This window comes from Taudactylus pleione, unplaced genomic scaffold (genome assembly GCF_031769625.1).
Source record: "Taudactylus pleione unplaced genomic scaffold, aTauple2 ptg000086l, whole genome shotgun sequence".
Classification (NCBI taxonomy): domain Eukaryota; kingdom Metazoa; phylum Chordata; class Amphibia; order Anura; family Myobatrachidae; genus Taudactylus; species Taudactylus pleione.
This window is the reverse complement of record NW_028284488.1, coordinates 11,700,837-11,752,907: the sequence shown is the minus strand read 5'-3', so window position 1 is coordinate 11,752,907 and position 52,071 is coordinate 11,700,837. Positions and strand designations below refer to the sequence as shown.

General features: G+C 41.2%; 1 protein-coding gene across 1 annotated transcript; it reads right to left on the bottom strand.

The window, feature by feature from the left end:
• Positions 1–3,243: 3,243 nt before the first annotated feature.
• LOC148529160 (testis-specific gene 13 protein-like) lies at positions 3,244–48,093 on the bottom strand. The gene is made up of 8 exons (XM_088468848.1): positions 48,066–48,093; positions 47,855–48,023; positions 30,343–30,434; positions 24,454–24,545; positions 22,602–22,815; positions 21,067–21,175; positions 10,667–10,818; positions 3,244–4,746 (listed from the first exon to the last, which is right to left on the bottom strand). The coding sequence occupies exons 1-8, from the start codon at positions 48,091–48,093 to the stop codon at positions 4,634–4,636; spliced, it is 969 nt and encodes a 322-aa protein (XP_088324974.1). The 3' UTR covers positions 3,244–4,633.
• Positions 48,094–52,071: the final 3,978 nt, after the last annotated feature.

The following is a 52,071-nucleotide window of genomic DNA, read 5'->3' as shown; positions in this document are numbered from 1 at the left end:
TTTTTTTTTTTTTTTTTCCTCCCATGTGCCTGTAAAACTGAATGGGGGCAATTACACCACAATGTTCAAAGATTAGGAAAAAAATGTGAATAAAATATTAATGGATAATTTTTCTGGTGTTCATGATGGGTATTTTTGGGATCTGTTCTTATTTGGAGGACATTTCACCTCCATAGAGGATATAATGGATCTAAAGTTCTGCTTACAGAAGGAGGCTCAATGGATAACCCATTTTGAGGAAACATGGTCTTTTGGCTGCAATTAAAATCATGTACTGTATGTACCAACTTTCCTTATTTTATTTTACTTTAACCACTTGTCTGGTGTGGTCATGTGAGATGCGCCCAGCCAGGTTGTGCTTTACCTGACACAGTTGCATCTGATGCGACCATGTGAAACTGCAAGCGGCTGCTGGAAGCTGAACCTCTAGGCTGACCCCCCCCCCCCCCCCCCCCTGAGCTCTAGGAACTCTGTGCAGTTGCGGGCGGCTTCCAAGTCAACCTAGAATGATCGGCCATCTAGATAGGATCACCCACAGTCTGCACTTAGCTTCCCAGTGCATCTTCGCCTCTCTCCCAGGCAGCACAGTAGCAGCTGAGATAGGTGATTGTCAGGATTGTCTACCCCTTGCTAGTGACAACTTCTTGCAAGAGCAGTAGTTTTATATAGTTTAAAAAAAGGAAAATAAGATGATGGTTGGAACCAGTGCCTACCTGAAAGAGCCAGGGCTTCTAAATCTTTGTAAACAGGCCCAGCTTGTTGTGTTGGCAGTAAGTTTCTCTTCATGCATGCAAAGAACCAAATGTGCCATTTGACCGCCTTCTAATGAGTGGCAATAGCCGATCCGTGTGTGTGTGTATGTGTGTGTGTGTATAAAATATACATATATATATATATATATATATGTGTGTGTGTTATATAGACTGGCACTCCTCCTGTATCCACAGCTACCCGGGTGCACATCCAATTGGGTCAAAAACAACCCATAAACCAAATAAGAAAAGTCAGCAGCACTCCACAGGGATTTTTCAGCCATGTAATCAGACAGCAAAAAATGTAGAAAGGAATAAATTGTTTTGCTGTCTGAAAAATCCCTGTGGATGTGGAGTGCTGCTGACTTTTCGTGTGTGTGTGTGTGTGTGTGTGTGTGTGTGTATAATATATATAAATATATATATATATATATATATACACACACACACAATCTCATGAGAGGTGGCACTCAAAAAACTCTATTTGCTAGGACCAATCCAATTTGTAATATAAACACCCTGTCACTAAGCAAGCTAATCGCTTGCAGCGTAAACAAAAAAACAGCACTTGGGGAGGTCTGAATCACTTGCTGAGGTTTGTGACTGACTGACAATGTCTGTGAATTGGACTCTTGGTTTTCTTATATTTCTTCTAAACTGTGGTTTGTATCTTCTCTGCTCAACTCTGGAGAACCATGGATCTACTCTATTTTCTTTATAATCCAGTTTCACTTGCTTATATTTGTTTTTCTTAAACTTCAGTAAATCACTCTTAAACTTCTCCACATCTGTATTCAATTTGGACAGTGCAGTATTCTCTGGTACACTCAGGGCCAGGCCATAAACAGGTCAGAGGTCTCGACCTCCTAGTATATCTTTCTTAATATCAGCAAGGTCCACTCCTACTTGCTCAATTACCAGAAGCATCAAATCCTGGGGACATTTATTTAATATATTGCACCATTTGGTGCAAAAATCGTTATGTCTGCCCAAAGTCGGTTGATTACGTAACCTAAACCCCCTAGGGATAAGTTGTTCTTTGAAATATTGTGACAGTCTGTCCATGTAGCTGTAACGCTATCTCCCTCTTCCTCAGTCTTAGGAGATCCTCAAGACACTCTTCAGGACTATCTTTTGTTAAAGCCTAAATCATCTGTATCTGTAAATAAGATCCTTTCGGCATCAGTGGTATCAAATTGTAGAGTAGATCGAATATCTCTACTGTCCAATAGTAACATTAGTATACAGTGGTAACGCAAATGGTACACACTATGGTTTGCAAGCAATCTGCTCAGTCCAAATAATATGAAACGAAAAAAATGCACATAATATAAAATATCCCCAAAAAATATTCTATTACAAAAAAATTGTTTATTTACCTTTTAACGCCCACCCACCCACCTGATGCCTTGTAGCCAATCAAGGGGCGTGGCCAAGGCAACACAGCATGATTTGGGCTTTACTGATTTTGGCACCCTTTTTGGGTATATTAAGGGCTCCAGGGCTCAGTATGTGTTAGCCCCTGAAGAAGGCTGAAGTATAGTTGAAACGATCGTTGGGCCACTGATAGCTATGTGGTATGTCTGTTTACATGCCTTGTGAATAAACCTGTGGATTCATCTAAACGTAAGTGCTGGTTTTTTGTTTACTCTGGAAGCGATGAGCTTGCTTAGTGACAGGGTGTTTATATAGTGTGTATATATTGTTGTAGAGGATTTATAGAAAGGTGCACTGGTTCAAGTCTCAAGTAGTGTTGCACTGCAGTGCAGGAAATATTTTATAAATATGTAGAATCCATTTAGTGCTCACAGATGTGACACTTTAATCCTTCTGGTGAAGGTGGCAGCAGTCTTCCCGTGTTCCCGAATGGCAATCAGGACAAATGTGATCTGGAAGTGAAGTTTGGAAAGAACATGCACCTGATAGTGTAGTAATTTCAAAGTAAGAAATGCACTTGCTGAAATACAAATGTGCGTACCACATAATAAAACTTTTAGGATTATCTGTAGTTCTTTTACTGGGATTCCATGTGGTGGGGTGGACCCGGGACTCCAAAAATATCCAGAAACCTTTAATAGGAGGGGCTCAAAGAGAGCCAGATAAAACACATATATAGTGTAGTATTTTGTTTAAAAACCAATAACGTAATTAGTGTATATATAGCTTACCGGCGCAATACTTGAATCCCTTCATGTAATGCTGTGGGTCCTGGTAGCTCCTTCAATGGCCCCAAAAGTTTGCATACAGGTAGATAAGGTCGGCACATATATTTCACGTGCGATCTGTCCAGCCGCACACCCGGCAGCACTGTGGAAAGGGATCTATCTCTTCCCACTGGAGCACCACTGAAAAATGTATATATATGTGTGTGTGTGTGTGTGTGTATATGTATATATATATATATTTACACAATGTTTGATTAGTTTACAAAGAGGTTAGAAATGGGGGGGATAAGAAAAATATTCAGGAGCTTTTCGGTATAGGAGCTTTCTGCGAAGTTTATTTCTGCAAATCCTGTCTACAACATAGAGGTTTTGGGGCATGTCTACCAAATATGTATAAATATTTCCTTCTGGCCACCAATAGGTGGAATATAACAATGGGTAATTTTTTGTTTAATTTGTCATAAGTGTAATACTACATATTAAGTAGACTGTAAATGTTCTTTTGTCATGGTGGAAATTCAGAAACAGGACGTCTGGTCAATAATCTCCTTCCAAGTGTCATCTTCTGAAATGGGTCCAAGGTCACACTTCCATTCTGCATTGTATCATATATGACAGAGGTTACCAAACTCTGCCATTACAGTCCAAGTTTTAAGGATATCCATGATTGAGCACCGGTGACTTAATTAGCACCTCAGTCAATTTGATTTAGTCATCAGGACTCAAGCATTGATGGTCTTAAAACCTGGAATGTAACGGCAGAGTTTGGGAACTTCTGATCTATGAGATGATGAAGTAGGGCACAAGAGTTATAATATATGAATATCATTCTCTTCCCAGAGGATTACACAGACTCAAATGGGAGGAGAAAGGAAGCAAAATACCAAATTTGGAAATATTCAAAGAATCACAAGGAAAGTAAAAAAAGTACTTGTGCATGCGAAAATCCAAATGTGCTAAGTTGATGATGTCAGTAAGATGGGTTATACATTGGATGCCTACCTGGAGCAAAAACTCGAGGGTTGGGTATATTGCCCAGAGTAAAGTCTGGGTTGTCATAGATGGTCAAGGGAGATGGTAAATAGGAATTTTTAAATTTAGAGAAACCTATTTCCCAAACTTTCAGTGCAAACTGGAAAACTGGCATTAAAAGAAGGTTGATATGAGGGCAAGGAGTCAGAAGACTCCAAAGAGAAGACCGATTTAGGGAAAAAGGTTTGGTGTCTATCTACCCAAGCATTGGTACCCGTTTGTGTGTAATAAAAAAATAAATAAAAATAAATTTACAGATAGAGATTATATAATCTGTATCTCCTTCTTGTGTGCATGACCTTAATGCTGTGATTAGGGATTCCAATCCTGCGATCCTGGATGTTTTTGGGTCCCAAAAACACTTGGGATTATAATCATTAAATCACGTGTATTATGGGACACCCAGTCTGGGCTGTAGGGCAATGGGATGATATCTACATTATCATCACTGAGCAGTGCATTCCCAGCTAATGACTGAGAGGAGCCGCTTCACTGGCTACCAGGTCTTCTACTGCAGCTAGGCATGAGGGAGGACTGGAAAAACGCCTGCAGTTTATTATTTTTAATAATGAGCTTATACTGTTATGCATTGTTATCTTATGCTTTGAATTGCAAACTGGTTACTGGGCTTTTCAGCTCATTTCAAGTTAGTGTTGCTTTTAATAAGTAATTGGCTGTAAATTATCATTTTCTTTTCTCTGTTCTTGAAGGTCTATAATCCATCAATGCTCTGTAGGTTAGGTGTCCCCAAGGGAGATTTCTTTCTGTGTGTTCTGTCCTGCTTCCGCAAGGTGTTTCTGTAAAATAGAGATGTAAAACTAGAAATTGTGATAGTTTTGTAATCAGTGTATTTAGTTTGATATATAAAACAGAGCTGTAAAGGAGATCAAACCATTACCATTAAAATTTTGTGGAAAAGTGTGATATTTAGAATTAGAGACCACTTTGGATCAACTAATAAACTGAACAGGCTGCAGTCTAGGAAACTTTGCATTTGCCTGTTATGTGGAAATGCATGTAAATGTAGGCAATTTTTTTAATAGCTATATCAGAATTTTATATTATAGTTAACTAACACAAAATAATCAGTTACCCCAAAACACAACATAAATGGAATGAATATTTGCTATACAGCAGTCTCTAAGATGGTCTGTGTATTGTACGGTGTTCACTATGATGCTCTATTGCATGGTGGTCACTAGGATGTTCTATGTTTTGTATGGAGGTCATTAGGATGCTTTCTTTTGTATTGCATTCACTACAATGCTCTATACTTTATAAAGGTCACTAGGATGCTCTGCAGTACAGTGGTCACTGTCACGACCAGCTGGCCGATTCTCCAGATACCTCAATCTGAGAATCGCCACCAGTGATTTATGGTTACCTCAGCACGTGCGGTTACTCTAACATGGTTCTGCCACCACCAACGAAGTTAACGGGAGTCGTTAGGTTCTCCCCTTAAATCTCAATATGCACACTCACTTACATATAGGTACGTAGCTTTGACCTCACAGGCTCGTGAATTCGACAAGAACACGGAGAATACACTGGATTAAGAATGTTTAATCCGAAAAATATTTCCAAGGTTATTGATTACAGAAAAGGTAGTACAAATATGGACAATACAAATATATCACAAATAGGTTTCAGAAAGTAAAAGGAATTAAAAATGAAAAAGAACCCAGAGTCTTTACATCTAGACTCAGTCGTGAAGGAGACACAGGAGCATTGGATTCTGGCCAGTCGTCAGGACTCTCCTTGGGCACAAGAACACTTATCACTGAGGGAGATGCATAGTTATACCCTCACAGCTGCACTAGCCCCCACCTTTGGGTTTTTCACTCTTTCATTGCTGGACACTGGGCATTAAGAAATCGGCCACACCCTTCCATATTGTCTATAGGAAGTAGGGGGTCTTGAAACAGTGTGAATGGGTCTTTAGAAACCAATAAGCAGGTAACATACCCTACATTCCTGTCATCTCCCTCCTAAAGGATTTTATATCCCATGACCTGGCTTGACCAGGTCTGACCATCTGCATTAAGGATGTATCTCTCCCCAAACTTTATGGCCTGTAGAGAGAAGAGATGGTTATCTAGATGCCTGGTTCCAGGAACACAAATCTCCTCCAAGCTTTGTATTCCTACAGGTTAAATACAGGACACTGCCTAGAATCCATGTTGATACACATATTTATATATATATATATATATATATATATATATATATATATTTACATGACATCATTCCTGGCGATTATTCTCGGGAATAAACGCCACAGTCACTAATACCCCTTTTACACCAGAGCTAAAACCCAGGTTATTGCTGGGTCTACCTGAGTCACAGCTCAGTGCAAAAGGGTCCCTTAAAAATAACCCAGGTCTAGTGACCCAGCAATCCAACCCAGGTAGCTACTTGGGTCAGACCCAGGATGGACCTGGGTAATGGTGAAGTGTAAATGGCGCAACCCGGGTTATCCAACCTGTGTCATGCCTAATATGAGCTGATTGGTGGTTGTGGAGCAGTCACTCCCACTTTTTATGACCTCACAACTTAAGTTTAGCAGGGCAGACCTGGGTTCAGTGTGAATGGGGCTGACCTGAGAATAACCCTTATCGATTGTGCTGTGTAAACGGTGTGTGAGCTGAGTTGGAATCATGTCTGAAAACCCAGGTCTGACCCTGGACCTTGGTGGAAAAGCAGTATAAGAAGCTTTGTGTATTGTATGGAGGTCACTGATATACTCCCGTATTGCATGACATCATTCTGTATTGTACAGCAATCATTAAGATTCTCTGTGTAGTGTATAATGTTCACTAGGATGTTCTGTGTATTGTATGGTGGTCATTAGGATGCTCTGTATTGTATGGTGGTCATTAAGATGCTTGTGTATTGTAAAGTGGTCATTAAGACACTGTTTATTGTATGACAGTCATTAGGATGTTTTGTGTACTGTATAACTGTCACTACATTGTATGATGGTTACTAGGATACTATCTGTATTGTACAGCAGTCACTAGAATGCGGTGTATTATTTTGTTCACCAGGATGCTTTGTGTATTGTATGGTGGTAATTAGTACACTGTTTTGTAGTGCAGTCACTAGGATGCTCTGTGTATTGTAAGATGGTCATTAAGATGCTCTGTGTATTGTAAGATTGTCACTAGGATGCTCTTCATTGTATGGCAGACTCCATGGTGTTCTGTGTATTGTATGGTCTGCATTACATGGAGGTCACTAGGATTCTCTTTGTATTGCATGGAGGTTACTAGAATGCTCTCTGCATTGCATGGAGGTCACTAGGATGCTATACGTATTGCATGGAGGTCACTAGGATGTTCATTGTATTGCAGTCACTAAGATGACCTGTGTATTTTATGGAAGACCTCTAGGATGGTTTGTGCATTGTATGACAGACTCTATGATGCTTTGTGTATTGTATGGGGGGTCATTAGGATGTTTTGTGCATTGCATAGTGGTCAATAAGGTGCTCTCTATCTTATACAGTGGCCACTAGGATGTTCTTGTGTACTGTATGGCAGTCATTAAGATATTCTGTGTAGAGTACAATGGTCACTGGGATGTTCAGTGTTTTGTACAGTGCTTATAAAGATGCTCTGTGTAGTACAGTGGTCACTAAGATACTGTGTATTGTATGATGGCCACTAGGATGCTCTGTCTGTTTTATGGATGTTACTGGGATGTTGTGTACTGTACAGGAGTCATTAAAATGCTCTGTGTAGTGTATAATGTCACTAGAAAGTTATGTGTATTGTACAATGGTCACTAAGAAGCTCTGTATTTTTAGTGAACTCTAGAATGATCTGCTTTGTGAATTGTAGTCACTAGGATGCTATCTGCATTGTATGGTAGTCATTAGGATGCTCTCTGTATTGTTCATTAGTCTTTAATGTATGACTGTCACTAGGATGCTCTCTGCTCTATTATGGACACTAGTCTGCTCTGTGTATTGTACGGCAATCGCAAAGATGATCTGTGTATTGTATGGCAGTTACTAGGATGCTTTACATTGTATAGAATATATTAGGGTGCTCTGTGTATTGCATGGCAGACTATATGATGCTCTGTGTACTCTGATCGACACTACTATGTGTATTGTACAGCAGTCATGTGTTCTTTGTATTACACTAGGATGCACTATGTATTGTATGGCAGTCATTAGGATGCTCGTTGTACTGTGCAACAGTCACTAGATAACTTTCTACATTTGTGTGGTAACTAGAATGATTTGTGTATTGTAGGATGCTTATGTATTATACAGCAGTCACTAGGATGCTATGTGTATTGTATGCTGGTCACTAGGATGCTCTCTTCTTTGTGTCATTGAAACTAGTGTGCTCTGTGCATTGTACAGCAGTAAAAAAGATTTTGTGTATTGTATGACGGTCACTAGGATTCTGTATTTTATGGCAGTTATTAGGATGTTCTGTGTTTTGTATAGACCCTAGGATGCACTCTTGTCTGGTGGTCACTAGATTATCTCTACAATATATGATGGACACTATGGTGTTCTTTGTATTGTACAGCTGTCATTAATATGCTCAGTGTATTGTATGGCACACACTGGGATGCTATGTTTTATGACAGTCACTAGATGCTCCGTGTATTGTATGGTGGTCATTATGATGCTCTCTGTATTGTATTGCAGTCACTAGGATGCTCTGTATTTTATGATGGTCACTAGAATGCTCTGTGTATGGTAAGAGTGTCACTAGGATGCTCTTTGCATTGCATGGAGGTCACCAGGATGCACTTGTACTGTATGATTGTCACTGGTATGCTGTCTGTATTTTATGGAGGTCACTAGGATCCTCTGAGTAGAATGCTGTGTGTATTGCATGGTGGTCATTAGGTTAATTTCTATATTGTATGGTGGGCATTATGATGCCCTGAGTATTGCACGATGATCTCTGCATTATATGATGGCTACTAGGATGCCCTGTGTATTGTATGAAAGTACTGAGAAACATCCAGTTTTACTTTTGGAGTTTGCCTATATCGAGGACCATATGAGGCATACTTTGCCTAACTTTCCACACTACCAGGCTCATATGGATTAAATGAAATGAAACAAGGAAAAAGTATCCCCTTGCTTTTCTAGAAGCCAACTTTCTCTGGGGATGGTCTGAAAATATAAGCAGGGTCATTCCATGGTAACTCACATCACAAAGTCACCTAGTAAACAATTAGCAATTTCAGTATACAGTGTTTTAAAGCATGACCTGTCATACTATTTTCTCAGCAAATAAAATAAATTTCACATAAATTCCTTTGGCTGTTGCTAGGCATGCATATACTTGCTATGTCACTTTAACGTGGGTTTCTATGGAGTGACCCAGAAGGTCCCACACACCTTGTATGTGTGTACTGCATACATTGCGATTATCAGCATGACGTAGACAAATAAAAATTCTCACAATTACAATGTTAAAGCTGTTTATGTCTAGCAGATGACATGCATGCACAGCACATATGATATTTCAATTACAACAGATAAGAAATATCAATTTAATGCTATAGTAGAAAACTTTATTATAGCACCACCTAGTGGCATTTTTTTTCAATAGCACGCAATTTACCTTGATTAAAACTGGAACAAACTGTACCCCTTGTAGTTATTTTCAGGGTTAGAACACTTGTAGTGTACATAAGGACATTACAGAAGGCTGATTTCTGTTTGCACCTCCTTAAGCTGCGTGCAAAAATCTACCTATGACACAGCTTCCGGCATCACTCGCATGAAATTGAATTTGATTACGCGATCAATTTACTTCCACCAAGGGACCCCTTTGTGGCTACTGTGCATGCAAGGCTTTTAAGCATTAGGGGTTAATTCAATTAGGGGCAAATTTACAAATAGCAGTAGATTAATTTAAGAATTGTTCACATATTGTGCCTCATTTAGCATTCTGAGCAAATCTAGCTAAAGGGTGTAAATCTGCACCTGGACAAACCATGTTGTGATAAGCACAATATGAACATAGTATCCTTAGTGTAAAGAAGGTAGCCAACATAAGCTATCCCAAGTATCACTTAAAAGAGCAAAACTAAACATAAGAGATGGATAAACTTAAAGGCGGTTTAAAAAAAACAAGAATATATTAAATCGCTTATGTAAAGGAATTTCTCTACTTTGGTGACACTCTCATTTATGAGTAAAATCCAACCACAAAAAAAAGTTTGGCCGGATAGTCCCGCTTTTCAGCCACTTGCTGTGTCCTACAGGAGGTAAGGGATGGGGAAGATGGCGCACTCACTTACTGCTGCTCTGCTTAAGATAGCAGTGGTGAAAGAATGCCACGTGCATGTGGGAGAGACTGGGGGTCACTCCCAGCGTGGCGAGGAACAGTCTCGTGATGTGCGGCCATAACCCCGATTGCATCTTGTAACTGGATGTACTGCTAATTTTTTATATGGCCAATTGTGTCGATTTCTAATGTCTTCAGTTTCATGATATATGCAAATTTGGAAAAATAAAAGCTCAACAGAGGGTGGAATTTCTTTTAGCTAGATATTGGTTGCAATCTTTACCGAGGATTTCATCTGGCTTCTAATTTTGTTATTTCTATAACCTGTTTATTCCCTGATATATTAGGTTAAAATAAAACAAGGTGTTGGACCAGTGCTTGGCTATTTCATAGGTAACACAGGCAGTATTGCAATCTGTATTATAGTAATAAATTAGGCAAGTCTTACCATCTTTACTTGCATTTACGCTAGGTAAGTGGTTACATGTTGTTGGATTGCAGGTGTATTTCCAGTCTAGTCTTTGGTTTTTCTCGCTTCTGTCACTACAGCGTTTGGAAAATTCCCCTTTAAATCTGTTAAATGTTTCTTCAGTTAGAAACCTAGAAAAGTGAATATGTTATCTTAGTGCTGTCAAATTAAAGGGATATAAAGGGCAGATAGTAAACTTTGTTACACTAATTCATTTAAAGGATTGTAATGGTGAGCATAGCATTCCTCTTGTTTTTTTATTTTATCCCATCCATTGTAAGAAGTTAATATTCTTAAACGTGTTAAAGAAAAATAATTAGCTGAGATACATTAGTGTGTGCTTTTTCTCCTGTAGCCGTGTCCACAAATGTGGAAATTTGAAGTCAATTCTTTTTTTTCTCTCCCATTTTTTTTTTACATATTGAAGTCTAGGGTAGTTTGGATTCCAAAAACCTCAATAAAGTCTGCTTTGACCCTTACCTTTTCAGAAGATATAAAACTTAATTGCCATAGATTAAAAATGAAAATCTTGGCCCACTCCTATAGTTTATCTTTAATGAGCCTCTTGCTCTCACAAAGGGACTTTTTGATTCACTGCACAGCTCTTATTTCTTTTTTGCACAACTGTATGTATAAAGTTTGAGACCTCTCCTATCTTAAGACTTTGCATGAATGTTCTCTATATATCCTTGACTGTATGAACGATAGAAGAGAAATACATTAACCTTGCAATGTGTGAACGACTTTTATCAATGCATTTTTCTGACATATATATATATATATATATGTATGTGTATATATATGTATATATACACACACACACTGCAATACCACGGGTGCGGCACTCAGGGCTGAATATCAGAATAGAAACTACAACACTGTAAGTTGCGTACAACGTTTCACTCAGTTTATGATTTTCATCAGGTAATAAAAGACAATACAAAAAGTACCTTACCTTATACCTTTATGGTGCATACACACGATCAGATTTTTCCTTCAGATATGAACGATAACGATTTAAAAATCGTTCAGTCGTTCATATCTGAAGGAAAATCGTTCATATCTGACATGCCTGAACGATGGACGATCAACGATGCGCGTTCCCGTTTGTCAGATAACGATATCTGACATCTGATGGGTTTGCAGTCAGACTTGGACGATTCCATTCATTTTATTGCAGTCAAAAATCGTTCAATCGTTCAAATCGTTCAAATCGTTCAAAACTTTGGTAAAATCGTTCAAATCGTTCAGATCGTTTAATCGTTCAATCGTTCATCTGACAAATCTGACAAGTCTGACAAATCTGACCGTGTGTACGCTCCATTACAAACAGCAAATGAAACACCCAGTGACTCGTGCTCCAGCCCGGCTCGGGTCAGCGCGCACATTAATTACGTCAACCACAGCACAGTGTAGTTTCTGTCAGTGAGACCAAAAAAGAAGCCATCACCATGGAGACAACAAAATGCATAACAATGTAGCGGATAACGGGGCACATATAATAAATAGAGGAATTTCTGCAGAGTAGCTAATATTCATAAAACAGAACAACAGCACTTAAATGCATATTTAGCAATAACATAAATACAGTAATATCAACAGTTAAGGCAAGCTACTGGTAGCATTTCATTCAGACCCTTCGGTGCTATAACGTCCAGAAAATGAATCCAGAACGATGAGAGAGATGCATTGAAAACTCTTAGCAATAATGATCAGCTTATTATTCGCCCTGCGGACAAAGGTGTGGCGATAGTTCTTCAAGATATTGAGGCTTATAGATCAGAGATTATGAGGCAGTTGAATGAACCTGGGGTTTACAGTAAACTTAAGTGTGACCTGACAGATACTTTTACTCGGGAACTTAAAGAAACTTTAATTTTGGCTAAGGATGCACATCTTATAGATGACCAGATCGTGCAATTACTTATCCCAGCATCTCCACTTAAACCTGTTTTATATATACCCTCCCGAAGGTACATAAAGGCCTTAACCCTCCTCGTGGTAGACCAATTGTGTCAGCTCTTAAATCATTATTCCAACCAACACCATCTTACTTGACTCTATACTCCAACCTCTGTTTCATGATCATCCAAATTTTTTATTGGACACAACTATGCTGTTACAACTATTAAAGATGATTAATATCACATCAACTACGGAGGTTTGGCTAGTTACGGCTGACATCACTAACCTTTACACCGTTATTCCACATCAGGATGGAGTAGCGTCTGTGAAGAGACTTCTCATTAATAAAACTACTATGGATCCAGCTTCCATTGATGATATACTGCATTCATTAAAACTTGTTCTGTCTTGTAATTTCTTTATATTTGACGGCGCCCATTATTTGCAAACTAAAGGTTGTGCGATGGGCTCATCTGTAGCCCCAACATATGCTAACATTTACATGTTCGATATTGAACAACAATTATTCTTTGATGACGACAGTATTGCTTCTAGGATTTTGTTTTATAAAAGATTTATAGATGACCTTTTCTTAATATGGGTTGGCCCTTGTGATGACCTAAAAATTATTTTTGATAATCACAATGTTTCTGACTGCCCTGTGAAATTTACCTTTAACATACAATTTGAGACAGTTGATTTCTTGGATGTGAGGATTAGTCTAAAGAATACTCTATTTGAGACAACAGTATTTTGGAAAAATACTGATCGCAATACGTTTGTACATGCCAGCAGTTTCCACTCTAAAGGTTTAAAACTTGGTATCCCTTATTCGCAGATGGTCAGATTGAGGAGGATTAACAATAATAGACAGAAGGCTGAACAACAGATTGATGAGCTCATAGTATGTTTTGTCGATAGAGGTTATGCATTGAAGTATCTGTTGCAGCTTAAAAGTAAAGTGTTACAATTTGAACAGAATGATTTGCTGTCTAGAAAGATACATACCGAGCAGCAGGAGATGTTTACTTGGGTCACACAGTATAATATGCTTTCACCTGTGATTAATGGTATTAGTAAAAAACTATGGCACCTTGTACAGACGGACAAAGATTTAGGGTTGAAGGACCATAGATTACGTACCTGCTACTCTAGGGGCAACAATCTGTGAAATGTATTAGTTAAGACTGATATAACCGGTATGGGCAGAAATCCTGAGAGGAGTGTGCTTCCTAGAAAGCTTGGTTGTTTTAGGTACCTCTGTGTTACTTGCAGATTTATGCTTACCGGAGATACGTTTTATCATGCACAATCCGGGATAAAAAAATAAATTAAAAAATTATTGATTAAACATCATCTTACCTGTGAATCAACCTATGTTTCTATCAGATTCTATGCCCATGTGGTCTTATCTATATAGGCAAAACTGCTAGAAAATTCAAAGAGCGAATGGGTGTACATAGGTCTTCTATTAGAAGTGCACTTGCAAAAGGCTCCAGCGATCAGCCTGTGGCTCATCACTTTTTAGAGGCTGGTCATAATCGTTCTTGTTTAAAATATAGAATGATTGATCATGTGACCCAACCTTCAAGAGGAGGTGATAGGAATTTGATGTTACCAAAACGCGAATCATTCTGGATTCATTTTCTGGACGTTATAGCACCAAAGGGTCTGAATGAAATGCTACCAGTAGCTTGCCTTAACTGTTAATATTACTATATTTGTTATTGCTAAATATGTATTTAAGTGCTGTTGTTCTGTTTTATGAATATTAGCTACTCTGCAGAAATTGCTCTATTTATTATATGTGCCCCGTTATCTGCTACATTGTTATGCATTTTGTTGTCTCCATGGTGATGGCTTCTTTTTTGGTCTCACTGACAGAAACTTCACTGTGCTGTGGTTGACGTCATTAATGTGCGCGCATACCCAAGCCGGGCTGGAGCATGAGTCACTGGGTGTTTTAATTTGCTGTTTGTAAAGGTATAAGGTAAGGTACTTTTTGTATTGTCTTTTATTACCTGATGAAAATCATAAACTGATTGAAATGTTGTACGCAACTTAGTGTTGTAGTTTCTATTCTGATATTCAGCCCTGAGTGCCGCACCCGTGGTATTGCAGTTACTATCTTCTTTGTGGGGGCACCGGGCGAAGTTATTTATACTATGTGAGTGCCGGACCATTGTGATCATTTTATATATATATATATATATATATAATCTAATATGTGTGTGTTTTATGAAGATCTTATTCCTGAGGCTACGGTTGCTTCTTGGTTATTCTGATATCTTATATATGACACTGATCCCATATTTGTCAACTCTCCCTGATTGTCAGGGAGACTCCCTGAAAAGGCTAGCAATCTAACTGATTGTACCTTAAACCCATTATGCAGTGCCAGATTAATGTCCACATGGGCCTGGAGCTGAAATTCATGAAGGGCCTATTGTGTGTCGCTGTTGGGGGTGTGACAAGTACAGTAGCAGTGTGACTGGTGATGTAGGGTCGTGACCAGTGTTGTGTAGGTGATGTTTACATAGAGGTGTGCCCTGTGCTGTGGGTATGTTTAGTACCATGGAAGGTGTTGCTGGCGCCTACCTTCAACGTGGAAATCCGCCAGTCTCTGTCCTTCCCTTAAAACACCACCCTCGGAATATATATATATATATATAAGCGTGAAAATATGGATGGCACTCGGAGTCTCCACAGCAGAAATAATGCACCAACGCAGTCTAAAATAAAGCCAACATTTCACGGGAATTAGCCCTTTTATCAAGACATAACAACATATAGAATGCAAACAACAGATATAAATATACCTGAGTGATACACCCGACATGCACAAAATGATCCACGCAGAGTCAGCTGAGACCCAATGATGTCATTGGTGTGCGACACGCCAGCAGTTTCGGGATCTCTCTGGGGGCAGCGCCTTATACATTATCTCGCTGACATTTGTTATGTTACAGGCTCACATTGTCAGACAGCGTCCTCATCACCATGGTTATGCTCATGTCACTAGACCACGCCCCCAGAGAGATCCAGACCACAGGCGCGTTACACGCCAATGACATCCTCGGGTCTCAGTCGGGACTGCGTGGATCATTTTGTGCACGTCAGGTGTATCACTCAGGTATATTTATATCTGTTTGTATTCTATATGTTGTTATGTCTTGATAAAAGGGCTAATTCCCCTGAAACGTTGTCTTTATATTAGACTGTGTTGGTGCATTATTTCTGCTGTGGAGACTCCGAGTGCCATCCATATTTTCTCTCTCATATATCTATCCATGGGAAAGGCACCGGGGCAGGCTATTTTTCATCTTTTGAGTGCCGGACATTTCCTGTGTATATATATATAACTGTGGCAGGCGGCACTCAGGACGCCTAGTAATAATGACGCAAACGCCGCAATGGCTAGAAAATGCTGTGAGCATTGAAACGTCGATTTCTAGCCATTGCGGCGTTTGCGTCATTATTACTAGGCGTCCTGAGTGCCGCCTGCCACAGTTATATTGATTTTATCATCCTTGCCTGGGGGGTAAATAGGAGGGCACCGGATGCAAGATTTGCAGTTCAGCAGCGGAGTACTGTGATATATGTATTCCATATATATATATACATACACAAAGCAATAGCGGTGGCAGCAGCACTCCCCCAATAAGAGATACTACAATCAGGTTACAAAGAACCTTTTACATTTACTTTTGAAGTAAACGTAAAAGGCTCTTTGTAACGATTGTATATATACACACACACATATATACATGTATATATACACACATACATATACTTAGACAAATATACTCACACATATACATGTATATATACACACATACATATACTTAGACAAATATACACACATATATACATGTATATATACACACATACATATATACATGTATATATACACACATACATATTCTTAGACAAATATACACACATATATACATGTATATATACACACATACATATAGTTAGACAAATACACACACACACACACACACACTCACACATATACATGTATATATACACCCATACATATACTTAGACAAATATACACACATATATACATGTATATATACACACATACATATAGTTAGACAAATATACACACATATACATGTATATATACACACATACATATACTTAGACAAATATACACACATATATACATGTATATATACACACATACATATACTTAGACAAATATACACACATATATACATGTATATATACACACATACATATACTTAGACAAATATACACACACACACACACATATACATGAAAATATACACCCATACATATACTTAGACAAATATACACACATATATACATGTATATATACACACATACATATACTTAGACAAATATACACACACATATATACATGTATATATACACACATACATATACTTAGACAAATATACACACATATATACATGTATATATACACACATACATATACTTAGACAAATATACACACACACACATACATGTATATATACACACATACATATACTTAGACAAATATATATATATAGTTAATCTGGACCTGCTGGGCTGCCTTCCCTCCTGATTCCTGAGTAAAGCGACAGGATGGTGAACACTGGTCACGTCTTTAGAGCACAGCAGGACGGTCAAGGGGCGGAGCTTCGAATGTGGCAGGGCGGAGCTTCTGATGTGGGCGGGGCTTCGGTCGGCCGGTCCACCCGCCGAGGGGAAGGGAGGGGAGGTGGCCAAAGGGGTTGAATGGGCTAAGCTTAGGAGAGCTTTGACTACAAGTGGCTGGGGGAGGGTGAGGGAGCGCTGGGCTGGTGATGACAGAAAAAAAGTATTTTTCCTGTCTGCACTGCAGCCTGTGTATGCTGTGGGCCTATTTTCAATGGGAGGCCTGGAGCTGTAGCTCCACCCGCCCCATTGTTAATCCGGCCCAGCCATTATGAAGATGTTATATATAAAGATAAACAGATATTTACATTCAAATGGGATCATTAGTATCATTCCCCTGCATTGGTTATAAGACACAATGATCCCTATGGGTACATGTATTTTCTGAACAGTATCAGTGTGTTTTCATCAACAAATAGATCTTACTGAATGTTTTGGGGCTCATTTACATTTGGATGTAAGTACATTTTCTGACCCGTCTCTCAGGTGCAGAAGTACACGTCCACTTTACCACCATGCTCATAGGTGTTGCTTTTACAATCTCCCTGAAATGCTTTTTCTAAAGTAGGCAAATATGACTGATCCTTGTCGGAGAAATGGCTACATAATAGAGCACTTCTACAAAATGCTAACCTATGGGTAAATATATACATGTATATGTACTGGTGCTCATTGACGCCACCTTTTTTTTTTTTTAAATGATTGGGGGTGCTGAAGTTACTCCTCTCCATATGACATGAAAATGCTGTGCAAAGTTTTTACGAGTGGCGGAGAGCAAAAAAATTAAGAGTACGCATAGCAGACAGTATGCCGCTACTCACCTAAAGTTATAAAATCATACAAGTTATTATTATTACCAGTTATTTATATAGCGCACACATATTCTGCAGCACTGTACAGAGAATATTTGGCCATTCACATCAGTCCCTGCCCCAGTGGAGCTTACAGTCTATGGGCCTGATTCAGACCCACTCGCGAGCGGCTGTCCGCTCGCAAGTGGGTCGATGTTATGCACTGAGCATGCGCACGACGGAGGGAGCTCCGTCGTGCGCATGCGCCAGACGCGACGAGCGAAGGAAAGTCCTTCGCTCGTTGTGTCCGATCAAAGGGGGCGTGCTGTCAATGTTGATTGACAGCACGCCCCCTTTGGTGGGCGTGCCGGGGGCGTGCCTCCCTGACGGGGGCATTCCCACGGGAACGCCTCCCGTCAGAAGCCGGCCCACTGACATCACTAGTGATGTCAGTGGGAGTGATTTTGGCTCTGATAGAGCCAAAATCACTCCGGAGCTTGCGGTTGAAAACCTCAACCGCAGGCTCCGGCTCGCAATTTCGATGGTCGCGATGGTCTCGACCATCGCGGCCATCACAAAGCACGCTCGTATAGCCTGTGGGTGGTGACCCACAGCTATACGAGCGTCCAGGAGGACGCTCCATGAAAATGGAGCCCGGCCCTCTTTCAGAGCGTGCGCTCTGCTCAGAGCGTACGGCTCTGAATGAGGGCCTATGTTCCCTAACACATGCACACACACATACACACACACTTTATTTTTTATTAAATGACAAGTGTTCAGGCACATTTTATTAATTCCAGAAATTATTTAACAAATTTCTCCCTGATAAAATACTTTCATAGACTAAGTGGGATCAATTCAATTATCTTGTCCCCGTAAGTACATGAGGCTGTATGCCACACTTATGGTAGCTCTGGACCTGCTGGTTTTTTTTTGTTTTTTTTTTAAACTAGAATTGTGAGCTATTTCTATTGTGCATGACATCACAAGGTTCCTGCATTTGTTTGACAGAAGCCTCACATTATTACTCTGTTGTTAATGACCACTACTCCTTCCATCTGCCTCTCAGTTTATGCAATAGGAGGAAATTTATTTTTTTTAAAATAAATGTAAACCTGCTTCTTAGTAGAAATGTGCGTAGATTAAAATGTTTTGGTTCCAAGGAGCATATTTATCACAATCCGCATCTTAGATGTGGGTGGGATGTGATATCCGACAAATACGCAATGCGATATCTGAATACGTCACAAGGATGTATCAAATATCGCATGCAGGGGCAGCGCTTGCTAGTAAATCTGAAACAGATTGCATCTCCCATTACAGATGTAATCTGTTTACTAAAAGAATGTGAATTTAAGGGCTTGGAGTAGTTGGGTTTTTTTTTTTTTAATGAAAACTGCTCCAAAAGACATTTAATACATTTAAGTGATACTATAAATAGCTTGAAAAGATTGTTTATTATTTTTACATTATTTTAGTAAAATTAATATTGATAAATATGCCCGTAAATCATCGCTGTGTTTTTGGTTTGGATCTGGATTTCTTTAAAAATTGATAAACCGCTAAAATCGTACATTATTGCTTTTTCAAACCTAATTAAGCCTGCACAGATCATACTGATCCATGCAGTGCTTTGAGGCCACCCGCAATGTTGGAACTGCTTTGGGGAAGACATGGAATAGGAACTAGAAAGTTGATTTAGATGCAACCCAAAATTTCCAGGATTATGATGTTTTGGCTCGATTTGAGACCCAGATTTGGCTGGGGGAACCGAGGCATACCTTGGCTGGACTCAATACCCTCAAGTTCGGGTGTGTGGGTATCGCTAACCTTACTCCCTACCCTAATCCTAACCCTCCTTTAGGGGTGCCTAACCCTAACCCCCCCATCCCCTAGCCTAAACCTAACTCTCCCGGGGGGGTGCCTAACCCTAACTCCCCACGGCTGTCCGCGCTCGGCTTACCTTTGTTCGGTGCGTCGGGCTAGCGGCGTAGGTCGAATGACAGGCGTCGGGATTTCTGTCAAATAGTACCTTGCCGGGATTAGACAGCCGGGAAGCCGGCGGTCGTCATTTCGACCGTCTGCTTCCTGACTGCATCCTGTTGCAGCTGCAGCACTGTAATTGCTATTGTGGGTTTACTCGTTTGCTACTCCTAACATAAATCTGATGTACAGTACTGTATATGCTTTTGTGATGTACATCTAGGTGTATCCTGAGGTGCGTCCAACTGAAATGTGTTTTCATGGATTTTCCTGCTTACATTTAGGGTGCAAATGTGTCTGAATGTAAAATTTGTGTTCTATCTTCTGTAGGTTCATTAGCAGCAGCTTTCATTAAAGTATCCTGAGAGCGTCTATTACTAGAGTACACGTGGAGTATTCAGGGCTGGCAACAGAAATCTTGGGACCCCCCCCCCCCCTGTGTCTCTCCAGCCTCATCCCCCCATTGAGACTCTCAAGCCTCAAAACCCTCCCATATTTTTGTACTTGTGATGGCCAGCATTTTTGAAAATGGGGGAGCAGAAGCATTTTCATGGCATTCCGAGGCCAGTGACTGCATCTTCCAAAGCAGCTTCACTAGCCCCAGCAAAGTAAAAAAACACTGGCCATACTGAATAAACTGAGGGTTACTCAGATGGACGATATTTTTGCAGATGATACAATGCTGTGTCTTTGTACGCAGTAACAGATCACAGAAGCGGGCACGAGGTGTCCATTTGCATAAGATGCCTCTTGCAGCATTAGCATATTTTTATATTATTCTAAAGATGCAGTTAATGCGTGTACTGCACTCATCTCTGAATAGGCCCCATAGTTGCATATACTGTACTTGGCTTTGGAGAATGCATAGTGTGAAAATACACAAGATACATCTACAAAAACAAACTGCCTTTAACTCCCAAGGTGCTTTCCCAATCACCTGCTTTCCCAACCATGCGTCTAATTAGTCTATTTACCATTTTTTTTCTGTCACTGACTAAAGGCTCAAAAACTGTAATCATTTCCAACCTGTAGTTCTTCTTTCCATCTGCCACTGTTCGGAGATTACCTACGCTTTCATCCATAACACAGTTATTTGTGGACTTCAGAGGCGGTAACTGAAAGGGTTTTCTAGGATCTCCCGATTCCTGAAGATACACAGTGCACATTGTTATAAAATGTAGAAGAGAGATACAAATGGAGACCTAACTATGGGTCTGAGTCATTACGAATCGCAATTGCAACGGCGTATGCAGATCGTCCGATGGTGCGTACTATGCCTGCACCACCATGCCCGTGATTGAGTTAGCACTGTGATCACTTTTTTAATTACGATTATCATATGACAATCATGCAAAATTGCTTATTAGTAGGATATGGTAAATACATTTTTAATGCTGTTGCTTCAAGTTTTTAATTTGCTATTTTCTTTGGGAAACCCAATACTAAATATGTTACATATGTAACAGATTTACTATTTTCCATATACACAACTAGATGCTTCCTGTCCATGCCAGTTGTATGTGTCTGTTAAATCCACTGGTGACTATCTTATGGTGCATACACACGATCAGGTTTGCTAGATCATCGTTATCGTTGAACGATAACTAAGAACGATTTTATCAACGATGAACGATTTCTGACATTTTAAATGAATGAAATCGTCCAAATCTTACTGCAAACACAGTTGATGTCTGATATTGTTATCTGACAAGAGGGAACGCACATCGTTGGTCGATGCATGCCCAACATGTCAACGATATGAATGATTTTTACAATAGTTATTGTTCATATCGTTAAGAAAATTTGACTGTGTGCATTAGATTTAGTTCTGCTTATTGTACAAGCATCTGATTCACCATTCATAGTTGACTCAAGGGAACTGCAATTACAATGTATTCCACCTAGCCAAACACTGTGTTGTCCTTATTCTGTCATGGACTAAGGGCCTGATTCAGAGCCACTCGTAAGCGGCAGCTCGTTCGCTCCGAGCGATGTTTGGCCAACTGCGCATGCGTACGGATCGTTATACGCATGCGCGAACCAGTCAGTGCGGTCGAAATTCATGTGCTCGCAAAATAGCGAATGCCTGATAATTTGAGTGACAGAATGAGGCGTATGTGGGTGGTAACAGGGGAAGGTGCTTGAAAACGGGGAGTGGAGATCAGAACGCAGGCGTGCTTAAAGGTCAAAACAGGCGTTTTATGGGTGTGCATAATTAATACAGCAGCGTCATTGACCACGTCACTGGGTTATTTTATAGCCAGAACTGCTCGCAAAATTGTGGTAGCAAAAACCGACCACAAGAATAGCGAGCAGTTCATACCCTGGTCGATGTACTCGATTAATCTAATAAATAGCGGACATGACGTAGGATGCGAGCGGCCAGTGGGCGTAGTTTCCCAAAAAACGACCGCAAGTTTTGTTCGCTCGTTCAGACATGGAGGCGTGAACAGACCGCAAACAGCGAATGGTTCATTTGAATAGCCACCCCTATTTTCTGGACGAGCGAGCGCTAATTGCGTCCGGCTCTGAATCAGGCCCTAAAAGTCCACAGATAATACTTTCTTTGGTCTGAAAGATGTCTTCGGCCAGGTACTGCATAGGGGAGTTCTCCTCTTGCCATCCGTTGAGGTCAGGAAGTTGATTATTAGTCATGATAAGAATGGCTTTGTCCTGATTCATCTCTGATGTTCTGCACATCAGCGCCAGTGTTTTTCGAAAATGTTGGATCCGATACAGAATTTTTGAAGGTGCCATCTGGATGAAGCTGGAGCTCTAAGTAAAAGAAATATATGTATGAGCTGCCTATAAATGTTGACTTTTACATATACTGTAATTCAAAGAATATAGTCGTAACAGAAAGGGCAGAAAATATACATGTATGTTGCTGCCAGGAGAATTGGGTAGTTCTGACTGGCATGTTAAGAGTAAGGCAACATTCAAATATTTCCAGCACATCTTCAATATTTTATCCCTTCATTTAAGACAATATGAACTTGCTTTTATAGTCACAATTTGCCCATATTAAAGTTGCTAAGATCCTTATGCTTACCCATTTTTCCTGATTCCATCACATTAACTTTAAGTGTTTACTGCTACTTAATATATCTCACTCCTTGACAGGTGCCATTGTAACAAGATAATCAATGTTATTCACTTCAGTTGTCAGTGGTTTTAATGTTATGGCTGATAGGTGTATGTCACATACACTTACACCCAGTGCCATAACTATTGGGGGTGTGGTTATGGGGCTCGTACCACCTCCGGGGCCCACCACCCCCTGCCCCTAGTCACACCACTGAAAGGAACACAGCTGCAGTGGACGGCGGCTGGTGCTGGGACAGGGGTCTGGCTCCCAGAACTCAGGAAGAGGCAGATGTGGCAGCTGTTTTAAGTTTTGGGCTGACAGCCAATAGAAATGAAAGAGGCAGTGGTGGGCATTTGTATTTGGTGCCATCTGCAAGCCAATAATGGCTTGTGGACCAGCAGCAAATAACTGCTCGCCATGTCATAGCTCTGTCCACTTGCACTCTCTTATTTAGACACTGCCGAACAGGGGCTTCAAGTCGTTAGCGGAGGTAAAAGAGAGAAGATGTCGAATGAAGTGCTCCAACAGTAATGGAGGTGGCCAGAAGACTGAGTGATGTTGAATGGGCCAGCGGCAGAAAACAGAAACTGAGGACCGGACAGTGCTTCAATGGAGAGAATTTAAAAAAAAATTAAGCTCCCCACTCCAGACTATTCCTCTGATATCGGTAGGCGGCCTTGGCCACTGGTAATCATTTACCCCTCCCTAGACCAAAAGGTGTTGTGCACTAGGCCTGTGTTAGGTGTGTATAAAGTCCATGCCACAAGTGTAAGTGACTCTGGGCATTAGGCCCAGCTCACTCTTATGTTCTCACAGTTAATGCAGACTCTTACATGGAGTCTGCCTATGTATAAAGTGGCTTTAGGCCAAAGCCACTTTAATGGTCCTGAATAGGCAGGTGCTAGACAAGAGCCCCCACTAATTTAAAGTGATTGAGGCATTAGGCCCAGGTGTGGCTCACAGTAGGCAGGTTCTAGGTCTAAGCCCTGGTATAAGTGGTTCTGAGGATTAGGCTCAGGCCACTTCAATTGAGGCAACAGAAGCTTTGATGGGCCCCATCAACATTTTGCTATGAGGCCCTCAAAGTTCTAGCTGCACTCCTGCTTAAACCCATGTTTTTAACCATTTGTTTTAGTTGTGAAATACGCATTCGCTATTAGGTTTCAAATGATGAAGTGATATGGTGGCCTGGGTGGATCTCTTCTAATTTGGCTGCTCACGGGGCTACATGCGCTGACAATTTTTTTCAAGTACTTGAGATAAACATGAAAAAGAGAATTTAGATTAAATACATTTAGCTAAAATGATACAAAAAGATCCTTTACCATCAGTGTTCCTGGTACATTAGTAAAGTGTTTCATCAGCCGTGCTTCAGAGTTCTGTCTGAGGAGCCTCCAGTAATCCTTAGCGCTTTGTCCTGTAGAAATGACAGCATTTGCACATGGAAAGTTTTTGCATTTATTACAATGAATTCAGAAAAAGACCAAATCAATGCCTGGCTCGCAAAATGTATGATTGGAACTACTGTACTTTATATGAGATTACATATAGTACATTTTTTTGCTTTAGCGTGTGTGTATTTGTTGGCCCATTGTAGACTGGACAATAATAGAATTTTTTTGTAGCCAACACATTTTAGATAATAAATGCTAAATGTACATTGCTTGCTTAATGCTTTAGATTATATATAAAGGGTAATATTGTCACTTCCGAGCACAGTAGGACCTGATAAAAGGTTGAAAATAAATGGAGTATACATTCCACCAAAAAAGCTTGGATTGGATGGACAAAATAAATGTGTATATTCATCCATATGCTAATTGTGGGCCTGGTATACTATTAATTGTCATCATTGTGTACTTGCAGCTGCACTATGCTGGATGCAAAAGACAGGCCTCCTAACAGGTGTATTTTTGGTTACGTCCAGGTCTGTATAGCTCGCAGTTGCATGAACATTCCCTCACTGAACCTTCCCTAAGTGAGGAGGCCCATTGCCCAGTAAAGCTTCATACACACGGTACAATCTGCACAACCAACGATATCGCTGAACGATCTTCCCTTGAACTTTTCTGTAGTGCAGGACAAAATAATATTGGGTGTACACAGTGAAAGAGATATCCACGATAGATATCTTTTAGTGAAGTCATCCTGCCACATCTCTGAACATGCAAATCGTGATGAAATCATCCAAGTTGGCCTGCATGTACGGACTACCAACGATAAAGTTATCGTCCATGCGGGAACGCGCATCATTGGTCGTTCGCTGCATAAACATTAACGCTATGAACGATTTATTGTGGAACGATATCATTATCGTTCATAGATATTGTACCGTGTGTACGCACCTAGACTGGGCTCTTCGGTTTTAAGTATAGATGTGTAGTATTCCACAGGCTAATGTGGCATTACCGATTTAAAATGGTAGTTTTTTAACAGGACATATCATTGATTAATCACAAATACATACAGTAGTAATGAATGGAAACTCACATTTACTTTTATAACATTTATTGAGATGGCATTGGCATACTCCACAGTATTTCATATTGGTTATTCATGCTTTATCTCTAATTTGGTAACTGCATTCACTATATATTTTTGTTTTAGCAATATCAATTGATATTAATGTATTGATTATTAATACAAATCTAAAGCCCTTCAAATACAACGGAAGAATGGCACATAATATATAGTGAAGGGCAGGGGCAGAACTATGGGAGACAATGGAGGCGTCTGCCACCGGGCTCCAGCTCTGAAGGGGCACCTCCTCCATTGTCCACAACATATTCACCCCACTTAGGGCTGTAACTATATACCCGGAGTGTACCGTCACGGTCGCCCAATACATGGCACCCCTTCCGGTACCTGAGAAGCCACCATACACTAGTGGAGAGCTCCATGTCAGACCATTAGCTGCTGCCTTCGTCTATCTATAGCCTGTCTGCATGCAAATTGCTACATTACAGTGTCAGCGACTGTGACGGGGAAGCACCATATTATAACTTGCCTCCGGGCGCCTGGGATGAACTTATGCCACTGGTAAAGGGTAAGGTGGACAGACCCTTTCCCTTGGTTTTGAGATCAATATAGTTTGAAAATACATCTTTGTAAAAATATAATAGAATAAAAAAATGTATATATACTATACCCCACCTCCTTAGAACACTCTGGGGGTGAATCAGCGGTGGATGCCGTCAAGTCTCCGGGCGCAAGTGACTAATAGTTTCCCTCTGCAAATGCATCTGAGCAGCGCTGAGCATGTGTCCCGATGGTTACTAGATTCATGCAATTTTGTTGGGCGTTTCTGGGTGATAATTGGGGATGTGGCTACCAAACTTGGGCATATCGCAGATGTGTCAGTGTCTGCATCTAAACACAGGCCGGCCATGTTCAGTCAGACATTCTTCACCTGCCAAATGGCAGGTGCAATGTCCAATGGTGTGGCCAATGGTGCATCTTTGTATGCACATCGGCGGATACGTGCCACAGATGGTGAGCATTTCCATAGGATGCCCATTGGCCACGGTGTTAGAATAAAGATGCTGTAATGGCTATGATAAAAGAGGCAGCTGCTACTCCAATAGCGTCCACCTCTGAATCACCTCCTATATTCAGTACTTTGAAAACTTTAGGAGCGGAAATCAAACAATATTTGTACTTTCAACAATTTTATTTTAAAGTGCACTTTTTTACTTAAACCATAACTTTGTAACAGTAGGTATGTATTGTTTATGAAGTTACAATATAAGTGTTTTGTTTGCTACTAGTTGGGATATCCGGCGTTGCCCGGGTTGAAGACTGACTCCTCATTGGCTGACAGTTTGCAAGCTCCAATTGGCTCGCGAACTGGCACCAAATTCATATTGAGTTGGTGCCGTCTGTTCATGCCTGCTGGTTCACCAACTAACTAACTTTGGATCTAGATTAATTTTGAACGGGGCTGACAGCTTGAGCTATTTTTGATTGACTGCAATATCCTGTTGAAAGGTTTTGGATCTATAAATTTAAAAGCACTCTCTATTGAAAAATAATAACAAAAATAAAAATAAATTTATTTAAAACAAGGGAGAAAGGAGGGAGGAAAAAAAAAATTCCTCCTGCACTGCGATTGGAACTTGGGTTACCTTATTCAATGTTTGACTGTATTAGCCTGCTGAGCCATAGAAGCTTAGCTTTAGAGACTTGTAAAATATCTTGTATTTAACAAAGAGTATAAAAATTAATAAGTTAAAATTAATAAAGTATTTTCATTTTGGCTTGCAGCCTGAGATATATTTGAGTGACTACAATAGCTTGCTGAATGTGTTTGGATCTATAAATGAAAGTATTCTCTATTGAAAAATAATATTAATAAAATAAAATTCAAAATTAATGTATTTAAAATTTGGAAACATTTTTTCCTGGACCGCAATTGGAGCCTGGGTTGTCTTGTACAATGTGTGACTGCATTGTCCCGCTGAGCCATAGAGGCTTAGCTTTAGAAACTTGTAAAATATCTTGTATTTAACAAAGAATACATAAAATTGTATTTGTAAGAAATATATTTATTTCTACATTTTTTATTTCTTCTCTCTCAATTATGCCTTTTTAAGATAAATGTGTAATGTTTTATATTTGTAAAATGTATTTGTTTTAAGTTTAATTGTATTCCCATTATATCAGGCTAAAAGCCTAAAGATTGACAGAGATGTCAGTTATATGCAACCAGGTTTTCAATACAGGTGCTTTAATTATGGAGACCTTTTGGATTGGTGAAATGACCCTTAAATATTTCACTAGAGAATCTCAGCAATCACATACCATTTTGTCTTCTGAAGAAACTGCTTCTTAAAAATAGCCGAGAAACTTGTCAAGAATCTAAGGAAACTCTGCCTATTTGCTATTACTTACAGAAACTGCTACAGCCGTCTACTATACCCTTTGTGCTACCAGCCAGAGAAGCGTGACCACCTGCATACTCCCTCCTAGAGACTATATCTGCCGGACATCGTCAGTCTGCCTCGCAGTATCAAACCAATGGGGAGAAATTAACCCACACTGACTATGTACTAAGGAGTGGTAGGATCGGAATGAGAGAGCTGAAAGTGCTCCTCACTAAAGCTTACTTCTTAAACACTGTGATACCTTATGGGCATTTGAGTTTGGATATTGCATCTCCCCAAAAGGAGGTTGTCAGGTCCTTTATTTGGCATTTGCTTGTCTGTGACACTGGTCTCCAATCAGCTTTTGAACTATACTGAATATCTGCCCTGAATTGGGCCTTTATAAGGGGGACCCTTTCTTTTTTCACTACAGCATCTATTACAGGAGCAATAGAAAAGTGATAACTGTTTGCAGCAGACTGTATGTTTGTGCTAATTTACATTGTAAAGTATTTTTAATTGTTGAAGTATTAATACACATTCTTATTAAATTGATGAAAATATTTATTTGCGCTCCTTGTTCTCTAAATTAAATTTTTAGTAACTAGCTGGCGCCCCGGCACCAAATCCACATCTGTTGGCTGCTGATGTCACACAGGGAGGTGAAAAGCTGCAGGTGGGCCACAGGGATAAGAGTTTCTGAGGTGGGGGGGGTCATAATGTCTAAGGGGCACTACTATTGTGTGGAATAATGTTATATGGGGCACTACTATGTGGCATAATCTGTAAAGGGCATTACTGTGTGTTATAATGTGTATGGGGCATTACTGCAGCATAATAAACAGTATAAGAGGCACTACTACTGCATGGCATAATGTGTATAAGACAGTGGTTCCCAATCTTTTTTAAATCACGGCACCCTAAGGAGTACCAGCATTGTTTTCATGGCACCCCTGAGCCAAAAGTTTGTTATTGAGAAATTCAGTAAATTTTGCTTACCTGTCATCCTTGGGTTCAGTTATGTGGTGGTGGACAGGTTTGCTCTTCTGTTAGTCCACACATTTACATTACATTGACCATAAATAATTTGATATGGTGCTGGGCCACCAACTTGAGGCATCCCTGCAAGTGTCCCGAGGCACCCCAAGGTGCCACGGCGCACCGTTTGGGAACCACTGGTATAAGGGGTACTTCTATGTGACATAACCTGAATGGGCTCTGTGTAGCGAAAGTGAATGGGCTCTGTGTGGGGGCAAATGTGAGGTTTTTTTTAACCTTTTTTTAGATCTTGCTATGTGTCCCACAAAGTTCTAGTTACGCGCCTGCATGCAAACACTGAGATATATATAGACAAAGAGAAAGGTATATCACCGTGCGCAGTAGGTATAGTCCTATGGTATCATGGGAGTATGTCCTCTTCACATAATTGTCACTGTTTGCAGCAGTTGTTTGATAGATCCTCTTCCTCAGGAGTATATGGTCAATTTCTGGTCAAAGCAGCAAACAACGAATGCGCACCACAGTGAATAAAATATAAAAGGTATTTTAATCAAAGTGCATAAAAGACTTACACATAGATAAAATCAGTAATCATGATCACCGTCAGCAGAAAGGCTCTCGCGTACAGCCGCAAGAAACAATCTTTCCGACAAAGTCGGAAAGATGAAACGCGTTTGGGCGTGGTTACCGGTGACGTCATGACGCTGTGGCGATGCCTGATGGGAAGTGAAGTCCTGTGTACCTGATCCGGAGCTGGGACCTTGTGTTATGCCGCTAGCACAGCGGCTGCAGTGATTGTTTCTTGCGGCTGTACACGAGAGCCTTTCTGCTGATGGTGATCATGATTACTGATTTTATCTATGTGTAAGTCTTTTATGCACTTTGATTAAAATACCTTTTATATTTTATTCACTGTGGTGCGCATTCATTGTTTGCTTCTTTGACTGAGATATATATATATATATCTATCACTTTAAAAAGGACTAACTCTGGATTTACTTTGAACTTCCATGAGTCATAAAGTTTGACACTTGCTCAAGCTATGAGGCTAAAAGGATAGTTTTGTAGCTTTCACACAGGTTTTTGGCAGACTGCCAATTTCCAATTGAGCCAGCCTGAGAACCTGTGTAATTTAAGTGTCCCCATTTTGAGGGATTGTGTGGCTCAGATGAAGTTTAAAGGCTAGGCAAAAATCTAATCCTGGACAAACTACACCTCCCTACCAAATTTAGTGGAGCTAGGTCCAAAACTCTGGCCTTTCATAAAGGACAAGCATAAAGACAGACAGACACGCTTTCTCACTTATTATATAGATGATTTCATCCCCTCTGTGATGAAATATGAGGTACTTACCTACTTTCTCAAGAAATAAAGGGTGTACAGGACTTATCGACAAGTCATAGGAAGGATTGAGGAAATATTCAGCCAGTTCTTGGCCAAGGCACCTATAGGGAATGTGAATAATATGAAGTAAAACATGACCCAAAGGTGTACATTTTTTTAAGGAGGATATTTTAGTGCAATATAAAGATAACACATGGGATAGTTGGCGTGATAGAGGCTGTGTCTATGCCCCTTCCTAGTGCCACCTGAGAGCTCAAAGACTAATACGAGATGTGGCTATTAAATAACGAGACTGTAATTGTAAAAAATAAACCATACTGCGTGAGATAAAAAAAAAGTGGGGGAACATTGACCTTTGACTATCCCAGAACAGTTTTGCAAGCTCCACCCCTCTCACACAGATAGTTTGCTGTCACACAGCTTTCAAAGAAGTTGTGTTCTTCCAGTGCATCATAAAAATGCTTAGTTCTAATGTAGAGCAATGTGTTAGCTTACATTTTTTACTTAAATTGAACAAAACGCCCACTGAATCTTTTTGTATGTTAACCGAGGCTTACGGGGCAAATTGTCACATGCACGTATGTTTGAGAGGCACAAAATATTTAGTAACGGTCATGAGGATGCCGAAGATGAATGTCCTGGAAGGCTTTGCACTTCAAAAACAAATAAATGTAGAAGAAATTGAGAAAATTGTTCGACTTGACCATCTACTCAGCATCTGAATGATAGCAGAAATGGTAAACATCAACAAAGAAGCAAGTTTTGCATCAAGATCTTAGTATGACAAAAGTTTGTGCTAAGATGAATTCAGGGCTTCTCACGGCCGAGCAGGAAGAAAATAAAAAATGACTGTACAAATTTGCTTTCGAACAAATTCAAGCGGATTCACAATTTTTGGATAAAGTTATTACCTGTGATGAAACATGGAACTTACAGTACGATCCTAAAACAAAATGCCAGTCCATGAACTGGAAAACACCATGATCAGCAAAATTGAAGAAAGCATGTCACAGCAAACCCAAATTCAAAGCCATATTAATTGTTTTATTTGATATTAGGGTGATATTTTGGAAGACTGGGTACCAGAAAGCGCAACACTGAGAACATTTTTGTTGTAATGTTGATTATCAACTTTGCGGGAAAAAATCAGAAGGGGCCAGAGTTGTGCAAAATGGTTTTATCCTCCATCAACAATGCACCAGCCCACACAGCTCTCTGCGAAGCAGTTTTTGGCCGAGAAACCGATTGCGGTGCTAGAACACCCTCCATACTCGCCAGACCTAGCACCTTATGACTTTTTTTCCCCTAAAGTCAAATCTGTACTCAAGGGAACACATTTTGCATCAGTTACTGAAATAAAGAAGAAAACGATGGAGCTGTTGAGAAAGCTGACAGATAATGAGCTACAGCATGGCTTTGACCAATGGGAAATAAGAATGCAGCAGTGTGTGGATGCAGAATGGGAGTGCATAGAAGGAGAACAGAATGAAAATGTACTTAATATAATTAAACATACATTATAGCATCAGTCTCGTTATTTAATAGCCATCATTGGGCCACGTTTTCATTTAGGAGTCAATGTTTGCACCATAACAAAATCACATTGCACTGCAGGGGAGCGAAAAATAAAATGTACAGATGTAGAGTTGGGACATAAACGCATCCTAGCTCAACTCCTAATTACAGTGTCAAAATACAGTAGCCAGGTATCTGTAGGCTACATTACTGTACATGCAAAAGAAGTCAGTTTTCCCCAGCAAGCAAAATACAATTGAATTTGCACCCCTTGCCTCAAACATGGTTTATCATTTAGCTGGGTTTGTGCCTAGCAACTAGATGTGGCCCAGTGTGTTCTGGTCTTCAACCAAGAATGTTACTGCTTCCTAACACCATTTCCACATGTAATACTACATTTGTGTTTTAACAGCTTTTATAAATAAAAATGGCTTCTGTAACTTTTTTGCAATGTACGGGGATGTTTCAATAAATAAGGTAACAAGACCTCTCATTGCATAAATGTATTAGTATTTAGTAAAAGTTGACTGTGGGTATATACACTCCAATACATTCAGGTTCCCTGAAGTAATGCTGGGAATTTCTCTCAATTGAGAGAGATTTAATTAAACTTTTACTGTATTTCTATGTAGAACCAAGAAAGGCTTCACTGGAATCTGTGGATAGCATTGTATAAGCTCTGCCAAATCCACAGCATGCACTTGCACACATTTTGAATACAGAAAAAAATTACTCGTTTAAACCAACAAACATGGAAAATCATCTATTCTGATCTTTCTTGAAATTATTTTTAATATCAAACTCCCATTGGACAATGACTGGGTAACTCTCATGAAAACACATACAAATAAATAGAATGTTCTCCTCATAGAAGTGCTGATAGTCATGTGTTTTCCCCCATAACATTTATTGCAGACATCAGTGATTTGGCAGGGAGATGTAGGAGATGGAAGTGACTAGCCAATTATTGGCGCAGTAGCCCCAGACAGAGAAAAACAAAGAAAATCAGGGACATGGAGAGAAGCTGGGAAAAGAAGACACTGAAGAGAAGTTGGCAGTGGTCTTTGGGAGTTGGGGAGTAATGATGGGTTTATTTGTCCTTTTTAGTGCAAATTGTATTTTTATTAAAATTGTCAGAAAAATATAGAAACAATACAGAAATTTAGAAACAGTATCAGGGCCATCATCAGAAAACCTAGTACAGAATTTCAATACACTGGAAAGATATAAAACTCTATAATAGAAATCACAAGTGACATCATAAGACATCAAAAAGACCTGCAAATGTAATAAAAATAAAAATAATAAAATACAAAATATTCAAATACAAAGAGAAAAGCCAGGCAAGTGGTTAAGCCATATATTCCATTTACTGTACAAACTACTTGTGGAAATTCAATATTCCTATCTCCCTACTTCACAAAAGAATGGCAAACTGGAAACAAGTTTTGGATTTTGATGAAAAACAGTGGGAAGTTTATTTTATGTTTTCTAACAACTGATGCAAGTTTCCAAAATGTAATGGTTGTGGAATACCACTATAACTTCTTGACCAGATATAAAGGACGTCCAAGTGTGCTACATAATGTTTCCTAAAATTTTAAGTATCTCCCTGGCACTCCATGCCATCTGATGGGAATGCTCCAAAATATTTAATTTTAGCAAACTATTATACAACCGTCCCACACATTGTGAGACAGGAGGTTCCGTCTGATCCTGGTTCATGGTGGTTGAACCTCATGGACATTCCTTTTTCTAAATATACAATAATTGCTGTAACATTTAAATAATGCAGCTAAAGCAATCATCCTCCCTGGTATTCTGGGAACAGATGTCCTCCTATTAAATGAGCTGTATAGAATTGTACCTGCATGCCTTGTTTACTGCACATTTGTATGAGAGTCCCTTTGCTGGGACATTTGTGTTCTCTGTGCAGCATGAGTTAGTTTAAGCTGTGTTCAGCAAGTATGTAGCCACTATATATGTGTTATTTACATATAGAATGACCATTGAAAACCGAATGACATCTCTTTTACTATTTAGTGCTAGGAGAAACTCTGGGCCTGATTCAGCAGTGCACTCGTCGGGAATCTGCGTGTGCGAGTGTGCAGAATGGGTCCTGCATAGTCGCACATATACCCTTGAATGCCTCTGCCTGATTGACAGGCAGAGGCATTTAAGGGGCGGTGCGGAGGCGGGGTTGGTCGGCGTTAACGGAAACGGGGGGGGGGGTGTCCGCCCCGTTTTCCGGGAGTGGCCAGGCCAGGATCTGCATTGATCAACGCAGTGTCCTGGGCTTGCAAGCCGGCCAGTCTGAGTAAGCTGAGGCTTACTCAACTGGTCAAGTTCATTAATCAAATCAAAGCAAAAGAGAGAATGATCAGATAATGCAGGATTAATGTATTTCATATTAAGCGGATCATTAATGACTACAGCACAAGCTATGTACATTGCAATTGAATAGGTTGTTCTTAATATACTTGGCAGGGAGACAGACAAAAAAACTGCTATTGAACTCTAAATTCCAATACCATATATTGGCTGCCCACGCTATGAAACGCAAACACAGTTCTTACTGGTCTAATATGTAGAATTTGGCAACAGAGTTGAAAAAATAGTTTCTAAAGCACCATGTTCTTTGTACAGGCATTATGCTGGGAGATTTTATTCTAAGTCATAATTACTATCTGAACTACTTGTGACTGGATCAATTGACAACAAAATTATACTATAATATGAAATTAAATTACATATTTTCACAGTGTTCCTGTCACCTTGTCAGTTGTCACAGGGTAGCAGAAATTTTGTGAATTGTCCAAATATTCAGCATATGAGTTCACTTGCAACATTTTGTTTAAGCACAACTGTTCTCGTTCAGATACGTTTCTAAAACAATACAATTTAATTGAGTTAAATTCTGAGAATTCATCATAGAAATACAATTTACTTTTTAGTGTAGAATCCTCTTTAAATATGCCATATTATCAGTTCAACCCAGAGAACGGAATCGGAACAGTTAGGGAATAATGGACCGACATTTCTAGTTTATAATGTTAAGCACTTGAATTGGGGAAACAAGTGAATGTTGACGCCATTAAAAAAAAAAAAAACTGTTCAAGTTTCTGTGCCATACAGGTACCCGCAATAATCAGACGTTTGCTTTCATTTTATAAACTGTACCAGGAAAGAGACAGCATGTAATTTGTTCCTATGGATTGCAGCATGTTTTAATGGTTCCTTTAGATAATGGTTCATGAGACTGGTGGATACCAATGTAGCGGAGTCTGGTGGTGGTTGTGGCATTGGCGGCGATGATTCCCCATTGCCAGCCCGCAAGAACACTGGTAGGCCTGAATCTGGAGGGATTTAGCCCCCAACAATCACAGCAGTGCTTTTTAAAAAAAGGAGCCGCGAACGAGCCAATCTTGGCTTGGAGCAATGCACAATGCACATCCAAGATGTCTGTCATGACCCCGCCCGCTCTGGCTCACTTATATTAGCCAACGCGAGGTGGCACATTGGTAGAGAAGGTGCAGTGAAGAGCTCTTGGAGATCGTGGAGGTCAGAGAAGATGCAGCAGAAGACGGAGAAGACGCCGCAGATGTAAAAGACGCTAGCAGTCAGAAGAGCGTAGGGAAATAGAAACCAAAACTCAAAGTAGGTTGAGTGAGGATGTACGGCGGAAGATATTGCATATTATTGTAATACCACTTGTCTTTATTGTCATTACTGTACTTCTGAATGCCAAATCTTGCTGTGTAGAACCTGTTAGGTCTTTCGAGTTGGCACACCACACTTCAGTTAACCAATGTCAAGTTGTGTTCACTAGGCCAGTGTTAATTAGGGCCTATGTCTTTAGTAAACTATCCAATTTTGTTCTAGTAGGGTGGTACATTTAAGATGGGAGGGGTATACTTCCAGGTGCACCAAAGTAGAGATCGTCCAGCGGACAAGTGGTATCACTGTGAGCACGTATCTGTGTTTTGTTCTGTCCTTTCTTTCCCCTTTCCCGTATGCACCAGCGCTCCCTGTTGCACACCCAGTTATCTGATGCGATAATTATTTAATTAATATGAACCTAAACGAAGGTTTAAATATATTAATAGAGCACAAATTGTGAGATGTAGAACTACCTACTTACTTTTGTAGTAGTAAAATATGTGGTTCCAAATCTGGTACTCCTTCCATCCCTAGGTTTCTTAAACATTGAACAGTAGATTCCACTTCTTTAACCTCTTGTGTTTCCTGTGGTATTCTAAATGTTGTATGATCCATATGTGACAAATCACTCTGTTCCTCTGTCCTCAAAGAAGATGGCGTCCCATGGATCACTTGCCTTTCCGGAATGTGATTATCATGTATCTATAGATGAAAACTGCATAAAACTCTGGAAACCATGCTTTACTATTGACCCCTTGGTGTATTATTTTTTTTTTTATTCTTATTTGAAATAGCATACTGATGTATGAAAAATATATTTTATAAGATTAAGGCCACAGTAAAGTGTATTTTTTTTTTTTTTCTGTATGTTTTTTAAGGGGAACATTATGTAGCAGAGTGGCTAGCATGATAGGCCCCCTATTCCCATTCCCTCTTCAAGTCCTGTTTTCTAGTTAGGGATTATTTTTCTGTCATTTGAAACACCATGCCTTCAAGTAATACATTTAAAATCGGGTTTTCCCCGCACTGGTCCTTCTGTTCCATTAGATTGTTTAGCAGTGCTTCTCACTGTTCGTGGAGTAAATACGTCTGTATATATGGCAAACATCAAATATGCTGAGTCATGTGCAGGGCTGGACTAACAATCTGTCAGATGCCAGAAGGGCTGATGGCCAGATGGTCTGGCCATGAGAATGGCTGGCCGTACAGCTCCGCCTCCTAGTGCCCTGCTCTGCTGGCATACTTAAACTGGTGTATGCCATGAGGCCATGCCCCCCCATGACTTGTGGCATCTCTGTTACACTCCTTCAGTCACAAATGGAAATGTAACTGGGTAGTAGAAAGGTGTTTGCCCATTGGGAAAAGTTTATTGAGGGCATGTCAATTGGGGGGCTATGCTGAGATATGCATGTCTGAAGATACACCTGTTTCCAGGAGGATCTTCTGCACTAAGGATAGTACTGGTGCAAGTGTGCATCGATAAGAATGACCGGTGTGAAACCAAGTTTACAGATAGGGGCAGATGCAGAAATTTGTACAACTTTGAATACAAATATCCACATTTTTACCCATGCATGCAGTGTGGATATAATTGTGGGTGACCTGATTTCACCTCTGCATCAACCCCAATAATGGTAAATTATGAATGTATTAGGGGAAATCTAGAATTCAATTTATGTTCAATGTATTATCTTTCTTTTAATATTTTTGTTACTTGGTTTAACCACTATTTTCCTTTAAAATTAATGGAGAGGATGGCGGCTAGTGGTGCATATCTTGTAAGATGCACAATTATTTTAGAGCACATTCACTCAAGAAGTCTAAGACAGCAACAACTTTATATAGTTCCCTGATTCTAAGCAGTGCTGTGTGTAATTTTGCTTTCCTCTTTGGACTCAATGAATACAGCAACAGAGTCATTGTAGTTAACTTACCTAATTGTCCTATCTTGGGGGTCCCAGTTTCAAATGACTAGTTTTAGGCTTGATGAAACAGCAAAAATTATGTCTTGTAATTATTATTATTTATATAGTGCTTTTCTCCAACTTAAGTCACTTTACGGATAGTATGAACATAATACAGTGGTTTAGACTTTCATTAAAATACAGAAGCAATGGCCCAAGAATCCTTGGGGGTCCTTGTCTCCTAAAAATATATAACTACCAATGCCCCTTCACTGCCCTCTCTCTTTTGTGTCTTATGTATAGTATTGTACAAAAAGCTTCCTCTACGATAAAGTGCTTGCCTGATGTGTATTAGTTATACTACTTTGCTGTCTTACTACCTCTATAGATAACTGTACTTTTGCCATGTTCATGCAGCTTCTGCAAATGCATACACAAATGTTACGTGTCTCTTAGGGGTCAATTGAAATCCTGAAATGTTTGTATCTTTTTGTATAAAGCCAGAGCCGGTAATGCTGTAGACGTGCTTTGGTAACTAATAAAATAAGTTAATACAAACAGATTCAAACATGTCCATGTACTCTTTATACTTGTAATTCACTAAAATAAACCAATAATTAAATAGAAATGTACTTACTGTTCAGTGTAGGTGAAATGTTTATTCCTATTTTACTGTAGCATGGCAGCTACTATGTGTCACAGGCTTCTGTTCGGGTGTCTTGAACTGATGTGTCATTGATAGATGCATCTGTACTTCGCCAGTGTTTGCATATAGCACCACACATACTTAACAAATGTATTTTGTCCTCTGCCAGTGATTTGCCCAGGCTGTGCTTTATTGTACTGTGGTATCTGTGAAACAAATACTTTCACATGGCAACCTCACTGAATAGGCTTTTACAAGCTGATCTCTACCTTTCACAACCATTTGTAAGAGCCACTTAGTTCTCAGCAACCAATAAATAATTTGCAATGTTGTTTCTGATTGTCTAATATTTGTCTTTAACTCAAGAGTTGACTAAACTTGCCAGACATGTTACATTTTGCCCATCTTATTGCAATCTGATCGGATCTTTACGAAATTAGGACAGATTGCACAGACTTTAAAATGGGTGGGGAACCTTATTTCTGCCGAGGGCCATTTTGATATATATAACATTTGCGGGCCCGGTGCAGGCCACGCCCCCTCCATGTGACATCACACGGGGTGGGATCACAATCGGCAGTGATTATAGCAATGGGGAGCTGTAAGGGCAGCAGTGTGACCATCTGAAGCGTCCGATGGACACTCCAGGTGACACTACTGCATAGATTCTGGCTGCAGGGTGCCATTCTAGGCACCCTGCTATCCAGATGAGGCTAGCAGAAAAAACTCAGAGGGCCAGAGATCAAATGATTCCGGGGGCCTTATACGGCCCCCGGGCCTGAGGTTCCCCCATCCCTGCTTTAAAAGATCACAATGATCCTCAATTATTGGAATCCAGTCGAAATGTTTTGACTTACTACTGAATGTTTGATGACCTCACAAACGTAAAGGTAGGGGTTTACCATCCTACTAGGGGCGTGGCTTCATCGGGAAAGACGTGACCACAGAATAGTACCAATTTACATTACACCCCACAGTATTTATTTATTAACAGTTATTTATATAGCGCACACATATTCTGCAGCGCTTTACAAAGAATATCTGGACATTCACATCAGTCCCTGCCCCAGTGTAGCTTACAATCTATATTCCCTATCACATGTTCACACACATACACCCTATGGTTATGTTTGTTGGGAGACAATTAACCTACCAGTATATGTTTGGAGTATAGTTCATTATTCACATTACGCCACACAGTACATGTTACGCCACATAATAGTACCCCTTATATGGGTTACACCACACAGTAGTGCCCCTTATACATTTTATGCCACACTATGAGCCCCTTATACACTTTACACCACAGTAGAGCCACTAATACATGTTATGCTACAGTAGAGACCCTTATACACCACAGTAGAACAATTTATACATGTTACGCCACAATTGCGGTATAGCTGACCCTTGATGAAGGTGGTAACACCAAAACAACTGTCGGGGCTAGGAGCTATCGTTATGCCCGAAACTACACTACTATAATAAGCACTAAGTTGCAATTAAATACTATTGTATGCAGCTTGATGGCTTTTTTTCTGTCTTGAAATAAATGTATCAACTTTTTTGCTACAAGGCTGTTGTGCTGGTTTACTTTTACTGTTACTATGGATGCAGTTAAGTAGTCTTTTTTTGTATGAAGAATTTTTGACCCTGCACCCATTAATTGGTATATATGTCTTGCAAAAGACGTTTGTATGCATGTATGTATGTGTATATATAATATTATATAATGTGTATGTGCCAAAAGCCATAAGCCATGGGATAGATACCTAGTATCATGTAAGAGCCCCTCACTAGCCCGGCAAGTGCAGCATCTCGACATGGCATCAATTCCACAAGTGGACGGAAGACCACATCCCATAAATGCTCAACTGGGTTCATGTTGGTTGAACGTGGTGGCCACACTATATGTTGGAACTCTCCAGAATGCCCCTCGAACCAAATCTGGGCAACTTGGTGCTGATGGCTCAGTGCAATATCCTGCTGGAATATTCCATCATTGTGGAGGTACATGAAGTCCATGATGGGCTGCAAATATTCATCTAGTAATGCAACATCGCAGTTACTGGTCAATGGTGTTTACAGGCACACCAACGGACCCAACCCATGCCACGTTAACACACCCCACACCATTATTGAACCACCATCAGCCTGCACAATACCTTGTTGACAACTAGGGTCCATGGTCTCATGGGTTCTGCGCCAAACAGCCCAGCCCAAAACAACTGGAACCATGACTCATTGGACAATGCCACATGTTGTCAGTCCTGTTTTGAATGTGGATGTTATTTGAGCCAGTGTTGCTTATCTGTTATAACAGACAATTCTGACCAGATGTCGCTGATCATGATCATTAAGCACTTGTAGTTGACCACTGCGCTGTTCAAGGTGGTAATGCCTTCTGGGAGTTATTCCTTGTACACACTTGGCACCATAGATTGAGGAATGTTGAATGTCTGCACAACTTCAGAAATGGAATGTCCCTCCGTCAGGCACCCACTATCATGCCTTGTATGAACTCCAATAATTCATGTCGCCTTGCAATGAGCAGATTACACCTGATGCAGTTCTGGACATTTCCATGATGTCACAGTATGGTGACTCCGCCTACCATTACCATTACATACTGCTATCCCGTGACTTTTAGCACTACAGTGTATACATTTTTATGTGTCAGGGTTGGTTTTTTATAATGCTACATCTACAGTAACTGATGAAATTGTGATTCCAGATTAGAACCAGTCTGAAATAAATTAAGACTTTATAAATGTCCGCTCTAGAACTAAATTATAGTGGTGGCAGAGCTTTTTGTTTAATAGTGAATGTGAGATACTGTATTTACAGTAATAAGGGACTTTGGGAGACAGACAAGGTGGTTTTGTTTTGATTAACTCAAAACCACATGTCACTAATAAAAATAACCAGGTGGGTCTGGTCATTACAAATTGGTCAGACCAGAGAGCAGTCCTTAGTGGAGTGTAGAGGATGCAACCAATGATACTAACATTACTAAAGTCACCAATTATCTATTCTTGGCTTAATGGAAAGGTTACTTCTCCTCCTTGACTTCTTTGCCACTTTCAACACAGTAATATGATCTCCTCAATCGTGTTTACTCACTTGGCTCCCGCCACTCTCTTCTTTCCTATTCCACCCCCTAGCTTTCTGACAAATTCTGCCATGGACATTCTAGTACTGTCAGAGGCTTAACTAGAACTTTGTGGGCCCCATAGCAAAATTTGTAAGGGGCCTTCAAGTAAGGTCTCAACAAGAGTGTATACATATATATAAATGTATATGTGTGTGTGTGTGTATATATATATATATATATATATATGTCCAGTGATCGAGGCACTCCTAAGTGGCTGATGCTAGCACCCACAGCTATAGCGAGCGTCCATGATGATGGTGGTGATGGTCTTGACCATCACGACCATCGGGCTTGCGACGGAGACCCTGCGGTAGGGTCTCGCTGCCGCAAGCCCTGGAGTGATTTTGGCTCTATCAGAGCCAAAATCACTCCCACTGACATCACTAGTGATGTCAGTGGGGCCGGCTTGAGACGGTAGGCGTTCCCATGGGAGCGCCTCTGTCTGGCAGGCACACCCCCGGCACGCCCACCAAAGGGGGCGTGCTGTCAATCAACATCGACAGCACGCCCCCTTTGGTGCGAGACCCGCAGCGATGGAGAGCCCGTTGCTCGCCGGATCTCACGCATTCGCACGACGGAGCTCCCTCCATCGTGCGCATGTGCAGTGGGGGAACATCGACCCGCTTGTGAGCGTACTGCCGCTCACGAGCGGGTCTGAATGACTCCCCGTGTCTGAATGCTGACCACAGTTTTCATTAAACTTAGGGTTGCTATATTTCCACAATAAAAAATACTGGAGACATTTGTGGGGATTCCGCCAGCGCAGTCTACCTGCACCCTATTACATAAACCCCATAATATGTCAATTACAATGTTGTGAAGGCAAAATACAGGCTGTACATATATTTTGGTCATGTTTTTAGATTTAAAGCACATTTATAGTTCACAATTTATCCTTACTGTGTGCATGTTCATTAAAAAAATGTGTCCACTGAAAAATTAAAAAATAATTTTTGAACACTGGCTCTACTGACCCTCACTTTCATTTAGAGAGTAGGAGTCAGTGGTGGCTCCAGAGGTGGGGCTGCAGCGCTGTCTAAAATTTCAATAGGGGAGCCACACCAACTGCCATTTCAAATGCTACCAAACATTGCCGTCTGGGACTCACTGGCAGTTGGTGTGGCTCCCCTATTTGAATTTTTGACTGCACTGAAGCCCCACCTCTAGAGCCACCACTGGTAGGAGTATTTGCATGAACTATGGATTTGTTGCAGCTATTTCTTGTGGTTAAACTGCAAAAAGGATGTATTAGACTGGCTCCTACTGTGTCAATGTCTAATCCAGTAGTTCGCAAGTTCCCAAACTTTTTGAATCACTGTGTCCTAGAGTATCAGCATTGTTTTCACGGCACCCCTAAGCCAAAAGTTTGTTATTGAGAAATTCAGAAAAAAATGTAGTTAAGTGAAGTAAATTGTGCTACCTGTCATCCTTAGGTTCAGTTTTATGTAGTGGTGGACAGGTTTGCGCTTTTGTTTGTTCATCACTGGACCACCAATCTGAGGCACCCCAGGATGCCACAGTGCACAGTATGGGAACCACTGGTATCATCCATAGTGAAGTTCATCAGTTAGAATACACATTCCACTGAAGAGTTAGTTGAGAATTGAGAATAGAAATTCATCCACAATGAATGTTTTGAAAAGATGAACCCATTTATCTTCTAAAGATAAACTGGCTTCTGAATTAGAAGTCCATTTCTCCCAGTTTGATTTAAGAAGCCCTTCAACTATTTTATTTTGATCAAAATATTGTTCTTCATCAATATTAATGGAAAAAAATGACTGAACAACTGCTAAAGATGATCTAGCACCAGACCAACTTATATCTTCCTTTGAGGTTAGCCCAAGCCAGGAAAAATTAGCAAATTCCTCTGTAGGATTTAGAACTATGCACTTTTCAATTTAGTTCACGCAGGCAATGTAAAACGTGCCACAGTGGCTATTAAAACATTCTTTGGTAAAGTCCCCAGCATTGTGCAATTGTTGTAGTAGTGAGTGAGCTTTTGTGGGCAGAAAATGTTCTTCTTTTCTATTATGAATTTTTGAGAATGGCTAATCGTTCTATAGCTGCCATTTTCTCGCTCTCTATTTGCTTAATGCAATTGTGGAACACGTTGAGCTGGCACTGTAGGAATATAAGCTACAACATGGAAGTGCTGGATGCAAAGTCATTTTCCAGGATTTTGGGACACATTCCTTGGGAAAGGAAGTACGATTTCAGAACATTAAACATTGATACTATCCTGTCAATTGCTGGAGACAATGACAACCACCTTGGTTTTCTATGTCGTAAAATGTCTTTGTACTGTACATCAGCAAAATCACAAAACTCTTGTAGACTAGCCACACACACAGTATATATATTAAAATATGAAAATATCTTACATACAATTGTTTCTACATGAACTGGTAACACATCACTGGCACGTTGAATACTGTTGTGTAAAATATGAGCAACACACCCCATTCCAAAAATGTTCCTTTTTTAAAAATGATTATAATTTTACCCTTTCCCCTATGTTTTTTTTTATTATAGTGAAACCACTATACTTCCAGGCGCTAATAGTATGTGTGTGTGTGTGTGTGTGTATATGTGTATATATATATATATGTGTATATATATATATATATATATATATATAATATAGTATATAAAATTGAGAAAGTCCTGATACCTTACGGGACGAAACACGTTGACCTTTCACCCTCCGGCTACCTTTTGCTCCAGACAAGCCAGAGTGGCCATTGCCTATTCAAGAGACTGATTGCCAGTGGCCAGGAACGGCAACATCAGCGGTTTTCACTTTCCACATTCATCGCTACCTTCCACTGCTGTCTGATACCTGCTCCTGCACGGACACAACCATCCCGTCTATAGGAACACTAACAGCAGCAGCAGCCTATAACCGCACACAGCGTTCACCCCTGCCCACTTTCAGATATCTGCTACTGCATACTGATGAAAGTATCCGGTCCTGGACCTTTCTGTGTGGCCACGCTAAAACAGTGAGTTGGGGACATTAAAAGGTGGAACTATCTGCTCCTTTGGACAAAGGTAATTTAATACTTAATACTCAAGCTGCAGGATGCCAGTTCAATCACCAACATCTGTGGATTGCATTTTTACAAGCTTGTCTGTGGTTCATATATGAGAACATTGAAATTGCAACAAATAGCCACTTGCTTCCAAACATTATGTTCAATAGATTCATTTGTAGCAATTAAGCCTTTAACAAATTGTGGACATTGACTGCTTATACACAAATGATGATCTATTAGCCCTGTATGCAATGCTCCATATCCAATTCCAATTATATATGGTAATTTTATTATACTAGGCAGTGTTCGAAGTGTGCCTGTATGCAACGGTATGGCATACCGGCACTTCAAGCACTAAACGTTTTTTTAAAACTAGCACACTTTGTAGCGCCCGTAGTCATTACTGCAAGAGTCCAGCCTGCATGATGTTCATGCTCCTAACAGGTCCCTGGAACAGTAGGAGCGGAGGTGCTGTCACGCTGTAGGAGCGGAGGTGCTGTCACGCTGTAGGAGCGGAGGTGCTGTCACGCTGTAGGAGCGGAGGTGCTCTCACGCTGTAGGAGCGGAGGTGCTCTAACGCTGTAGGAGCGGAGGTGCTGTCACGCTGTAGGAGCGGAGGTGCTCTAACGCTGTAGGAGCGGAGGTGCTGTCACGCTGTAGGAGCGGAGGTGCTGTCACGCTGTAGGAGCGGAGGTGCTGTCACGCTGTAGGAGCGGAGGTGCTGTCACGCTGTAGGAGCGGAGGTGCTGTCACGTTGTAGGAGCGGAGGTGCTGTCACGTTGTAGGAGCAGAGGTGCTGTCACATGCAGTCGGGCAAGACCATGGTGCTCGGTGGCATGCAACAGCGTTACAGCACCTCAGATCCTACTGTTCCAGGGACCTGTTAGGAGCATGAACATCACGCAGTCTGGCAGTAATGACCACGGCCGCCGAGCATGAACATCACGCTCCAATGCCTGTATGTAGAGGAGCCTGGAGGGCTGGGACCAGGCGCAGTGCACTTCAATGTCCCTCCCTAGCTGGATTCACCCGCTCCTGCCTCCTCCTCAGAAAAAAAACAGAGAGCAACCAAGGTTAGTTATTGAAGCATTAACAGGCAGCAGGGAGCAGAGGGGGAGGTTACGGGTTGTTATCGATGCAGGGTGTAGTGGGGGGATTGTTAGTGGTGCTGAGAGTAGTGGGGTGGGGTTAGTGATGCTGGAGGTAGTGGAGAAAGGGAGATTGTTAGTGATGTTAAGGGTAGTGGGGGGGTTGATAGTGATGCTGTGAATAGTGGGGGGATGTTAGTGATGCTGGAGGTAGTGGAGAAGGGGAGATTGTAAGTGATGTTAAGGGTAGTGGGGGGGTTGATAGTGATGCTGGGAGTAGGGGGGTAGGGTTGTTATTGATGCAGGGAGTAGTGGATGGGGAGGAGTGGTAGTGGTGCAGGGAGTAGTGGGGGGGATTGTTAGTGATGCTGGGAGTAGTGGGGGGGGTTGTTAGTGATGCTGGGAGTAGTGGGGGGTTGTTAGTGATGCTGGGAGTAGTGGGGGGTTGTTACTGATGATGGAGGTAGAGGCGAAGGGGAGATTGTTAGTGGTGCTAGGAGTAGTGGGGGGTTATTTGTGATGCTAGGAGTAGTGTTTGGTTGTTAGTGATGCTGGGTGTAGTGTTGGGTTATTAGTGATGCTGGGTGTAGTGTTGGGTTGTTAGTGATGCTAGGAGTAGTGTTGGGTTGTTGGTGATGCTAGGAGTAGTGTTGGGTTGTTAGTGATGCTGGGTGTAGTGGGGGGGGGGTTGTTGGTGATGCTCTGAATAGTGGGGGTTGTTGGTGCTGGCAGTACTGGGGGAAGTCCCAGGAGGTGTCCCCAGGGATGTGCAGCCTCTGAGTTCTAAAGATGGGCTTTGCATAAGAGGAGCTTGCACGATATGCCTGCTCCTGGTGAAATCAATATAATTTCCATGTGACGGGTAGAAGCCAGTCACCAGGAGACAGGAAAACAAGACAAGAATTGCAGACTTGACTGAGGGCCTGATTCAGAGCGCTCGCTCTGAATCAGGGCCGGCCCTCTGGTTTTTTTTTAGCGGCCTCCTGGCCGCTTGCATAGCTGTGGGTGACCACCCAGAGCTATAGCGAGCGGCCATGATGATGGTCGAGATGGTCAAGACCATCGCGACCATCGGGCTTGCGACGAGACCCTTGTGGTAGGGTCTCGTTGCCACAAGCCCAAGAGTGCTTTCGGCTCTAACAGAGCCCCGTCCCGCTCACCAAAGGGGGTGCGCTGTCACTGAACATCGACAGAACGCCCACTTTGGTACGAGACCCGGAGCAACGGTTTGCCTGTCGCTATCTGGGTCTCGCGCATGCGCACTACGGAGCCGGCTCCATCGTGCACATGCGCACTGGGCCACCATCGACCCACTTGTGAGCGCATAGCGCTCGCGGGCGGGTCTGAATCAGGCCCAGACTCCCCAGTTTCTCCCCACAGGACTGTGTGTGATACTGGAGCCATACTGGACCTCTGGATCAGGCTGCAGGTCAGTCCCTTGCTCTCTATCCCCATTGCACTCGCATACTACACTACAGCCAGTCAGACACTGACCTGCTGTATTGTGTTAGACCAAGCCCTCATGCAGAGCGGGTAGGGGTGCGCAGAGACTGGGTACAGGGTGCTTCATACTGCCAGCTGACTTCTCCCATCACCATAATTGACCACTGTCACTATAAAGATCATTACTCTCTATGGTAATACAACCTCTTTACTCTCACATTTAAAATGTACAGTATGTATTATTTTAGCTGGTGTACCCTGCTTTTATAGAGGCTGATCCCCTATAGTGACAGCTGCATAGTTTTGTCCATCATACAAAAGATCTGCTGGCGGGCCGCCAACTGAATACTGGCGTAGCGGGAGATATCCATGGATGGAGAGACAGCGCCTCCATCATTTCAAATCTGGCGCTGTCCGTGTGGTGGCATCACTTGTAAAGGGTATTACTGTGTCGGGCATTACTGTGTGGCATTATGTAATATGAGGGGCACTACTATTTTGTGGTATAAGGAGTACTATAGTGTGGTAGACTACACTGCTTAAAAGGGGTATGACCCTTGTGAGTGGCCACACCACCTTTACCGCCGTGCGCATAGTTACACCCTTAAATTTTCCATACCCCCACTTCAAAATTCCCACTTTGACCACTGATACTAGGGGTAAAATATATATATTGTTTCCTTTGAAATATGCTGCTATACTAATTGTGAGTAACCATTTTTATACATTGTCTAGATGTTTATGTGATTAAACTTATTTTGTATAATTATATACAAGCCTACTGTGTCTAAATAGAAAGCAAACACTGATACATTTTTTAATAATTGAATGTGATTACCTTATACCACTATGCGCAGTAACTAAAGAACTTTTGAGCCTTTCCCCCATGTTGACTTCTCCAAAGTTGGAGTTTGTATTATCTGCAGATAGTTATTATTTTATCTGTATTTGTTCAGAACTTCAATAATCAAACCTCAAGTCAGGTCAGAAGTTTCTCCCTGAAGATTAGTAAGTGGATAATTTTTACCATGATACCTACACCTGGCACAAAGTAGCTAACATGGACAGGGACTAACTTAATGGCCTTATGATTGGAACGGTCTATCATAACAGATACAATACGTGCATCTTCCAGTTCATGAAAAACTTCTTCCATTGCGTACAGCGCCAGTACATTAACAAGATCTCTTGACTTTTGCCGTGCCCATGTAAATATCTTTTTTCCAAATAGTTCCCTTACAATTTCTGCGTGGAATTATTTGAATTGAAACTATGATTATGCTTTACCATATGGAAAGCCATAGTTCCCTCGCATGCTGCCAATTCATAGGACTCATTCGCTTTGGCAGGTGTAAAAAACTAGTCCCCTTCCTAGAAGATGAAGAAACCTGAGATGCAAGTCTATGTTTCTTTGTTTTAATTGAGCCGTAATGTTAGTCCTCCCACCATGGGCAATTGAAAACCCAGAACCAGGGGCGTATATATAAAGGCTTCCGGGTGTGCGGGGCACATGGGCCCCTGGGTCCAGGGCACACCCTGCACCCATAGTATTACTTACCTTTCCGGAGTACCACGTCGGTGCGGGGGTCCGGTGCTGTAAAGACATCTGGAAAATGCCCACCATGGCAATTTTCCCGTTGTTTGCGCAGTACAGGGAAAATGGCCGCCACGGCCATTTTCCCGGTTACCTGCGCATATTCTGTAGACGCTGGGCACACTCTAGTGTCCAGAGTCTATAACTCCTGCGCTGGCTGCGCACAGCTCAGTGTGCTGCCGGCCGCCGGACAGAGAGGAGGGGGCCCGTGTCGGAGACTGCACACGGGCCCCCTCCTCTCTAGAAATGCCCCTGCCCAGAACTGCACATTGAGCAAAGCACTGTTTCATTGTCATTCTCTTTAAATCTTTTAATAAAAGCAATTTTATCATTTAGCTGGCATTTGCTCTTCTGTGGTGGCATTCTTTAATAAATACAACTTAGACCTATTAGCTTAAATATAAAATAGGATATAAAATAAATGACACCCCACGTGACACGGATTTAATATATTTTAACAGCCAACACAGGGCACTGAATTAAGTTGTTTTAACTGCCCACACACATGGCACTGGATGAAATATAATAGGGTCCCTCCCAGTGTAGGACTGGAGCATGAAGGGCCCACTGGGGGAATGCAGTGGTAGGGGCCCATGCTTAATGGTTGTGGCCAGCCACCACAGATGCTTGGCTAACCAATAGGCAAATCTTGTTGTAGTTTCTATGGAAAAGAGCTAAGCACCCATGTTGATCAGTGGTACTACCCCACCAGGTAACTGACCATCTTATACAATAACAATGTATGATTTGAGGTCTGGAACCTGACACCTAGAAGAGGTGGTTGGGCCCTCAGGCAGTGGGGCCCACCCGGGATTTCCCCTGTACCCCTGTGGGCCAGTCCAACCCTGGTCCCTCCTACCGACCATCTGAGTGAGGCAGTGCCTGCTGCTGCTGGGCCTGTGTATCCTTTGAGAAAGAATCACGAAGCTCCCCATAATGAGCAGAAGCAGTGAGGTAATTACTATGTTGGATACACATATACACAGTGCTATTTTTCAGCAGGAACTCTCATTAACTATGGCGTAATGTCCTGGGCCAAAATTTAATTTCCATTAGAAGTTGTATTTTAAAAGTCCATTTTGAGTGCCTTCTTTTCTAAATAATATATATATATATATATATATATATATATATATATCTCACTGATTTAGAAAAATAGCCCTGCATATACATCTGTATGTAACATGTCTGACTTATTAGAGGATAAGGTTTAGGAAAAACTGAGTTTGCATATTGTTTATTTTTTTCCATATTTGCTAACTCACATTACTTTATGTGCATTACTGTACATACTACTGATACCTCCACTATTGTTTAGGTGTGTGTATAGTGCAGGGTGCTTTTTAGGTGTGAGGGGGGTCCTACAAGCCGTTCTCACAGTGAACTTGCACTGCAAATTCCATTTGTAATCCAATTCCAAATTCGCACTGATTTTTCATAGGAAATTTTTGTGGGTTTTTTTTGGTGTGCATCCCCCTGAGCAGGTGAGAAGGTAGATAATATTTTCAGGTGAATTTTCCCTAAAAAGCTCAATAATAGGTTAAATGATGTGGGACGGGTTTGTGATGTATGTGGAGGTGTAAATGATGTGGGGCAGGTATGTGATGTATGTGGAGGTGGAAATGATGTGGGACAGGGAGGGTGAGATGTAAATGATGTGGGACAGGTATGTGGAGGTGTAAATGATGTGGGACAGGTATGTTGGAGTGTAAATGATGTGGGACAAGTATGTGGGGGGGGGGATGTGGTCATAATCCCGACCGCAGGGATTCCGGCGCTCAGAATGCTAGTGCCGGAATCCCGACACTGGCATGCCAACAGCTGAATATCTCAAAGGTAAGTTACGAGGTTAGGGGGAGTGTTAGCATTAGGGGTTATGCACTGGGGGGAGGGTTAGGCATGAAGGGGCAAAGGTTAGATTTAGGGTGCGGGGAGGGGGTTGTTAGGTTTAGGCACTAGGGCGGGGGGATGGGTTTAGGCACCAGGGAGGGTTAGGGTTAGAGGGAGGGTTGGGATACCAACCGACAGGTATCTGTATCCTAAACCTGTCAGGATGTCGGCATCAGGATACCCAACCCATGTGGGGGTGTTGTATTGATAGTAGAGGGGTTTTTGAACTTGCAGATGAGAGGTAAAAGTGTTTGTTCCACCTTTTTATAAACTTATATAAAAACACTGCAAAATTACTATACAGACATTTTTCTGAACCCCAAAATGCTGGAAAGACATTAATTTGCTGAAAAACACTTGCTCACTATAAGTTTTCAACCAATAAGTGTACAAATCAGCCATTTGACACCTTTTAAAAACCTCCAGTTCTTTCCATATGACCACTATCAGCCTTCTATATAGTCCTGCAATCTCACTATTTTGAGGTCCAGGAAAGTTTCCCCACTTTCTCATGCACTTCTCCTACATCGCATTTTGTAGAAAAGTCACACACCCCTGCTGTGAGTACCACAAATTGCCTTTTCTAATTGGATCTTGTATTTCTCAATGCACACTTGTGCGATGTCTGCGAGTTTCATGGAACAAACTTGCGCCTAATAGAATTGAGCCCACTGTGTTTGGTCTATGGCTGATTGTGTGATGCTGATTGCTGCAGAGAGGGGATTGTGGAGGATATATAGGTGGAAGACCCTGGTCATGGACTGCACCGTGCACTGTAATATGGCCTGCCCATGCTGCAACATTACCCAGCACATGTCTGCACTTTACTGGGGTTTAAATTAGGGCTGGGGTGGGGTTATTTAATTTGTCTGGAAAAATAATTTTTGTAGAGATGAATTGGAGGGGAGGGGGGCCCCAAACTAGAATCTCCCCTATGGCCCCATGGGGTCTTAATCCAGCTCTGATGCAGGGATCGACATAAGACACTGGATTTATTATTAGACAGCCTTTCATTTATTTGTCTGGTTTAATAAAGTTAGGTAAGCAGCTGGCTTTGCGTTGCATGATGGTCTATATAGTAGTCCCAGAGCGACGCTCAGTGCACAGTAGCAATAAGCTCCTAAACCTACTCCAAACTACAATTCCCAGCAGCACACAGGCAACTGCTCTCCTCTCTCAGCGCTGGTTGGATAACTTGTCTGTACATGGATGCACTATTGGCTGCATGTGTTCCCGATTATGTGTGGTAGCGCTGTTCCAGTGTTGTGTCAGTGAGTGAGGAGACTGGGAGAGAGCAGTGATGTCCCCATACAGAGGCCAAATCAGCAAAAGCAAAGACCCCTTATGCTTACTAATTTCTGTCATCAGGTAGCTGGTGGTGTGGGTTACTCCAATTGCCCCTTAGGGGCACCAAAATGTCATAACCCCCCAAAGCTAAAAACATTGTGGTGCCCCTGGAGGGACAAATATATGTAGAACATGTTAGGCGAGGTTTATGTTAGGGCAGTGGTTCCCAAACTTAGTGCCGGCCGTGAGGCACTTGCAGGGGTGGTGCCATGGGTTTGTGGTCCAGGACCAAATCAAATGGTCAGTGTCATAGGCAGAACAAATGATAGTGGCTGCCAATCATAAAATGTGTGGACAAACAGAAGCACAGTCCTGTCCACCACCACATAACTAAACCTAACGAGGACAGGTAAGCACAATTTACTTCATGTTTTTTCTGAATTTCTCACAGTTTGGCCCAGGGGTGCCATGAAAAAATACTGAGTCAGGAAGGTTTGGGAAGCACTGTGTTAGGAAATGCCT

Bases quoted from the DNA above. Each gene is read 5' to 3' on its own strand.
- LOC148529160 (XM_088468848.1), bottom strand. From the start codon at position 48,093: ATGCGAGGGAACTATGGCTTTCCATATG. The intron at 48,024-48,065 runs GTAAAGCATAAT...AATTCCACGCAG, and splicing joins GAACTATGGCTTTCCATATG to AAATTGTAAGGGAACTATTT. The intron at 22,816-24,453 runs GTAAAGGATCTT...TCTTTTACTTAG, and splicing joins ATGTACCAGGAACACTGATG to AGCTCCAGCTTCATCCAGAT.